The 70734-nt window shown below is 47.8% G+C and overlaps 2 protein-coding genes and 2 pseudogenes across 2 annotated transcripts; all 4 read left to right on the forward strand.

The window, feature by feature from the left end:
* Window positions 1-15818: 15818 nt before the first annotated feature.
* On the forward strand, window positions 15819-42445 carry LOC101719127 (NACHT, LRR and PYD domains-containing protein 4). Its single transcript, XM_004867164.4, has 10 exons — window positions 15819-15866; window positions 22399-22974; window positions 23987-25556; window positions 26654-26815; window positions 27262-27429; window positions 34378-34545; window positions 36202-36372; window positions 38758-38928; window positions 39896-40066; window positions 42082-42445. The coding sequence occupies exons 2-10, from the start codon at window positions 22695-22697 to the stop codon at window positions 42173-42175; spliced, it is 2955 nt and encodes a 984-aa protein (XP_004867221.2). The 5' UTR covers window positions 15819-15866; window positions 22399-22694; the 3' UTR covers window positions 42176-42445.
* A 15053-nt stretch (window positions 42446-57498) lies between these two features.
* On the forward strand, window positions 57499-58063 carry LOC101722760 (vesicle transport protein SFT2B pseudogene; annotated as a pseudogene).
* A 2527-nt stretch (window positions 58064-60590) lies between these two features.
* LOC101718784 (NACHT, LRR and PYD domains-containing protein 8) lies at window positions 60591-66271 on the forward strand. The gene is given in 4 exon segments (XM_021245708.2): window positions 60591-60722; window positions 63287-63572; window positions 64158-64232; window positions 65511-66271. Coding segments are annotated over 4 exon segments (1254 nt in total).
* On the forward strand, window positions 66244-67108 carry LOC147821295 (NACHT, LRR and PYD domains-containing protein 8 pseudogene; annotated as a pseudogene).
* Window positions 67109-70734: the final 3626 nt, after the last annotated feature.

Genomic DNA, 70734 nt, shown 5'->3' on the forward strand with positions numbered 1-70734 from the left:
AAAGCAGGGCATCTGGTGCAGGGAAGGTGTCTTAAAGCCCATCGGCCCTAAAGCTAGGCAGAGACAATCGTAACTGTCTGGATCCCAGGACTGCGATTCTTGGAAAGAAACCACTTGTTCAAATATACAGGAACTTGGTCTGAGGATGTGGCTTGTGGTGCTGTGCCTGCCTGGCAAGCGCAAGGTCCTGAGTTCGATCCCCAGTACAAAAAAGGAGAACCGAAAACAAAAACTGAGGCTGGGGACACAGCTCAGCAGCACGATGCCTGCTTGGGAAGACAAAAACACCGGAGTTTTTCTTTGACTCTATCTTTTTTTTTCTATTTTGTATTATTTTTACCTTTCCTCCCTTGAAATTTTTGGGGATTTGGAGGTTTTTTCTCCCCATTTCCCCTCTTTTAATTTCTTGTACTTCTTTTTCTCTTTTTTCTCTTCCTTCTTATAATTTCCTGGTTTTGCTCTGTTTATCTTTTTTCTTCTTTTTCTTGTTTGTTCTTCCCTGCAGCTGTTCTCTAACACTGTGGACTTTATTTCACTCATCAATAGGATCCTCCTATGTCACTTTTCTCCTCCTCACATCTCATTGATTTTTAAAATTTTGCCTTTTTCATTCTCCAGCTCTCCACTCCTACCTTTACTAGTACAACTACTAAGCTTTATGAATACCTAGATAGCTAGTTAACTTCATGTTGTTACTGCTGAATACTGTTCTATTCTTACTGGAGGCAAAGTCGAGGCAGTTAGTAGATTTTTACTATAGGTCAACAGTAGGTCAATATTGGTTTGACTTAGTGATCATTAATAATTATAGATCTTTTTTCTATGGTTAAGGGTGGCCCTTTATTAATCCATAGGGTTTTTCAATATTCAGCTTGTATTTGATGCCACAGTTGATACTGATTTCACTGCTAGAACCAGAGTGAGAGTGAGATACCTATTGTAATTAGTTGGCTTTCTTGGGGTGCCAATATCTGGATTACCTTGGGGTCATTAACAATGCTGTGGCCCAGTCCTCAAACACTGAGTATTATGACACAAAACAGACATGAGGATGCAAAAACAACCCCAAGTACATCCCACTATTTGTTCTTTAACAAAAGGGGCGAAGAACACGGTAGGAAATATGGCCTCTTTAATAAATGGTGTTGGGAAAACTGGCTATCCACATGCAGAAGATTGAATCTAGATGCATATCTCTCACCATGTATGAAACTAAAATCAAAATGGATCAAAGAAAAAATGTTAAACCAGAAATATTTAACCTGTTGGAAGACAAAATAGGTACAAAATAGGCAAAACTCTTTTTTTCTTTGGTACTGGGAATTGAACTTGGGACCTTGCTGTTGCGAGGCAGGTGCCAGAACCACTGAGCTAAATCCCCAGCCCTGAAATAGGTAAAACTCTTGAAGTCATAGGCATAGGCAATGACTTTCTGTACAGAACCCTACTTGCACAGGAAATAGTTCTGAAAAGCAATAAATGAGATATCAAATTTAAAAGTTTCTGCACAGCAAAAGAAACAGACAATAGAATAAAAGACAGCATACAGAATGGGAAAATCTTTTTGCCAGTGATTTCTCAGAAGACTTATAGCTAGAATATATAAAGAACTAAAAAAATTAGACCCCCCCCCATAAGACCAAATAAAACATGGGCAAGTGAAATGAATAGACACTTCAGAGAAGAAGTAAAGATGGCCCATAAAAACATGAAGAAATGCTCAGCAAAATTGGCCATTTTATAAAAGGAAATTAAAACAACACTGAGATTCCATTTTACCCCAGAAAGAATGGCCATCATCAAGAAATCAAATACAATGCTACCTCAGTGTTGTGGCTTGTCTAGATGTCCCCCAAAACCTCATGCAGTCATAGATGGGACTTTTGACAAGTGGCAGGATATAGGGTGTGTGATGCTGGGATTAAGGGTGTGTGATTACTACATTATTCCACTGACTGGTTTGGCATAGTTCTGGGTGTGGATAATGGAAAGGCCTACCCTGGGTGTGGGTGGCATCACCCAAAGGGCAGACAACCTGGAAGGGATAAAAGGAAGAAGCAGGATGATGCTGTTGCTTGCGCTACTTCAGTACTTTGCCGCCTTCTGCCCACCATGGACTATTTTTCCTCTGTGATCCCCTCTGCCATGCTACCCTGCTTTATAGCCAGCCAACTATGGACTAAAACTTCTACAAACTATAAGCTAAAATAAACCTTTCCTCCTTTAACTTTCAGTGTTGAGTATTTTGTCTCAGCAATGAGAAAAGTAACTAAGACACTTGGTTTATGAACTTACTGTTTTACAGTTTGGGGGAGATGGCTGCATGTGAGCTGGTATCTGTGGGGGAGTTGGTATCCGTGGGGAAGTTGGCCATGGTTGTGTTTGCACCCATTGCAGAGTTTGAAAATGGAAGCAGGGCTGGGGATTTAGCTCAGTAGTGCTGCCACCTGCCTTGTGAGTGCAAGGTCCCAAGTTCGATCCCCAGCCCCACCCCCCCCATTGGTTCTGAAAATGGAAGCAAAGTTTTGCTAAATGTTTTTGTTTGCCAAACAAATTGTTTGCAAACAGAAGCATTTGTGAACTGAGGCATTACTGTAACAACAAATGCTGGAGAGGCTATGAGGAAACAGGAACACTTCTAAACTGTTGGTGGGAATGAAAACTAATATAACCATTATGGAAATCAGTACAGAGATTCTTCAAAACAGTGAAATGAGAAATTCCATTTGACTCAGCTATTACCCTTCCAGGTATCTTCCCCCCCAAAATAAAAGACATCATGTTACAGTGATACGTGCATAACCATGTTTATAGCAGCACAATTTACAATAGCTAAATTTTAGAAGCAGCTTATATGTCCATCAACTGATGAATGGATAAAGAAAATGTGGTATTTAAACACAATGGAGTACTACTCTGCCATAAAGGATAAACTTGAGTCATTTGTAGGAAAAGGGTATGCCTTGAGACAATAATGCTAAATGAAGTAAATCAGACACACAAACTTTAATATCGCATAGATTTTTTCTCATATGAGAAACCCAAATTATAAACAAAGAGTAAACTAAAAGATAGTAGGAAGTAGGGAGGTACATCTTCTTCAAATGGAAAGGGGATGAAGAGATGCTGTGGGGGAGAGGAAGAAGGGGAGCGAAAGGAGAAGAAAGTGGACATTGCGTCAAATAAAATGATCAGCGAGTCTACAGAACATTAATAAAAAGCTGGCTGAGCTAAGTAAAAAGATGTAAAACAAGAATGACCAGAATATGAAAGAATTAGAATCCATAAAAAAGCTCCAAATAGAAATTCAAGGCATTGGGGCAGAGATTTAGCTCAGTGGTGGCACAGCATCTGCCTGGCAAGCATGAGGTCCTGAGTTTGATCCCTGGTACAAAAACAAAAAAAAAATTTAAGGCATGCCTATAATCCCAGCACTTGGGAGGCTGAGGCAGGAGGATCACTGTGAGTTCAAGGCTACATAGTGAGTTCAAAATCAGCCTGAACTATATAGTGAGACTGTCTCAGAGAGAGAGAGAGAGAGAGAGAGAGAGAGAGAGAGAGAGAGAGAGAGAAATTTAAGAGATTAAAAATTCTATGAAATGCCTGGGCAACAGAAGTGACCAGTGTGACGACAGAGTGTCAGAACTAGAATGCAAGGCTATTGTCAGTGCTCAGTTAATGAGAGCTCTCTGAAATACAACAAGAGAAGATGAAAATTGGATCCAATATTCCTGGGTGATAAAATGATGACTAATCCAAGATTAATTGGAATGACTGAAAAATCAGAAGCAAGCACAAATGGCATTAAAAGAAAAACCTGTTTACTGAAACAATAGCAGGAAACTTTCCAAATAAGGGAAAAGAATTTAACATACAAGTAAGTGAGGCTCATAGGACTCCAAATAGCCATGGTCAGAAAGCAGCTTCTCAAGCCAGGTGTGGTGCTGCACACCTGTGATCTTATCAGCCAGGAGGCTGAGGCAGGCAAAGGATCATGGTGAGTTTGAGGCCAGCCTGCACTACAAAGTGAGACCCTGTCCTAAAAAAGAACTTCACAAAATATTATTGTCAAATCCTGAAAATCCAAGATAGGAATAGAATCTTAAAAGGAAATCACTTGTAATTAGAATTACAGATGCTTCTCAACAAATACATGAAAGGTCTGAAGAACTTGGGGTGAAGTGTTTCAAGTTCTAAGATAACAATCTCCAACCCAGGCTGATGTATTCTGCAAAACTATCTTTTGAATTGAAATTTTGAAATTATAAGATACTTTTATGATAAAGAGCAACTAAAGAAATTCATGATCACTAAACCAGCACTACAAAAAATTCTCAAGGATACCCTAGAAAGAGATAATGAAGCTATGTGACAAAAGGTCTAATAGAACTAATATACCAGGTAGGGTGAGCAGGTAAGTAGGAGGGAAAGATAGGGAATTGACAACAGGAAAATAAGGCAATGATAGGAACAAGGCAATATCTATCTGTAACAATTCTCAATGTGAATGGTTTAAACTCCTCAACTGAAAGACAGACTGGCAGAATAGGAAAAAAATCCAACAGGATACTGTATACAAGGAACACATGAAATCCAAAAAGTAACTCATAGAGTAAAAATTTAAAAATGGAAAACAATATTCCAAGCAATGTGAGCCCCCCAAAGTAGGCATAGTCATCCTATAGTCAAATAAAGTGGACTTAAAGCCATAGCTGATAAAAAGGGGCAAAGAAGATCACTACATGTTGTTTAAGGGAACAATCCAAAGGGAAGAGATGAAAACTGTTAACATATGTGTACCAAACAACAGCACGCCCAACTTTATAAAACAGCTACTACTAGACATAGACCAGATAAGAATAAACACAATTACACTGGGAGACCTTGGTGCTCTGCTATCACAAATAGATTGATAAACTAGACAAAAATTAACAGAAATATCAGAGTTGAAGAAACCCTTTGAACAAATGGTCTTTTTTTTTTTTTTTCCCTTGGTACCAGGGATCGAACTGAGGACCTTGTGCTTATGAGGCAGGGGCAGTGCCACCAAGCTAAATCCCCAGATCTTGAACAAATGGTCTTAATATTTACAGAGTTCCATCCTACAACAGAATACACATTTTTTTCAGCAGCACGTAGAACTTTCTCCAAAATAGACCCCATATTAGCCAATAAAGCAAGCTTAAGTAAATGGAAAAGAATTGAAATTATACCACACATCTTTTTTTTTTTTTTGGTACCAGGGAACGAATTCGGGTCCTTATGCTTGCACAGCAGGTGGCAAAACCACTGAGCTAAATCCCTGGCCCTATACCACACATCTTATCAGATAATAATGCAATGAAAATAGCTATCAATTGCCAGGGATTTAGCTCAGTGGTTCTGCTGCCTGCCTTGCAAGCACAAGGACCTGAGTTCGATCCCCAGTACCAAAAGAATAAAAAGAAAATAGATATCAATGATAAAGAAAACACAAACTATGCAAATGCATGGAAACTAAGTGGCATACTCTTAACTAAACAATGGGTTAAAGGAGAAATCAAACAAGAAATAAGACAGTCTTTAGAACTAATGATGATGCCAGTACAACACACCAGAACTTATGGTACACAATGAAAGCATTCCTAAGAGGGAAGTTTATAGCTGTGAATGCTTACATCACAAAAATAAAGAGAGCCCAAGTAAATAACCTAACAGTGCACCTCAAGGTCCTAGAAAAACAAGAAAAATTGAAAACCAAAGCTAGCACAAGGGGAAAATTATAAAGATCAAATTAGAGATCAATAAAATTGAGATAAAAATACAAAATCAATAAATCAAAGAGTTAGTTCTTCAAAAGAATAAATAAAAGATTAGCCAATCTAACCAAATGAAGAGAAAAAAGACCTAAATCAATGCAAATGAAAAAAGTGAAATTCAGTGGAGACTGCCAAAATAAAAAGGTTTATTAACAACTATTTTGCAAACCTGTAAGCAAAAAACAGGAGAATTCAGAAGGCATGATTAGATCCCTAGATATATATTAATTACCAACACTGAAACAAAAAAATTTAAGAATCATGAACAAATCAGCAATAGGCAATGAAATTGAAACAACAACAACAACAACAACAATAATAATAATAGGGGCTGGGGAGCTCAGTGGTTCTGGAGCATGCCTTGCAAGCGCAAGGTCCCGAGTTTGATCCCCGGTACAAAAATAATAATAATAATAATAACAATAATAATAATAATGCCCAACCAAGTAAGAAAAGCCCAGGTCTGGATGAATTCACTGCTGAATTCTACAAAACCAGTAACTTCAGGGAAGTTCTAGCACCAAAACTCCTCACTCTTTTTAATGAAATTGAAATAGAAGAAGTACTCTCAAAGTCATTTCTGGTAGCTACCATTACCCTGATTCCAAAACCAGACAAGGATCCAACCAAAAAAGGGAAGTATAGAACAATCTCTTTAATGAGCATAGATATAAAAATCTTCAACAAGATACTGACAAACATGATGCAATGAATTATCAAAAAGATTATACATCATGACCAAGTAGGCTTCATTCCAGGCATGCAAGGATGGTTCAATATACACAAATCAGTAAATGGAACTCATCACATAAAAAGAAGCAAGGGCAAAAATCACATGATCATCTCAAAAGATGCAGAAAAATCCTTTGACAAAATACATCCTTTCATGATAAAAACATGTAACAAAATAGGTATAGAAGGACCTTATCTCAACCTGTTAAAAGCCATTTAAGACAAGGGCCAGAATGTGGCTCAGTGGCACAGCACCTGCCTGGCAAGTGTGAGGCCTTCAGTTCAATTCCTGGTACCAAAAAAAAAAAAAAAAAAAAAAAAAAAATGACAAACCTACTGGCAACATCTTAAGAGGGAAAACTGAAAGCTTTCCCTTTAAAATCAGGAACAAAACAGGGAGGTCCACTATCAATACTTCTGTCCACCATAGTACTTGAAATATTAGCAAGAGTAATTAGGAAAGAAAAAGAAATAAAAGGGGTATGTATAGTTAATGAAGAAATTAAATTATTTGCAGATGACATGATCCTATACATAGCAGACCCCCAAAAACCTAACAAAGGATCCTTAGAATTAATAACCAAATTCAGCAATGTGGCAGGGCACAAAGTCAACAAACAAAAATCAATAGCAAGGGCTGGGGATTTAGCTCAGTGGTTCCAGTGCCTGCCTCAAAAGCACAAGGTACCGGTTCAATCCCCGGTACAAAGAAAAAAAAAATCAATAGCATTCCTATACATGAACAAGGAACCCACTGAAAATGAAATTAGGAAAAAATACTATTCATAATAGCACGAAGAAAATTTAAATACTTCGGATTAACTTCACTCAGAAACTGAAAGATCTCTACAGTGAGAACTACAACACACTGAAAAAGTTAATTGAACAGGACATCAGAAAATGGAAAAAGGGGGTCAGAGGTTTAGCTCAGCAGCACTGTGCCTGACTTGCAAGCGTAAGGTCCTAAGCTCAATCCCTGGTACCAAAAAAAAAAAAAAAAAAAAAAGAAAGAAAGAAAGAAAATGGAAAAAATCCCCTATTTCCGGATAAAAAGAAAGAATATGGCTAATATGGCCATGTTTCTGAAATTGATATACTTGTTTAATATAATCCCAATGAAAATACCAACAACATTCTTCACACAACTGGAGAAAACAATCCTAATTCATATGCAACCAGAAGAGACCCAGAATAGCAAAAACAATCCTTGGTAACAAGAGCAAAGCAAGATCATCACAGTCCTGCACTTGATGCTACATTACAAAGCTACAGTGAAAATAAAACACTATACTATTGGTAAATAAAACAAAACAGAAATGTGGATCATTGGAACTGAATAGAGCATGTGGAAACAACTTCAGGCACTTTCAGCCACCTGATCTTTGACAAAGGAGTCAAAAATTATGCTTGAGGAAAGAATGCCTGTTTAATAAATGGTGCTGGGAAAATTGGCTATCCACATGCAGAAGATTGAAGCTAGACCCATATCTCTCACCATGTGATAAACTAAAACCAAAATTGATCAAAGATCCTAAAAATAAAACAGAATCACTAATGTTCTAAAGACATAATAGGTAAAACTCTTGAAAACAGGCATACTTAAGGACTTTCTAAAAAGGATCCTAATTGCACAAGAAATAATAGCAAGAGTCAACAAATGGGATCACATCATATTAAAAAGCTTTTGCACAGCAAAGGAAACCACCAACAAAGTGAAGAGACAACCAATAGAATGGGAAAAAAATTTTCCAGTTATTCCTCAGACATAAAAATTATACATAGAATATATAAAGAACTCAAAAAACTTAGACCTGCAAAATCAAAGAAGCAGTCAAAAATGGACAACTGAAATGAATAGATACTTCTCAGAAGAAGAAATACAAATGGTTAATAAATACATGAAAAAATGTTTAATATCTCTGGCCACTTGAAAAATGCATTTTAAAACAACCCTGAGATTTCACCTTGTTCCAGAAAGAATGGGAATCATCAAGAAATCAAATAATAGGCTTGGGTGTGGTAGTGTCTCTCATCTCAGGACTTGGGAGGCTGAGGCAGGAGGATTGCTGTGAGTTCAAGGCCAGCCTGGGCTATGTAGTCAGTTCAAGGCCAGCCTGAATTGCGCAGTGATACCTGTTTCAAAAAGAAAAAAAAGGAAAAGAAACCAAATAATATTAAATGCTCATGAGGGTGGCTGGAAAAACAAACCTTCTACATTGTCAGTGGGAATGTAAACCAGTATTACCATTATGGAAATCAGTATGGAGATTCCTGAAAAAAGTAAAACTAGAAATTTCATTCAACCCAGTATTACCTTTCTAGGTGTCTTCGTATGTAGGGAATGGGGATAGGAACTTTACCAAAAACTCCTGCAGTGGGCCTTGGTCTCCTGTGAGGCAATACAGAGCAAGCTAATAAGAATAAAGACAGAAAACAAGACTTAGAGAAAACTGGGTCTTGGGCTGATCTAAGCTGCTCTGAGCAGCAAAGACAAAGGGCCTCAAGGACACCCAGTGTTTACTGATTACAAGAGTGTGAAGTAGGGGACCAGGGTGTGCTTTGAAGGCATCTAGTGATATAGTGTGAAGCACCTAGAAGCATCTGGCTGATATTCGAACAGGGCTGTAAAAGAGGGGAGGCACTGCTTATCTTGCTTGGAGAGCTCAAAGGGTGCTGAGACTGGGTTGGAATTAACCAGCAACTCATCAGGCCAGTGAGAAGCCATAATTCAGGGCAAGGGATTTGGTTGGAGGCAGGTTGAACTTGGCTACGAGTGAACTCAGCCAAGCCCTGCTACTTAAGGAACTAGGACTTAAATCTCAGTAGCAGCCATTAGTAAAGGAGCAATACTGGCCCGACTCTGCTATCTGACAGGCCCATTTGAGTCACATAAAGTTTCAGTCAGACTCCTGAGATGAAACAATACAGTCAAATTGTGGAAAGCAAGAAGCCTGTGCCACTTACAGCCTGCTAGTACTGGGCAGGGATGCCTGCTACAGTCCTGAATGCGTTAAAGACATTACATTGTAGTGATCCATGCACACCCATATTTATATCAGCACAACTCACAATAGCTAAATCTTGGAAGCCACCTATATGTCCAGCAACAGTTGAATGGATAAAGAAAATTTGATGTTTGTACACAATGAAGTACTACTGAGCCATAAGGAAGGATAAGCTTGAGTCATTTGTAGAAAAATGGATGTACATTGAGACAATAATATTAAATGAAATAAATCAGATACACAGCTTGAATATCCATGGTTTCTCTTATATGAGAAAGGTAAAATATAAATAAAGAAAGAAATAAACCACAGATAACAGGCAATAGAGACAGATATTTTGAAATGGGAAGGGGACCAAGAGTTCCTGGGAGGTTGGAGAGCCAGGGAAGGGGACAAAAAAGAAGTAAGATGTGTTATGTGCATGTGCCTAGCCCAGTGAGGAATGTGATCACTATGTATTGCATTACATATGTGTACTAATAAAATAAATAAATTTAGGTGGTTACCTCCCGTCTGTCTTTCCAAGAGTCTGCATAGTGGGCCACTGTGGCCAGCATGGTTTGATGCTTTTTGGTAGGTCTTAACCTTGGAGATTTCCATGGCATTTCCTGCCTTTCACAAACTTGAGATCTCAAGAGAATTGCTACTTGCTCCCACCATCTTTGCACCTGTGCAGATCTCTTCACAGTAAGGATTGCACTTGAAGTGGTGGTTTCAGGTGTTGCTGCCAGTGCTGGGTTATTACTTTCCAGAAGCACTCCCCAGGCACATCCCCAGACACCTTGCTGCAAAGATGCACAAATTATGGTCAAAGGGGGCATGTGGAGGAATGCCAAGGATGAAACTCTGAAAGCAGTGTTGATGAAATGTGGTGACAGCCAGCATCTAGTGTTGCCTCGCTGCTGCACAGAAAATCAGCAAAGCCAGATGGTATGGATGGCTGTATCTAAGTGTTACGGTTGAATGGGCCAAAAATTGTCCAGGTTCTTGTGTACAATGAGGAAAAACTGCCAAATGTACAGCTTGTATTATGTTGTAAGTAGCTATGTTTATCAAAGATCACAGCATGGTAACAGCAGGGACAGTCAAAAGGGAAAGGGAAAAAAGGAGTTGGTGACTCAGGCATCTTGAATTTAAGGGGTCAGATGCCTCTGATCCTAGGTGCCTCTCATTCTGTCTCTCACTGGTGTCAATGATCTGAGGCCCCAGGCACTGAAACCTCCTAAACTCTTGTTAATGTTACTTTGCACTTCTTTTGGGATTATGGAAGCATGGGTAACCATTAGGATGGGGAAGTGTTTATAGTTGAATGGGAATAAGGGAGTGGCTCACTCAACTCCTTTGTTTCTAAGTGTACTATTGCCCCTGAGAACCCTGGTCCCTGAAAATCTTTGAGGGGAGTTGAAAGAGGAAGTTCCATCTTCTATTGCTACTTCTGGCTGAGCAGGGGCATCGGCCCTACCTGTGCATAGACTGAGGAACCCCCACCCTGACTGATCTAGAGTCCAAGGGAGCCGAGACCTTCCTCTGAAGATTTCTTGATGAACTGTGGACGTGGAAGCAGGTTCTGATCTCAAATTATGGTCACCACCAGTAGTTTGGTGGCTGTCAAACAAGAAGAAACAATGTGAGTAACAGATTAGTAACAGATAAGATCGAGATAGTAAGGCTATGAGAAGCATCAGCAAATGCTGTGTCCAGAATAGCAATCAAGGCCCCCAGTTCCAGACACTGGGATAGGACAACCATGGCTCACATACTTTTTTATGGATCTTGGAAGCATGACCAGTCAGTTTTTGTGCCTTGTCTCTTATTATTTTAGACTTATTAACAAAGGAAATGCATTCTCCCTTTAGGGAAAAGCATAGCCCCTTTGTTTCAGCTGTTAGGAGATCTAGTCCCCTCTGAAGTTGTACGGCCACTGCCACTATGGGTCTGTCTGGTCCTGAAGAAGGCAGTTCATCTAGGCTGTCTGTCACGTTCTCAGGTGATGTGTCTGGTACCTTTACCATGGGTTTCATCTGTGTGATCACTGAGAGTTTGGCAACCTCTAGGCAAGAATAAACAAATTTTACTGAGAGATGAAGACACATATGACCACCGCATAAGCACTAGAATGGAAAGGAAGAATGAGGAAGGAGCCACATCAGATGCTGTTCTTAAGGGACTGGAATAGCACTTGTAACCAGGTGGCTCCTAGACCTGTCTACAGGTGTAGCTAGAAAGGGCCAGCAGGGCACAGTGAATGGAGCCCCTTTTTGCATTTAGCATGCATTGCTATTACTTTTATATGTTTTTGATTATACTCCCCTGCTGGGTATCAAGACCAGGTTAAAGTGAGACCTGTGTCAACCAAAATTGACCTCTTAGCTATCAAGTTCAGTTGAGTATCCTCAGACTGTCTGTCCCTGACAGTTGTAGCCCCTACCCTGAAAGATGGGCTGTGTGTCTAGCAGGGGTTCAGGTCAGATCACTCTGTCTTCCAGGAACTGGGGTGCAGTGGGGAGTAAAGTGTGCTCCTTGCTAGCAAATCTACTTGTGTGGAGAGAAACGAGATCCAGATTCTGTCCTTTTTGTTACTAGACTGGCTGGTGTCTGTGGCTCTGTCCAGGAAGACAGAAGACTTCACTGTACCATTTGGCTCATTTCCAGTCATAAGGCCCAGTTCTCTGTGGCTCATTCTGTGGTTTATTATTCAAGATGCCTGCACCAGACTGTTCTGGGCCTTTTCCGGATATTCTTTGGGGAAATTTTCACCAGGGTTATGTCACAAATGGGTAGTAGGCTCTGACTTACTGGCAACAAGTCATACAGGTTTTCCTTTTTTATTTCCAGATAGTTCACAACGGTGATGTAAAAGGTCGCAATGAAACATAATTAAATGCCCAGACAATCTCAGCTCAGAGCCACTCCGGTTTCCAGGGAAGACAGCATTTGAAGACTGAAGACAGGCCCATCTCTCTCCTTCAGCACTGAACTAAAATCTAAACGGAATGACAGTCTGAAGCAGAGACCCTCAGTCTGCCGGGCGATACATGGGTGAAGCTGTTGAGGGCAGAGGCGCAAGCAAGGGCTTATGAACAGAGCCTCACTTACCCAAGAAACAGTACCAAGGACCAGCAACTGGGATCTCATCACATGAAAAGCCTCTGCACAGCGAAAGAAGCAACTAACAGAGTGAAGAAAGCTTACAGATGGGAAAAATGTCTGTCAGATACACTTCAGACTGAGAAATAAGAGAGTGTATATGGGACTAAAAATTAGATCCCCCCAAATAAAAACACAATAAAGAAAAGACAACTGAAAAAAATAGATACTTCTCAGAAGAAGTCCAATGACCAATAAATACATGAAAAAAATCTCAACATCTCTAGCCATTAGAGAAATGCTAATTAAAACCACACAGACTCTATCTCACTCCAGAGAGAACGGCCACCACCAAGAAACCAAATAATAGCAAATGCTGGCAAGGCTGCAGGGAAGGAGGACCCTTTCTCTCTCTCTCTCTCTCTCTCTCTTTTTTTTGGTACTGGGGATTGAACTCAGGACCTTGCAATTGCCAGGCAGGCGGCAGAACCACTGAGCTAAATCCCCGGCCCTGCCTTTCTCATTTTTGAAGGGAATGGGTACCAGTATCCCCACCATGGAAAAGAATGGAGATTCCTCAAACATCTAAAAGTAGAAATTCTATTTGACCCTGCCATTCCCCTTCTAGGTATCTTTCCAGAAGAGGTAAAGACATTGTATTCCAGTGATCCATGCACTCCCATGTTTACAGCAGCACAGCTCATAAGAGCTAAATCTTGGAAGCAGCCTGTATGTCCATCAACAGATGAACGGATAAAGAAAATGTGGCATTTGTATACCATGGAGTACTACTCTGCCATAAAGGAGGATAAACGAGTTATTTGTAGGAAAATGGATGCACTTTGAGACCATAATGTTAAGTGAAATATATCAGACACACAGGCTTAAACATCACAGGATTTCTCTTATATGAGAAACCCAAAACATAAATTGAAGAGAAAATTAAAGTGTGATCATTATGTACTACAAACATACAGGAATAAAAATAAAAAGTCAAAACAAGAAGGGACTCCATACGGGGACAGGAACAGCACTGGCTCTGGTGGGACACTGACAATGTGCTAGGCATCCTGTGAAGCCATCAACACAAATTCTCGCACACAACGGTCCCAAGGCGCTTCTTGTCCTGATTTTTAAAACAGGGAAACCGACATTCATGTCCAAGGGCATCCGTGACTGGGACTCACATTTCCAACCCACATTTTTGTGATGTTGAGCTTCAACTCTGAAGAATTATTTCAAGCAAACACTTCCAACAGGAATTCTTCTACCTTTCGGGATTCACATCAAAACCCAACCTGGGGAGAAGTACATGTACTGTTTCTCTCACACACAGAGCCACGGATCCCAGAGGGTTCTCCGTGAACTTTGGGTCTTGGGTGTAAGGGTTTTCCCGGCGCATCTAAGTTGATTGTGCAGAAAAGCGAGGCCTGGCTAAGCCCTGCCCTTGCAATGCTTCCCGGTTCCTCCCTTTGACCTCCCCTCCTGCTGTCTCCTTTCTTCCTCTCTGAGGTGGGCTCCTGCCCCAAGTCCTGCGGGGACCCTGTGATGCCGACCCTCCAGAGCAGTGCTAGCCAGAAAGCGGAAGCCCTGGCGCCCACCCAGGGTGGCCACAGTTCCCCAGGTTCCCCAGATTGAGAACCAGTGCTGCAGCGCTCAGCTGAGCGTCCTAGGAGGAGGGAAGCTGTAGCCGACCTGGCCGCTGAAAGACCCCTAGGTCTCTCCCACTCCGCACACCAAACGTCAGAATGTGCACAGCCCGCCTGCGCCTGCCGGGACCTCTCTGGTCGAGAACCACGCAGAAACAAAGAAAATTTGAATAGGATGGAACGGGAGGTATTTTAAAATCCAAAGAAACAACCTGGCAGGAAAGGTAACTCTGAGCCTGACACAGGGGCTCTCTGACCAGTTCCTCTTTCCGAGGAGCCACAAGTGGGAAGAGATGACCTGGCCCACACTGCACTTAGCTCCTGCGTCCTCTGTGACTCCCCAGGGTCCTCAGGACCAAGTTCACCGTGGAGGAAAATGGCTTCACCTGGTGTTCCTGCCCCAGCCAGGGAGCCCAGCTGCGCCCCCATCCCCTGGGCCTGCCTGCGGTGTGCGCGGAAGATGGAAGCCAGGCCACCCCGACTGATGGTCACCAGGGACCCACAGTGGCCACTGCTTGGTCCACATCACCTGGAGGATGCCTTAGAGATGCTCGGGATGAAGGCCACCCTGTGGCGCTGGCAAGGCTGGGGCAGCAGTCACCAGATGGGAGCCCCCAGGGGTCCTCGAGGGTGAGTGTGATCCGCCCCCTCCTGCAGCCTCCTGCCTCAGGGCACAGTGGGGAGTGCCAGTGCTCACACCAGACAATGCACTCGGACGTGGAAGGGAGCTCTGAGGGTAACATCACGCTCTCAGACAGCCTTACACCTGGGAAAGAAGGGGATTTCCTTACACCGATCAAGGACTCTAAAAATACAACCCAGAACTCCCTAAATGGACGACAATGAAGGGGCGCCCTTGTAAAAAGCTCCAAAGACAGGGCCCAGGATGTAGCTCAGTGGTTCCCCCACCTGTCTTGCAAGCGCAAGGACCCGAGTTCGATCTCCAGTACCAAAAAAAAAAAAAGAAAAAAAAGTAGCCTTGATAAATGTAAAACCAACGTAAAATGTGATTGCATTTCTGTAAATAAATCTGCAGGCCCCATCCCCTTATCCTCAGAGGATGTATTCCAAGTCGGTGCTTGAAACTTCAGGGGGTACCATGCCCTGTCTCGCACTGTTTCTCCTGTGCATACCCATGGTGACGTTTAACTCATGAATTAGGCACAATGCATGATTCACAATGCTCATAATAAAATAGAACAATTACAATAATACTCTGTAATAAAATTTACTTAAAACATATGAATTCTTGAGCATAGTGATGCTGACTGTAATTCCAGCCTTCTGGGAGGCTGAGGCAGGAGGATTCAAGGTTGAGTCCAGCCTTAGCAACTTAGCAAGACCTTGTCTTAAAGTTAAAAAAATAAAAATGAGCAAGGGTTGCAGCTCACTGAGAAGGCCCTGGTTCAATCCCTACTAGTACTCACCAAGTTATGAGTTGTTTATCTCTAGAATTTCTCATATAGTGTTTCTGTTTTCCAAAGCCACCTGGGCCAATGGGGAAGAGGAACTCACTGGCCAATCAGGCGGCACCGCAGGTGTTTTCTGCTCACTCCAGCGCCACCCAATAAGGACCAGCCAGGCGGACCTGTGCGGTGAGTCGGCAGCCCTCCGCGCTGCTCTGCTCCTTGTGCCTATCTTTTTGCTGCTTTGGGTCTTCATTTCCTCCCCTTTGTTTGGCCTCCCTTCTTGACCAATCTGAAAGATTCCGTGGTGTCCTTGACCCCCAGGGCCCGTGCAGTGATGATGTTTAACTCAATTTTGTGGGAAACTCTACCAAATGCCTGGATATTTCAAAGCCTGATCTATAGCAGCTCCCCCCAGCACCAGGCTCTGTCCTGCTGGAAAGTGAGCCAGATTATGGGCTTTGATCCATTGCTTGAGGCCTAGGGGAAGGATGGAGCAGGGTCTTGAACCCAAGCGAAGACAGCATGTGTAAGGAATCTCAGGGCTGGAGAAGCTCAGAGGGCAGCGGTTTCCCTTAGAGCCTCAACACCTGAGGAGCAGAGCTGGGGCCCAGCCGAGCCCCAGGAGGCAGGTGTGAGGGCCGATCAGCCGGGCCTCTGCACTGCCGCTTGCTGTCAGGCCCAGGGTGGAGATCCTTGGGGCTGGAATTCCGGGCTGTAACACACCCAAGACTTTGCCTGCTGAAATGAGTGTGTGTAGGTGGGATGTCGTGCTATATCGATTCACATTGATATTTATTATTTGTTACAGATTCAGCTGCATCCCCAACCCTAAAAAGTCAAGTTAAAGCCCAAGCCTTAGCACCTCAGAAGGTGGGAAAAAAGTTGCAGTTGATTCACTCCACTAAAATGAGGTCTTCCCGGCCTGGGTGCGTCCCCCTCTAAGGAGCTGTGTCCTTCCAAGATGAGCACGCATGGCACAGGACAGTGCTGCGTGGCTATGAAGTCGGGTGGGGATCAGGCAGCTGCCAGCCCAGTGTTCTTCTGATAACCACAAGTATCAAAGTCAGGGAAATAACAGTGATGCGATACATTTATGTAACATAAAGATCTTGTGGTTAGGGTTCGTCACTATGTATATAATCTTTGCATTTTTTTCACAGGAGTATTGGAACACGAATTCTCACACTAAGCTTGTCATTTTCCTATATCTAACCTATGTGTCAAAGAGTTTAAGCATACTGAGTCTGTGATTTGGGGCAGGGGGAGAAAATATTCGGGGGAAATAATTTTTAGTTTCAATTTTGATAATTTGCTGATGCAGATCTTTGAGTCTGAAGTCTCTGGGGTGGGAGAGAATTTCTTTCACCTGTAGAAATTAGTTTTAAAAGCTTTACAAGAAAGAAATTGAAAATGGAAGTTGTCATTTTCTGAGAATTCACGTATATTTGAACAAAATCACCCGTCTGGCTAGAAAGGCATAATACCTCTGTGTTTGAAGCTGCCCAGGAGTGTGGCGACATCTTGCCTGTCATGCCCGAGGGTCACTATTTGTGCTGTCTTTTCTTCGGACCTCTTGGGGCATCTCACAAATATGTTTTGTCTTTTTTTTTTTTCTCCCAGTACCAGAGATTGAACTCTAGACCTTGTGCTTGTGAGGCAGGTGTGGTGCCACTGAGCTAAATCCCAGCTCTGTTTTGTCTTTTCAAAGAAACTACTGAATATAACTGGTATTTTCACTTTTTATGTCATAGGTTATTATTTTCTTCTGTTTTCTTTTGGTGTGTTTGTTCTTTAACTTCAAACGCATACTTCGCTTGTAAAGTTTCAAGCTCCCTGTCTCAGACCTCGGACAGAGCACACGGGTGCATCCTGGTAGGCTGCACAACCCCCACCCCCTTCATGCGGGATAGCAGGAAACATCACTCAGTTCAAATTTAACTTATAATCCTTCATTTTGTTATATATTTTTTGTTAATATACCTGGAAGCATATTTCTCAACGTTGGCATCTTTGGGTCCTTTCGCTGTTGACTTCTGACATAAACTGTGATCAGAATATTCTCACACATGACTTCTGTGGCCTGAAACCTGTTGAACCCTGCTCTAAGGACCAGCATGTGGCCGATATTTAGGGATGACATGGCTAACACAGCTGAATGAAGCAGTCTGTATTCACATGCAAACCTGTTCTCTTCCAACTTTTTCTCATTTTAATCTGCTTAGCGCATTCCTGGAACAAGTTGATAAAGCATCCTGTAGTCTGAGTTTCTCCTGCATTTCTGACAATTTGTGTGTTTCCAGGCCCTGTTATAATTGCTTGTATAATTATAGTGTTCTCTCTTCCTTGTGATTTGAAAATCTTGTGACCTTACATCATCTGTATTTATCCCTAGAGTTTGGCGTGGCACCCTGGTACTGATATTGGTACACTGGGCATTTTCAGTCAGAATTTGCTTGTTTTTCTCATAGATTTCATTTTCTGTGGTTTTGTCTTAGATGTCTCTTTACAGGATGTGTGTTTGGTTTTTGTTTTTATCTAATCTGATGATCTTTGTTTCTCGGACAAGGAGGCCGCTATTTGTGTAATTACTAACAAGAGGCTAAATGTGCTCTCTCCTTATTTCCTATTTATCTGTCCCATGTTCCTATTTTTGTCCTTTCTCACTGTGTCTGATTAGTTTTCTGTCCTTTTTTTCTGTGTACAGTGCTTTGGCACATAAACCCTCACGGTTATGTCAGAATTCTAGCCAGGCCTTGGGTTTATCAGGGTATAATATCGGGTTTTTGCCTGGCCATCTTCCCAGTCTGGCCCGCTGGAGCATGTGGCACCCTCCACACTCAACACAGTGACAATTTTTTTTTTTTTTTGGTAGCAGGAATCAAAATCAGGTCCTTGCGCTTGCAGAGCAGGGGAGGGGGCAGCACCACTGAGCTAAAATCCCCGGCCCCACAGTGACAATTTTAATTTGGTTTCACAGTGCAGTGAAGCGACCTGTATCAACTCACGATGGATTCTCTGAATCCTCCTATGGGGTCTTTTTCCTTCTCTGTGATGGCCACTATTTAGAACGCATTATTGTGTAAATCTGCTGTTGGAAACACCATTTACCTGCAGGGGTCTAGTTTTCCTTCTTAAACGGTGGTTTTCTTCTGGGTGGACCTAAGCCACATTCAGCGCCGGCACCTCTGTGAGCTGCTCCTTTCTGTAGCACCTGAGGAGGTTGCTGCCAACCTGATGACCCTGCTTCAGAGGGACAGGCCTGCTTCCCTCCTGCCCTGCCACCACCCTGGGCTGCTTTCCAGATATTTCTCTTTGCTTTTTAGTTCTTGGGTTCCCCACACTGTGACTAGGTGTGGGTTTATAATTTATCCTCCTGAGCCACTTGGTTAGTAGACTGATTTATTTTGTCTGTTAACGAAAAAGTCTCAGTCATTGTCTTTTCAAATACATACGCTCCTCTATCAACCATGAGGTTAAGCCTGGTACACCCACTGTGAGTTGAAAGCATCATTGTAAATTGGAAATGCAGTTGGTACCCAGTGCTGGAGAACCTCATGGCTTAGCTCAGTGTATCAGCCAGCTTTCCTGTTGGGGAGCCACAATCCCTGACACCCACAACTTAGAGCAGGAGCGGTTTAAGGTGGCTCATGGTCTCAGAGGATTCAGTCCATGGTCAGCTGGCTCCAAGGCAGCAGCAACATGGCAGAGGGTGTGGTGGAGCCTTGCTGTTCAGCTCATGGTGGCTGGAGGTGGAGCACAGGAGCTGTGCCAGAGAGCAAAGAGCCAGGAGTCAGGCACAGACTGCAAGGCCTGGCCACGGCCCATCCAGACTCACCCAGATATGCACTTCACCGGTCCCCTGGTTGGGTCCTGAGTCCAATCAGCGCGACCCTCCACCGAACTGCCAAACCCAGCCTGTCCAAACATGCTCAGAACGCTCACATCCACCTACACTTGGGCAGAACCAGCCAACACAAAGCAGACTACCATAGAGCCCTGGTGGCTTCATTCATATGTCAAATGCTCTACTGGAAATGAGAAGCAGGGTGTACTTTTTCACGCCCTTGTACAATCCACAGCCGTAAGTCAGGCTGTGGTGGGCCAGGGACCCGCTGCGTGCTGCTTCGGCCCCTTGTCTTCCTTTCTCCCCCTAGAGCTCCAGTGAAGTGTTGGCTTCTCCTCCTCGGCCTCTCCCCTCTTCTGTGCGTCACCTTTTTCTCTCTGATTCATCTCAGATGACTTTTGTTTACCTGTCTTCTAGGTCAACGATTATCTGTCTGATCCTTTGTGGATGCACGGTGCTGTTTCCTGGGGCTGCTGTAACCAAGGCCCACAAGCCGAGCGCCCTAACCAAAGGGTTCAGGGTCTCAGGGTGCTGGAGGCTGCAAGTCTGGAATCAAGGTGTTGGCAGGGCTGCCTGCTCCTGGGGACCTGTGGGAGGCTCGGGTCCACAGATCTCTACTGACATCTGTAGCTTAGGGTGTTCTTTGTCTGCTACCTGGCATCTTCCCTGGGTTTTAAAATCATCTTCCACCTGTGCTTTTGTGCCCACATTTGACCTTTGTGATAAGGTTGTTCATAATACTGGACTAGGGGCCCCTGTTAGTCCAGCGTAACCTCAGCTTGAGCAAATCCACCCCTACAGACTCTGTTTCTACATGAGTTCAATCCTGAGGCTCTAAGTATGATTTCAACACAAGACTTTAACAGAAATAAACACATGTACTACCAGTAGATTGGATGTGATATCACACTGGAGCTGGAAAAGACTCTGGTGGCTATGTGGAGGTGGCAAAGAAGTCTGCATGTGCACTGGAGAGGATATCTAAACTTTGCTTTGTAGCAAATCTGATGCAATCTATGCCCTCACTTTCAGAGGTATTGTACTATGACTTCAGTCTCATGCAAGAGACTGACCTCCGATCTTCTTGACTCCATCTTCACATCCAAAAAATTCTGGCTACTTATTTCCAGCTCTGGAGGTCTCAGCACAAAGCACCACCACTGTTCTAGTCCTAAGTAGTGGAGCTCTAAATTACTGGCTCCCAAATTGGGGCATGCACCAGGATGGACTGAAGGGTTTAGCAGATGGTCAGAATTCACAGTGCCTAGGAGGGAGCCAGGGAGTGCACTTGGAATGGCCTCAGGTGTCCCGATGGTGCAGGGAAGCTGTGGGTTCAAAGCAGGATCCTGGGTGGGGAGGATACAGGTCCCTGTGTTGGATTTAACATCTTACCAAGCAGGTTTTAAATTGTATTCTTGTTCTGTATACTGCTTAATAGCTTTCCTATTGTTTAGCTCTTTGAGTCTATTAAGATTTATTCTTTTCCCAATCACTTTGTCTATATTATGGGGGAAATTCTGCCAAATGATCACCTATGAATAAAATTTTATTTTAGCTTTCCCCTGTATCATGTAGCCCTTCCACCGATGTCAGTACCGGGTCCTAATTTTGTTGCATTAGAACAAAGGTGGCCTGTCTGCTATTGCCTTTTTGCTTTGTATTAAGATTGCTTTTCATGGGCCAGGACAGGGCCAGCTATTGGGAATCTTTCGTGTGTGCTTGAAAAGAATGGTCCCTCAGTGTTCCGTGAAGGATCTACAAACATTCATGGTGTGTGTGTGCATGTGTGTGCGTGTGCACAGGCGTGCGTGTGTGATGTGTGTATGGTCGCTGACTCTGTGCTGAATTTCAATTTTCTTCTTAGGAGTTGTTTTAGACCCAGGAGGTTCTAGGGATAGCACGGGAATGTCTGCTGAGCCCGGGCAGCCCTCTGCTTAGCAGTGGCCCTGACTGGGACACACTTGCATGCCCGAGCAGCCGGTGCAGGGAGACTTACTGACCAGGTTGGGGTGCTGGGTGCCGATTGCTCTGGGTGTGTGTGGCTTCCTGGAATCTCCCACGCTCAGGCAGCCAGCCCGGAGGGAGCAGCTCACGCTCAGGACTCCAACAACACACAGCTATTCCTGCGTAGTTCTGGAGGCTGGGAACCCAGGCCCCTTGGAGAGTGTCTGTGACATCCCACACCCCGTGCAGTGACTGGGAACCTCTGCTGCTTCACGTCCCGGTCAGCAGTGGTGTGTCATCTCCCTCATGCCAGCTGTCTTCATGGGGGTGCAACAGGTCTTGGCATCATTTTGGTTTTCAGTTTACTAATGACAAGTGACCTTAAACAACTTTCCATTCATGAGTTGCTATCTGTCTGTCTCCTCTGAGGCTGAGGTTTTATGTCCACTTTCCCTGGCTGCCCAGTCCTGTGTCAGAAGTGAAGTGGTCCCCAAGTCTAGGTTAATTCATTTATTTCGCATGTGGACTTGTGGTTGCCCTCGCACTGTTTGTGGGATAATGCCATTCTCCTCCGTTATGCCAACATATCTGAAGCAACGCGCTTTCTCTGTTAATTTACTAAGGAAAATGTGATTTCCCGCTCCGTGTGGATAAGGCCATGTTTACTTCTATGTTGAAGATATGCCAGGTGCATAGAGTTTAGGAATCTCTTATTGTCTGGATTATTCTCTTTCCCTGTCCGTTTTTCCCCAGGGAAGGTCTTCATGCTTCACCTATCATCGTGCTTTTGCCTGAAAGCTGAATTTCCTCATACTATCACCGGGCAGTTTGGCATATCGATTTATCTTTACAGCTAAATGTACCAGTATAGCCCTGTCAGTAACGCTGTCCTGGGCAGTGACTTTGGTTATTTTTACTCTTTCCCCCCAGGAACCATCAGAGTTGGGGTTTGACGTAGTTCTCTCGGGTATGAAATCTCCCTCACCGGACTTTTTCCGGCCTCGCTGCTTTCTTGAGCATGTCCATGAGAAGGGAGATCAGAGGAGCTGCAGCTGAGGATCTTCCGCCCTCGCCCCACACCCCACAGCCAGCGGGGCGCCACGCAAGAACTAAACGACCTCCGTCCTTTCCCTTGCGATAGCCTGGTGCCCCTGCCTTTCCACGGGTCCCTCTTAGTCCTCGACCCTGTGGTTCTCTTTGGAGGTTGATCTCTCCGCCTGGATGAGATGGCGTCGCCTTTCTTTTCTGACTTTGGCCTCATGTGGTACCTGGAGGAGCTCAAGAAGAAGGAGTTCATGAAGTTCAAGGAGCTGCTCAAGCAGGAGACTCCACTGCTTGGACTCAAGCAGATCTCCTGGGCTGAAGTGAAGAAAGCATCAAGGGAAGAACTTGCCAACCTACTGCTCAGGCATTACGAGGAGCAGCAAGCCTGGGATGTGACCTTCAGGGTCTTTCAGAAGCTGGGCAGGAGGGACCTCTGTGAGAAGGCCATGAGAGAGAGCACTGGTGCGTGGGCCCAGGGCCGGGGGTGCGGCTGCTCGCGGCCAGGATGGTGGGAATGCGTGGTGGGAATCTGGCCCTGTCGGGAGGAGACGGCTGTGTGCAGCCCCTGCGGGCCTGTGTGGGGAAACACAGGTGGTCCCCTGCCTTGGCCCCATCGTCCCTCTGTCTGGATCCTCAGTCAGTTTACTGCAGGCTGAGGCGTGGCCTGGTAGCAACAGCCAAGTGGCAGCTACTGTAGACTGTAGCGCCTGGGGCTCAGTGGTGCAGTCCTAGAGGGTGCTCGGACAGCCCTGAAACGCAGTACTGAACAAGATTTCCCAGTCCTAGTCACGCATGCGTGAGTCTAATATCTGAGGAGCAAACGTTCATGACAGAGAAGCCACGACCTAAAGGCATCATAGCCCTAAGTGCTGCACTGGCATTTATCCTGGTTAAAGGCCTCACTGTTACTGTGCATATAGGGGTTCAAGGGCAAGAGACAGTGCTCCTGAATTCCTGTTAGGTCCTCTTCTTTGTCCTACCACGGTGCACTGGATGCAGCTCTCTCGATGTCCAGCCTGCTTGGGATTCACAGCATTCCTCAGCTCTCCACCTTGGCCTTTCTCATTAAAGTGTTCACTCTCCTCCCAGCTTCCTCTGGGCCTCCAATTACACACAGCGGCCTTCACACTGCGTCTCATGTAGCTCTTTTTCTCTTTTCTGCATTTCCTGTGTCTGTGTACTTGCGTCGGGACATTTCTTTCCAACAGTTTGCTTATACCCAGTCCCTGCCGAGTGGTTTCTGGGCTGCATCCCTCAGGTGCTGCTGCGCAGCTCTGCCGTTGTATGGGGGGCTGCAGCCACACACTGCAAGGGTGGAGGTGGCCGGGGCTCTGACCAAAGTGCTCCTGGGCCACAGCCTGGGGATCCCTGAGAAGATCATTCTGAGGTGAGCAGGTGAGGGTCAGAGCACATACGCTGGAGTGTTTAACTCTGACTTGTTGTGGTCTCTTTTGTTCCTGTGCCCCTGACCTAGGAAATGCGAAGATATATCAGACTCACATGAGGGAGAAATTCACCGACTTCTTGTCCAGGGAGTCCATTCCCACGATGCATGAACAGTTGGATATGAATATCACGCAGGAAGAATGCAAATTTCTGGAACTCCTCTTCGAGCCCGAGAAGCAGACCCGCATTCTATGCTTGCTGGGAGCCCAAGGAGTTGGGAAAACAACTTTCCTGGCGAAGATGATCCTGGCCTGGTCCAAGGGCTTCGTCTACCAGGACAGATTTTCCTACATCTTCTACTTCTGCTGCAAGGAACTGAAGCAGCTGCCAGCGACGAGCTTGGCGGGACTGATCACCAGAGCCTGGCCCGGCACCTCTGCCCCTGTGAGTGAGATCATGGCCCACCCCGAGAAGCTCCTGTTCATGGCCGACAGTTTTGAAGAACTGGGCTCTGACCTGGCGGAGCCGGAGGACGAGCTCTGCAGCGACTGGGCGGAGGTGCAGCCACCAAAGCTGCTGCTGAGCAGTTTGCTGAGGAAGAAGATGGCCCCGGAGTGCTGCCTGCTTGTCACCGTCAACCCCAGGGCCGGGCAGGACCTGGAGGACAGGCTGGAGGACCCTGACATTAGGGAGCTCACGGGCTTGAAAGAGTTCGACGTAAAGTTCTACATCTGCCATATGTTCCCGGACAGGCGCAGAGCCTTGGAGGCTTTCAACGTCATCCTGAACAACGAGCAGCTCCTCTCGATGTGCCGGCTCCCTGTGCTCTGCTGGCTGGTGTGCACGACCCTGAAGCAGGAGATGGACAAAGGCATAGACGTGGCGCTCACCTGCCAGCGTCCCACCGCCCTGTATAGCTCCTTCCTCTTGGACCTCTTCACGCCTGAGGGTGCCGACGGCCCCAGCTGGCAGGGCCAGGCCCAGCTGCAGAGCCTGTGCTCCCTGGCCGTCCAGGGCATGTGGACCAACACCATGGTTTTCCGGGAGAAGGACCTCAGGAGGAACGGGATAGGCAGCTCCGACCTCTCTGCCTTGCTGGAGCTCAGGGTCCTCCTGCCGTGCTGGGAGACTGAGGGCTTGTACAAGTTCCTGCACTCCTCGGTGCAGGAGTTCTGCGCTGCCCTGTTCTACTTGCTCAAGAGCCCCGGCCACCACTCGCACCCAGCCGTGAGGGGCACGCAGGACCTCCTGCTGACCTTCCTCGAGAAATCCAGGGCCCACTGGGTGTTTGTTGGGTGCTTCCTGTTTGGCCTGTTGCATGAAAGGGAGTGTCAGAAGCTGGATGCCTTTTTTGGCTTCCAGCTGTCCAGTGAGGTAAAGCGGCAGCTGTATCAGTGCCTGCAGCAACTGGCAAAGGTGGCTGACAAGCTCCAGGGGCAGGTCAGCTTCCTGGCCTTATTCTATGCTCTGTTCGAGATGCAGGAGGAGGCCTTCCTGAACCAGGTGATGGACTTGATGCAAGATCTTGCCTTCTCCGTCTTCATTGAGACAGACCTGAGGGTTGCCGGCTACTGCTTAAAACACTGCTCTAACTTGAGGAAACTCAGCCTTTCCGCCCAGGGTGTCTTTAAGGAAGAAGGCAGGGAACAGAGCTCTGTGTGAGTCCATCCAGTGGTCTTCCTCCTCCTCCTCCTCCTCCTCCTTCTCTTCCTCTTCCTCCTCCTCCTCCCTCTCTTCCTCCTCCTTCTCTTCTCTCATCTTCTTTTTCATACTAGGGAATTAAACCCAAGGCCTTTGCCCTGAGCTACACCCTCAGCCCATTTTTAGTTTTTATTTTTTTAAATTTGGAAACAAGGTCTCTTGAAGTTGTGCAGGCTGGACTTGAAATTGTGATCCTCCTGCCTCAGCCTGGCAGAGCTCTGGACTGACAGGTGAGCACCATCACGGAGGCTCTGCGACTTTCTCCTCTCCTTTCCAGGGTCTGGCCCACACCTGCCTGCCCGGGGGCTGCCAAGGGCGTGGCAAATACCTGGCAGTGCTTAGCGCCTCGCCTATCCTGTCAAGCAGGCACCAGGTCAAACCCTGAATTGACTTTTTAAAAAAATTATGCTATTTTGTTTTATAAACCTTTATTATTTAATTCTGCATATCTATGGGGTAAGTGTAGGGATTTGCTGCATGCGTAGAGTGCCTGCTCTAGATGGAGCCTTGAGCCCTGTGACCTTGCCTGGGGACTCGCTTTCCTGGCTGCAGTGACAACAGTCACACGTGATGACATCATGCCCCTGACGTAGCCCTGGCTCTGAGCATCAGCCCGAAGCAGCTGTGGCTGGGATTTTGGTCCCTCCCGAGCTGGCCGTGGACTCTTTCTTGACCCGTCCTCTGCAAGTTCTTTCCAGACTGACTCTAAACACTCGACAGATTTCTAGTCCTTTCCTACTCATAAAGATCACTCCCGATGGATTCCTTCACGGTCAGGTTAAGGGCGAGGACACGGGGCAGAGAAGGTGCCCGAGGTTATGGAGTGGGAAGGGGCGATGGCTCAGGGTGAAGCCTGGAAACCAGCAGACCTGGGCTCCGAGGTGCTGGCTCGGTGGGGGTGAGGCAGGGCCCTCGATGCTGGCCCAGCTGATGTCCCGCCCGCTGCCTTCCTGCTGCAGGAAGCTTGGATGCATCCCGGGCCTCCACCCGCCAGGCGTCCCTCGGTGGCTCCCTCTCCAGCACCTTTCCTCTCCCCTTTCTTCTTCCCACACAGCTCGAGCTCTGAGCTCCTCTGCTGGCACCAGGTGTGGTCAGTGCTCAGGACCTGCAGCCAACTCCAGATGCTGCAGGTGAAGGATGGCACCCTCAACGAGTCCGCCATGCTGAGTCTGTGTCAACAGCTGAGGCAGCCCAACTGTCTCCTCGAGAATCTTTTGTAAGTTGGAAGTCAGGGTCACCTACACGTGAGTGTATTGTGGAAAGGGCACATTAGTCTCTCCTCCAGCCCTTGTCCCGACTGCATGGTCCGCAAAGGCTCGCCGTCCCAAGCAGAAGCCTAACCCTACCCAGAACGCTGCCGGCAGCTGCTCAGCCGTGAGGCAGGGTCTGTCCCTCGCACGGCAGGGTGTTGCGGAGCACCCCTGAGTTCTGACTTCCGACTTCCAGACGCCAGTAGCTTCCTCTGGTTGTGACAACCCTAACTGAGCCCAAACCTCTCCCATGTGGGAGGGAAGTCACCCAGCTGCGAGCCAGGAGCGACACAACTGGGCTGTGAGATTAGAGTGAGTCCCCGGTGGGCTGGAGGACATGATCGAAGACGGGTTCTCGGGCCACACTTTCAGGCCTTTTTCATGAACTTCTTCAAATTTTCTGTTTTTGCAGTGTCAACAATGTTACCTTCCACTGTGAGAGTTGGACTCTCTTTGAGGCATTCCCTCATAACCCAAATTTGAAATACGTGAACCTTAGCAACACCCAGCTGGGCCGCGACGATGTGAAGGTCCTCCACGGCGCGCTGAGCCACCCAACGAGCAGTGTGGAGAAGCTGCTGTGAGTCTCTCTGCTCTTGGCCTCACGGGCCCCGCGCCGGTGGACTGCAGTTTTTGTGCTTGCTTTTCTGTCCAGTTTCCATTAATTTGGACAAATCTCAGATGTGCTTGGTGTAGTGAGTAGCTCAAAAGTGTACCCTACGGTTTTATCAATATAAAGTTCAAAAATGGGCGCGCCTGCAGTGTTAGTTAGGGGGAAGTTTCACGGGAGAGGTTTGTGCTGCTGGAGATCATCTCCTGGCCTGGAGCCTGGTAACCCAGGGCTTAAAGTGATGATAGCTTGCTGGCCGGAACGTACCATTTGTGCGCTTTCTGCATGTGTGTTTGAGAATAGTTCAAACGTTTTTAATTGAGTTAAGGATCCCCTCTAACGCTTCTCTTTGGCTTCCCTGCTTCCCACACATTCAAACACTTCCCACAACTCCGCGCTTTCTCTGGGATCCGTCATCCAAGCACACAGAGCCTTGAATCCACGACTTAGTAACGGCTTTGTAGAGACATAATACAGGTGTCACAAAGCTTGTGTTGGGATAGTGCGAAGTTTAGTGGGCTCAGTTCGTTTTCCCAGGGACGTGCAGCTGTTGTAACTGTCTGGGTCCAGGAAGTCTGGCCGGGCCCAAGGAGAGGCTCCACCGCAAGCAAGGCTCCCTCTGTGGCTCTGCTCGCTGGAGCCACTCACTCCTGGGCTGCCCGTTCTGCACACCACATGTAAACTGAACCACGCAATACGTGGTCTTCGCGAATGGCTTTCTTTCACTCAGCAAAGGTTCGATCAGTACTGCCTTCCTTGTGTGGCTGAATAGTATTCTCCTTAAAATTTAACTTTATTAGTACTTGTTTGCAATACGCAAAGTCCGCGTACATCTCAGGGAGCAGGTACGTGTGCATAACACACCTCTATTCTTCTTTACTCCCCTCCCCTCCCCACCCACCTCCCTTTTTCCATCCCTAGATTGCCTTTCCCCATCTTCTTTGTTACCATTTTATTGTCAGTTCACGTTTGCTTTACCTGATGTCTGCATTCTTTGTGGGTGCTTGGCACATGTCCGTGATACATCTTAAACCTTTTTACTTCTTCCCATCAGCTCATTCCCTTGGACCCCTTCCCATTTGCGAAAGATCTGTCTCCTTGTTTCCTGCTAGCAGTCCTGTTTTCCCCCCTTTATTTGCACTTTGCCTTATTCAGATAAGAGATGCCATGTGGCATTGAAGCTTGCGAGTCTGATTTATTTCCCTTAACATTACATTTTTCCAGGTGCATCTATTTTCCTACAAATGTCTCAAATTTATCCTTCTTTATAGCTGAGTAATATTCCATTATGTATAAATACCACATTTTCTTTATCCACTTGAGTATTGATGGATATACAGGCTGCTTGCAGGATTTAGGTACTGGGAATTGTGCTGCAATAAACATGGCTATGGCTGTCTTTATAATATGATGTCTTTAGCTCTTTTGGGAAGCCACCTAGAATGGGAATAGCCGGGTCAAATGGTATTTTTTTCTTAGTTCTTTGACAGATCTCCTGATTTCCATAATAGTCATACTAATTTCCATTCCCACTGACAATGTAGAAGGATTCTTTTTTCAGCACAGCCTCACCGGCATTTGTTATTATTTGATTTCTTGATGATTGCTATTCTTTCTACTATAAGATGAAATCATAATATTGTTTTAATTTGCATTTTCCTAATGGCTGGAAGTGTTTTTTCATATGCTTATTGGCAATTTGTACTTATTCTTCTGAGAAGTCTCTATTCATTTCACTTGCCCATTTTTTGATTGGGTCTTTTATTTACGGGAGTCTCTTTTTTTGAGTTCTTTATATATTCTAGATATTAGTCCTCTGTCTGAAGAATAGCTGGCAAAAACTTTTGCTCATCTGTAGGCTGTCTCTTCACTCTGTTGATTGTTTCCTTTGATGAACAGAAGCTTTTCAATTTTTTTAGAAGCTTTTCAATTTGATGTGATCCCATTTGTTGATTCTTTTTTTTTTTTTCGGTATCGGGGATAGAACTTGGGTCCTTCCGCTTGCGAGGCAAGCAGCGGAACCACTGAGCTAAATCCCTGGCCCCAATTGTTGATTCTTGTTGTGATTTTTTGTGTGTGTGTGTGCAGTTGGAATTCTTTTCAGAAGTCTTTGCCTACACCTATGACTTATCTTCCAGTAGATTCATTGTTTCCATTTTAATGTTTAAATCTTGATCTATTTGGATTTCAGTTTAGTACACAGTGAAGGATGTGGGTCCAGCTCCAATCTTCTGCACACAGATGGCCAATTTTCCTGGCACCATTTGCTGAGTAGACAATCTTTCCTCCAACGTGTGTTTTTGGCTTCTTTGTCAGAGATGAAATTGCGAATGTGTCAGAGATGTTCCTGCGTCCTCTGTCCTGTTCTATTGATCTTCGTGTCTGTTTTTGTTCCAGTACCATGGCATTTTTATCACTGTGGCTTTGCAGTATAGCTTGAAGTCAGGTATTATGATGCCTCCTGCTTTGCTCTTGTTACCCAGGATTGCTTTTGCTATTTTGGGTCTCTTCTGGTTCCATATGAGTTTTAAGGTTGTGTTCTCTAACTGTGAAGAATGTTGTTTGGTATTTTGATTGGCATTGTGTTCAATCTGCAGGTCAGTTCTGGAAGCATGACCATTTTGACAATATTGGGTCTTCCTACACACTAACAGGGGACATCTTTCCATTTTCTCATGTCTTCTTTAATCTCCTTTTTCAGAGTTCTGTACCTTTCATTGTAGAGGTCTTTCACTTCTTTATTTAGGCATTTAATTCCTAGGTATTTTAATTTTTCTTGATGTATTGTGAATTGTATTTTTTTCCTAATTTCTTTCTCAGTGAGTTTATTACTGGCATACACAAATGCTATTTTTATGAGTTGATTTTGTATCCTTCTACATTGCTGAAATTGGTTATTAATTCTAAGAGGCTTTAGTGAAATTCTTTGGATCTATTTAGAATATCATGTTGTCTGCAAATAATGGTAATTTGAATTCTTCCTTTCCTATACATATTCCTTTTATTTCTGTCTCTTGCCTGATTTCTCTGGGTCATATTTCAAGTGCTATGTTGAACAGAAGGGGTGATAGTGGGCATCCTTGTGTTTTTCCTGATTTAGAGGGAAAGCTTTCAGTTTTTCCCCATTTAATATGATCTTGGCAATTGGTTTGTCATAAATAACTTTTATCACATTCAACCAATGTCCTTCTACACCTATTTTCTTAAGAGTTTTTATCATGAAGAGATGTTGGATTTTGTCAAAAGCCTTGTCTGCATCTATTGATATGATCATGTGGTTTTGTCCTAGCTTCTGTTTATGTGGTATTTTACATTTATTGATTTGTGTATGCTGAACCATCCTTGCAAACCTGGGTAAAACCTACTTGGTCATGATGTATGAGCCTTTTAGGATTTTTTTTTTTTTTTGGTACCGGGGATCAAACTCAGGTCTCCGCACTTGTGCAGCAGGCGGTGAAACCACTGAGCTAAATCCCTGGCCCATGAGCCTTTTGATAATGTGCTGCATTTTATTTGCCAGTATCTTATTGAGGATTTTTGCACCTATGTTCATTAAGCAGATTGGCCAGTAATTTTCTTTGTTAGTTGGATCTTTGTCTGGTTTGGGAATCAGAGTGATGCTGGCATCCAGAAATGAGTTTGGAAGTGCTCCTTCTCTTTCAGTCTCGTTGAAGAGTTTGAGGCGGATTGGGGATAGATAGGGTTAATGGTTCTGTACACTGCGACAGAGAATCCCTCAAGTCCTGGGCCTTTTTTAGTTGATAGGTTTTTTATTATTGTTTTGACTTTATTGATTATTATTGGTTTGCTCAAAAAGTTTTTATGTCTTCTTGGTTTAGTTTTGGTAATTCATATGAGTCTAAGAATCTGCCCATTTCTTCAATATTTTCCAATTGCTGTTTCAATGAACCAGCTCTTTGATTTGTTATTTCCTTGTATTGTTTTTCTTTTTAGCCTTGATTTCATTAATTTGTACACTGATCACTATGATTTCCCCCCTTAATTTCAGTTTGGCCTTGGATTGATGTTGTTGTTCGAGTATCTTGAGGCTCCTCATTAGTTTATGCATTTGAGCTCACTCTGGTTTCCAGTGTGAGCACTGATCGCAGTGAGCATCCCCATTAGGACTGCTTTCACAGCACCTCATGTGTTGTGGTGTGTTGTGTTGGCATTGTCGTTTGTGTCCAGAAATGGTTTAACTTTTTGTTTGATTTCTTTGGTAACACATTTGGTGTTCAGGAGTGTGTTATTAAGTTTCCACCTATTTCTAAATTTCCTGTGGTTTCTTTTATGATTGATTATTAATTTCATTGCACAATGCTCTGATAGTAAACATGACATAATTTCAATTCTTTTATAATTACTTAAGCAGGCTTTGTGGACTAATATGTGGTCTATTTTGAAGAAAGTTTCACATGCTGCTGAGAAGAATGTACACTTTCTTGTAGTAGGTAGAACATTCTATAGATATCTGTTGCACTCATTTGTTCAAGGGTGTGGTTTAGCTTTGATATTTATTGATTTTTTTTGTTTAATGGATGTGTCTCTTTGTGAAAGTGGGGGATTGAGATCACCCATTATAACTGTGTTGTGTTAGTGTTTATTTGATCTTTTATGTCCAGCAGTATTTGTTTATGAAGATAGGTGCCCCAGTATTCTGTGCATATTATATTTACAAGTGTTATCTTTTTTGTTGGATTATTCTGTTAACTAGTATCTAATGACCTTCTTTGTCTCTTCTGATCAGTTTTAGCTTGAAGTTTACTTTGTCTGAGAGTAAAATTGCTACCCATTCTTGTTTTCTGAGTCCTGGTGCATGGAATCTTATTTTCCACCCCTTGCTTTTCAGCCTATGAATATCTTTTTGAATTAGATGAGTTTCTTGATTGCAGCAGATTGTTGGATTCTGGTTTCTGAACCAATCTGCCAATCTGTGACTTTTTTTGAGGGGGTACTGGGGATCAAACTTGGGACCTTGCACTTGCGAGGCAGGTGGCAGAACTGCTAAGTCCCTGGCCCCAAATCTGTGACTTTTAATCAGAGAGTTGAAGCCATTAACATTGAGAGTTAATACCGAAAGCTGTTGGTTTATTCCTTTCATTGCACTCTTTTTCTGTAATGACTCCTTTGTTTTTCTTTTATTTCTTTTTGCATGCTTATTTGTTTCTCTATTTGCCTTGCTTGATATATTTGTTCCATCTAGATTTTTTGACTTCGTTGGCTTCACTGTCTCTGCCTAGGATATTCTTCAGTATTTTCTGGAGGGCTGGTTTGGTATTCAGAAATCTCTTGTGTTGTTCTTTTTCATGGACTGTCCTCCTTTCCCCATCTGTTTTTTTTTTTTTTGGTACCGGGGATCGAACTCGGATCCTTGCACTTGCGAGGCAGGCAGTGGAACCACTGAGCTACATCCCCGGCCCTCTCTATCTGTTCTGAAAGAAAGTATTTTTGTTGGATATATTAATCTGATATGGAATTTATTTGCTTTTAGGCTTTAAATACTTCATTCACTCCAAGCCCTTTTGACCTTTTCAAAGTTTGTGTTGAGAAGCCTGTTGTAATTCTAATGGGTATGCTCGGATGTGAGTTTTTTCTTTTTCTCTTACGGCTTTTAAAATTCTGTTGTTTTCTTGGATACCTGGCATTTTAATTATAATGTGTCATGGGAGCTTCTTTTTCATCACAGTTGGTTGGTGTTCTGTAAGCTTCATTTCCTGTATATTGAACTCTTTCCTCATACTTGGGAAGCTTTTTATTATTATTTCTTAAACCAAATTTTTATTCCTTATCTCCTATCTGCCAGTTTCTCTCTAACCAATTAGCCTTGAGTTGACTTTAGCACCCTCTAACAGCTGTTCCATGGATTTTTCTTGTATATTCTGGATACAATTTGGTGATATACAAGACATATGATTTGCAAATATTTTCTCCTGTGCAGAAAGTTATCTTTTTACTTGCAGTTTTTTTGTGTGTGTATGCCTGTGGTGTAATATGTAAGAAATAATTGTCTAACTAATTGAAGGTCATTAAGATTAATTGCCTTATTGTCTTCTAAAAGTTTTCATTGTTTGAACACATATTTAAGTTTATGATACATTTTGAGTTAATTCTTGAGTACCGTGTGAGGTAGGCCCATTCCAATTTTTTAACCCCCTGAAAATAATATCTTAAAGCTAGAAATAACTCTCAACCCATGAATTGCTGCAGAACCATCCAGGTGAGATGTTAGAAGGTGTGGACTGGGTGCCTTGGAGTTAACTTTCATATCTAGACAGCTACTTTAATTGTTTATGTCTTTATTCTTTTGTCTCTGAGCTTAGCTTGGCTGTGTGTGAGAGACAGCCCAAAGTAAGTAGAGTGCTCAAGGTAATAGAAGATCACAGTGACTGTCAGGAGAGGTCACCTCGGCAAATCAGTAATAAGCCCAGCTGGACCCCACTCAGGGCTTCTCTGAGGGGGGTTCTGTGAATGATGAGGACCTTCTGACCCCAGGGCTGGGAAGAGCATTCCCTCTGGTGAGCAGGTGCCTAGGCCCCAGGCAGACACAGGAGATGGCAGGGGATTACCTGGGGACAGCACATGTGGACACCTTGAAAAATAAAACCTAATGTGGACCAAAACTAGAAGTACCTGGTGTAGCTGGGACACAGGGACCTGAAAGCAGGTAGAGACCCCACGGGTTGCGTTGTACAGTTGGGGCTTCTCTGCGCGTGAGTGAGAGGACATCAGCCGAGCGTAGACACATCAGAGTCTGGACGTGCCTCAGGCTGTCTCTTGGCCTACGCATAACAGGTTGACGGGGATAAAGAGCGAGGCTCTGGAGGAGAGCAGAGTCTATGTTTTGACACTCACAGGATCAGCAGGAGGACTGCATCAGGGAGCGGAAGCCAACAGAATGTCACATTTCTCCCGCTGTAGGCTGGTAAATTGTAACCTGTCAGCTGACGATTGCAAGGCCTTGGCCGCCACCCTGATGGAGAGTAAGAAGCTGGACTCCCTGAACCTCTCCTGCAACAACCTGAAGAAGGGGGTGCGTGCTCTGTGCAAGGCACTGTGCCACCCCAACTGCACCCTGAAGTTCCTGGCGTAAGTGGCCAGGGGGGCGGCACTGTGGAAAGCCCATCAGCAGCGTGAGGTTGGGCCTGGGGGCCTGGTCTGAGCAGTGGCAGGACCGTGGCAGAGGTGGAAAGGTTAAGATGCGGGAAGACTTGAGTCCCTGTAGGGCCCCCGCTCGCTGGCTGTCCTCTTCAGGGAGTTCTTTACTCTCTCCCAGCGCTGTGCCGCTCTGTACACAGGAGGAGGACACAGCCTGTCCTACCCATCTCGCAGGTTTGGGTGAGATCGTCTACACAGAGCACGTACAGCAGGCCCTCCGTGTCCACGGGGCCACCTCTGTGGATTCGACCAACCATGGGTCGAAAATACTGAGGAAAAATTGTGTCTGTACTGAACATCTACAGATTCCTTTCCTTGTCTTTATTCCCTAAACAACAGTGTGTAATTACTCACATAGCATTCAGTGTGTAGTATATATTACAAGCCACCCGTGCATCTACAGTGTACAGGGATGTGTGTGGGTTCCATGCACACCCTTCACCATTGCTTGTAAGACACTTGAGCATTCGCGGATTTTGGTATCCACAGGGCACAGACACAGAGGGATGACTTTTGACTAAATTTCAGATCTCAGACAACACAGAAGATCTGCAATGCACACTACGTGTGTGATGACACTTACCAGTCTCTAGCATGGAGTGTGGAGTCTCAGATGGTGCTTAGGACAGTCATGGAGCAAGACGTCCCCAGCCTCATGACCCCATTTAATACTGAGTGTGCTCAGTAGGCTAACCGTGAGAAATCAGGGTGCACAGAGCACAGAGGAGGAAGCAGATGAGCTGTGGATTGCCCATCTCCTATATGTAATATGTACAGCATTTTAAATATGTGTGTGATGTGAAAAATGTTAGAAGAGATCACAAAAGTCAACAAAGAAACAATTGCCTATATTGCAATAAACATGTGGATCTAAACATATAATTACAGCTGGATAGCTGGGAAGAAGTTAGGTGGTAAATGTTGGCACCTAGGAGGTTACCAACATAAGCTAAGCATTTTAAATGAATTGTTTTAATTTCATTTGTAGGCCTATAACGCCCAGTACCTCAGCATTTCTTTGACTCCTCCTTATTGACAAGCACAAGTTTCTTTGCAAATTAACTTTTAATTCTCAGTGTTTTCCAGCAGCTGAGAAAAGAAGACACTGTTTTAAAACAGCCAAATATTTAGTACATAGCAAATGTGGTAGAGCATGTGTTAACGACAGTCGATGATGACAGTCTGAAGTTATATAGCCATGATGGCTCTCAAGAGCACCGGGGTGAGGGAAGCTGAGGCCTTACGCACGAGGTAACCAGGACGCTTTAGCAGCCCACGAGGGACCGCTCTGAGAGCAGCGCAACACGCAGAACTAAGCACCCTCGGGAGTATTCACGGTGCCGTTTCACACTGTGTTTTTTCACATGAATCATTTTGTCAGTTTTATTTTCAAATCCCCCTTTCACGTAAGAAAACATGAAGGGAGACATTTTCAGGTAAGCCGCGAGTTCTTGGTCTATCTCCGCAGGCCCTCTATGTCAGGTCACAAAAACATTACCTTTAACGTTAGAAATGGTACTTTCTTCTCATGGTTCAGAGAGGCCCCTGCCCCTGACGCCTCCCTTCTCCCCTGTTGTGTCCCCTCAGGTTAAGCTTCTGCACCCTCAGGGAGTGGTGCTGGGACTACCTCGCTGAAGTTCTCCTGATCAGCAAGAGCCTGAGCCACCTGGACCTCAGCATAAACAGCTTGAGGGACGAGGGGCTGAAGGTCCTCTGTGACACTCTGAGATACCCGGTCTGCGCGCTGCAGATACTATGGTGGGTGCCCCAGAGACGCTAGTGACCCAGGCTTCTCCCTGGGGCCTCCGGAGAGGCTGTGGCGTCTGTGGCCGTGGCTCGGGGGGGCTACAAACACTCGGCTCCGCTTCCCCGGGTCTCGGGACAGTGGCTGTCTTCTTCCCCTGTCTTTAGGGTTTCCCGAAGTTTGTTCTGTGACACTGGCTTGGTGGTCATGGATTTCTTTAGTTGATATTTATCTTGTCCTTTGATTTTGAAAGATAGCCATTCAAGGTATAGTAAACTGGGTTAGAGATTGTTTTCTTTCAGGGTTAGAAATACATCATTAAAAGCCCTCCAGGATGTTTACGTTTCTGTTAGGAGGCTGCTGTTACCTGGATGGCTTTGCCCTTGTGATTCATTTCTCTCTGACAGCTCTCAACATTCTTTCTTCTGAATTTTGGGCAGTTTGACTCCGCTGGCTCATGGAGAAGTTCCTTCCTGGCCAGGCTCCTTTATCTGGGTATCCTCCTCACCCCAGTGTCAGGGAATTTTCTCCTCTGTTTCAGTGAGCAGGTTTTCTATGCCTTTAGTCTATATTTCCTCCCCCTTCTTGAGCCGGGGGAGTCAGAAATGTGGTCATTTCATTCCCCAGAAGCTTTTGAATGATCTCTGTGTTGCTTCTTGCTAGTTTTCCTCTGTTATTGTCCAGATGTTCTGTGTGTTCGCCTTGCCTGTCTTTTTCTCTTCTGATTTGTCTTGCTGTCTAATTCTGCTGAGACTTTCAGTCAAGTTTTTCTTTAACAAATTGGGGTTTTCACCTCCAGGATTTCTGCTTGGTTCTTTTTCAGAGCCTCTGTCTCTTTACTGACATGGCCTTTCCTAGCCTGCACTGACCTCCTTAATTCATTCAGCTGCTTATTCACATCTTCTCTGACCCCACTGACCATTTTAACTATCAGTTTTGAAATCCTTTGTCTGGATCTCATCCATTTCAGTATCTGTGGTGTCTGCTTGTAGAGAGTTGTGAATCTTTGGAGCATCTCCTTGCCTCGTTTTCTCACAATTCTTGTGTTTTGCCTTGAGGTTGGCAGACCAGCGGGTAGGGGTGTCTCTCCACAGGGTGTGGAGGTCACTTTAGTCAGTGGCTCTCTCCTGGTGATGTCTCTGGGCCGAGGTGGATCATGGGGACAGAGCCTACTCAGTCTGTTCTGCGATGAGGTTCAGTCCACAGTGCTGCTTCGGGAGGGGACAGTAACTACCAACACCGCAGTGACCAAAAAGCAAACCACACGGCATTGGTGCATAACTGAGAACTGATATTAAAAGATCTCTACTGTTTTAGCAACCCAGGAAAGACAGGGACAGTAATAATATACACTAGGTAAGAAAAACATAATGATATTCTGATTAATAATGTTCCATATTAATATGAATTTTATATCCATACTATTTTATATTTTTAATTTTAGTATTAATACTAATTTTATTTATGCTAATTTTATATATTAATACTAGTGTTATATGCAAAAAGGGAGAAGGGCAGAGAGACAGAAGAAAGTATAAGAAAAGTAAAGAAAAATGGGAAGGGAGGATAAGTGGGAAGTAGAGATAAGACGATGACTGGATCCAATTACTGGGCTAAAAGTAAAACAAACTTAGATAACCCTATGAAATAACTGCTGATGTAAAATGCACAAAGTAGCACAGAATGGTGCAGAGCAAAGGCAGCAGCTCACACACATAACCAAACTAAAACCCAACCAACGATACAAAACAGAACAGAAAATCTAGGGTGGACCCGCTGTGGAGCTGTTCGCAGGGAGGACAGTTACTGGCCCTGCCTGAGGAGAGGGGCAGGCTCTCGGGGCGCCGCAGCTGAGCTCCCCCCGTCCAACGTGGCTGTCTTGGTGACACTGGGTCTCAGGGTCTGTGTCGCATGTGCGGCCGGGAGTGAGCCAGCCACCTCTCCGTGACGGGCCTGACCCAGGGTCCCCGTCCCTGCTCTTCGAGCTGTGGCCGCAGGTGTGTGTGTGCAGCGCGGGTTCCTGGTGTCCCTGAGCGGGGCTCGTGCTGTCCTCATGGTGCACACCCTGAGGGGCCGGCAGGGCACAGCCTCGGGTCTGCTGTGATCAGGAGCCTCTGCCCTCCTCTGGACCATGGCGGGGTGCTGGCCCTGCTCCCCGGTGAGTCTCAGCCTCGGATTCCCGCCCTGCGGTCCACAGCCGGCACTGCCCAGGCCTCCCCTCTCCAGCCCTGGTGCCCTGGGCTCCTACCTGGGCCACAGCCCACTTAGCGTCCCGGGGGCCACAGTTCCTCCAGGGTGACGCTGCGGACCCTGGGCCCAGAGTCCTGAGGACGCAGTGACCTAGGCTGGACGCCACACCCCACGGCTCTGACAGTGCCCCATCCTCATGTTCCCTGCAGCCTGATGAAGTGCTCCATCACGGCGGAGGGCTGCAGAGACCTGGCCTCGGTCCTCACCAGCAGCCGGAACCTGAGAAGCCTGCAGATTGGGGGGAACAACATAGAGGACGCGGGGGTGAAGCTGCTCTGCCAGGCTCTGGCACAGCCCAGCTGCCTCTTGGAGACCCTGGGGTGGGTATCGCAGCCGCTCGCCTGTGTTTGTGGGAGGCCTGGGCAGGAGGAGAAAACATCCCATCGGCTCAACAGGACGTGCAGGCTCAGTGCTCAGTGTGGTTGTGCAGTGAGCCACAGGCGGCCCAGGCAGGGCTGGGCTGCTCGGCTGCCCTGCGTGAGCTGAGAGTGAGGTTCCTTGGGCCGCTGGTGCCGGGCTGGCCCCTTCCCAGGGCAAGGCAGTGGCTGTCAGCTGGGGTCGCCCGGGGTGACTGGACTGCTAGTTGTCTAACTGGGAGCCTGGGCTGAGTGTGTATGTCTGCTGGTACTGGAGACTGAACCTAGCACCTTTGCACTGAGCTGCATCCCCAGCCCTTTGAAATTTTTAATTTTAAGACAAGGACTTATGAAGTTGCTGTGTTGCCCATGCTGGGCTCAAATTCGTGATGCTGGGCTCCTGCCTCAGCCTCCCACAGTGCTGGGATTTCAGGCAGGCAGCAGCAGGCCTGGCTGGGCCTGGGCTCCTGGGCCTGGCAGTCTGGTGAGGCCTGGTGTCCGAGGGATGGCTTCCTGCTGAGACTGTGACCAAGAGGCACCTGGTCCGGGGCCCCTCTGGGCCTGCAGCACCTGGCCCTCCTGTGGCTTTGCATCCCTTCCCTGTCTCGCATCCTGTGGCTGAATCTCCCTTCTTAGAGGACCAGTTACACAACCTAGGGCCACCTCAGTCCCACTGTGGCCCTAACTGCCCCTGTAGACTCTGCACCATGTGCAGCCCCACCCTGGGGCAGGATGTCAGCAGGGAGCTGTAGGGGACACAGTTCAGGCCTGGCATCTCAGGAGCCCAAAGACCAGGAAGGCCATGCTCAGAACTCACACATCTGGGAGTCGCAGGGCCCAGAGTGAGGGACAAGGCCAGGCCCGAGCCCAGGGCAGGGGACGTGGACTCCGAGCATCGAACTGAGGGTCTCTCCCACACCTTCTCTTGCAGGGTGGAGGACTGCGGCCTAACCAGCGCCTGCTGCGAGGACCTGGTCACCGTGCTCACCACCAGCAAGACCCTGTTTATGCTGAACCTGCTTCAGAATCCCCTGGACCACGGTGGGGTGGCACTGCTGTGCCAGGGCCTGAGGCACCCTGAGTGTGCCCTGCGGGTGCTGGGGTGAGCAGCCATGCGCCCCTTCCGTGGGGAAGCCCGGGCTGGAGGCACCGCTGGAGCTGCCGTGCACAACTGCTGCGACATTTTAAACTGTTATTTGTATTAGGCCGCGTGTGCAGTACGCAGAGGTCACGTTCACTGCAGGGAGTGGGCTCATGTACACGGTGCATCTTCGTTCTTGTTGTATCCTCTTCCACGCTCTTCTCCCCTTCTTAGTCCTCTTCCTATCTCCTGGTCTGGGGCTGTTGCAGGACTAAGAGGTGGAGTACCAAGCCCTCTCCCAGCTAGTACTAGGGAGTGCTGGGTGTCAGCGATCCATTGGTGGCACTTGGCACTATTGCAATGTGAGTTATAACGCGTAACTGTATTTCTAAATGTGACTTATGTGGAGGCACACAGTCCCTGAGCGCAGCACTTCGACACAACGCTGGGGCACACCACACTCGTGTGGACGAGCGTTCTGATTTTCACTCCAGTGCAGTGCTCTCTAGGTCACTTGAGCTCTTCCACACTTTATCATCAGGCCGGCGTGTGAGGCGGGGAGCTGGGGTGAGAGTCCCCAGCTGGAAGGGCTCTGCCAGGACGTGCTGCTGGGTGGGCTCAGCAGAGCCGCTGTGCAGCGTGCATTTCTGTTTTTTGTTTTTTGGTACCAGGGATAGAACTCGGAACCTTGTGAGGCAGGCAGGGGAACCACTGAGCTAAATCTGCGGCCTGCAGCATGCATTTCTGACTCAGGATAGAGGTCAATCTGGATGTGGCCCCATCATAAATTGAAGTGCATCTGCACTTATAATAGAATTTATATTTATATTTTCGCATCCAATGTCGGGCTGCATCGTGGCCCTTGCCCTGCAGGACTCCCCCTCCCTCCCTCTGGGAAGATGCAGGCACCATCCCTGTCACCCACCCTGATGTCTCCCTCTGGAAACACTGGGTGCCCGGCTCTGTTTCTGCCCCATTTTGACTTTTGCTGAAGCCTCAGGATGGGATGGGGCGGAGGGACCTGGGCTGCCTGTGCTGTGGGGCGTGGGGCTCTGATTCCTGGCGACCTGGCCAGGGCCCGGACTCCCCTGGTGCCACCCCTCTCTGCGAAGCAGGGTAGTCTTTTGGCGTGGGAATGGGGGAGTGGCCCTGAGCGAGGGGATAGGATGACGGAAGTGAGCGTGTGCGCCCACCTCCCCAGCTTTCCCAGATCACAGGCCTCCGGCAGGAGGGGAGGCTTCTTGGCTGCAGATGAGTAGGTGCCAGACCTGCAGGGGGCCGGGGCTCAGCGGCCCCTCCCCCCTGCCTGGCGGGGGACACACACGCTCCGCTCCGCTCCGGGCCGGGCCGTGGCGCTCTGGCTGTCCCGCTCTCTGCTTTTTTTAAAAATTATTTTTATTATTTTTTTATTTTTTCCCCACTCTGCTTTTGTGACTGAGTGTCCTCCTCTCATGCGGGACAGTGATGAATCCTCTAAGGTCGCCGGGCAGTGAGGATCCAGGGCCCAACAGCAGGGAACAGAAACAACCATTGTCTTCCCCTCTTAAAACTAAAACCAGCGCCGCCGGCCTCTCTGCCTCCCCAGCGCACTCCTTGTCCCAAGCCCTGTGTCTCTGCGGAATCAGCGCTGTCGGTCACCAGTTCTGGACGCCGTGCTGTCCAGGGCCTCCCGTGAGCCAGCTCACTAGAGTGCGCAGGGTCAGGGACATTCGTGTGCCTCTTCCTGGCCCTGTAGGCAGTGTCTGGTTGGCAGCTTGAAACCGCCACGGCTGGGCTGGAGAATTCACACCACAGAACGAACACAGCAACCAGCCGGGCCATGGTGGTGGTGGCGGTGGTTACCATTGCCACTGTCGTTGTCTGCGTGGGTGAGGTGTCGAGCACTTATGAAGGCCACTGCAGGTCATGGGTACACCTGTCCCCTCGGTGCGCCCCGGCCTCCCTAGGCTTGTCCCGGGAAGAGATGGCGGAGGAAGGGGGCATGCAGAAGAGCAAAGCAGTGCCCGTTAAACAGAGCCTTTTCTCTGTTTTGCCAGACTGAATAGTGCTGAATTTGGTGAGGAAACCCAGGCACTTCTGACTGCTGAGGAAGAGAGAAATCCCGACCTGGTCATCCTGGACACATGGTGATGCAGAAACGGAAGACAGCGGTTCGGGGAGGGCTGCAGCACCCAGATGCCAAGAGGAGGCTGTGGGACACCTGCGGGGCAGGGCCGCCTGGCACCATGTGTGCGGGGACGCGACAGTGGCTCTGCCCGCCCGGGGGGTGGGCCTCGCTGCGCACACAAGGTTTTAATTTGCTCTGTGGTCTTTGGCCAGAGCTGCAAGAGCTCCGTGACGGAACTTGTATCTTGTCTACAATCGTCTTTTAAATCCCCAATAAAGTCCTATTTCTTTTTATTTATTTATTTTGGGTACTGGGGATCAAACTCAGGACCTTGTGCTGTCGAGGCAGGCGCGGTACCACTGAGCTAAATCCCCTAAAGTCCTATTTCTTAGAGCCCTGGGATTTGCTGCTGGCTCAGGAGTGCAGGTTGAAGGACTGTGCTTGGCTCTGGCCACCTGGAAGGACGAGAGGCAGGGAGAGCCCTGGGGTGCCAGGCTGCCCATCCCCTTTCCTCTGCAGCCCTGCAGGGGTGAACAGGCGCTTCCGTGCGGAACACCAAGCCCGTCTCCCTCCCTCTCCCTAAACCCAGCCCTGCCCCACAGAGGGAGGTGAGCAGCTGCAGTGAGGCATCAGCCTTAGTCCTGCCAGACCGGCAGGGCATTAGATTCCCACAGGAGCAGGAGCCTGTGGTGAACCTTGGGGGACCCAGATTGTGAGCATCGAATGTAGTAACAGAAATATGCCAGGTGTGGTAGCACATACCTGCAGCCCTCACACTCAGGAGGCTGAGGCAGGAGGACCACTGTGGGGTCAAGGCCAGCCAGGGCTACATAGTGAGACCTTGTCTCAACCTCCCCCCCAAAGAAAAGACAAGTGCACAATGCGTGTAATGCACTAGGCTCCTCCGAAACCACACCCTGCACTCCTGATTGGCAGAAAAACTGTCTTCCACAAAGCCCATCCCTGGGGACGAAAGGTTGGGGGCCACTGTGCCTGAGCCCCAGCAGCAGCCTGGCTGGGAGGACTGGACAGCCTTGCACACGCGCACACGCACACATGCTGCATCAGCGTGAGCACCTCGCGCCAGATGAGTCACTTCAGTTCCTGGACACAAGCGGGGGTGACTGCCGGCACCCCTGATGCACACACATCTGTGTGTGTGCAAACACGCACCTCCCAGACTCACCAGCATGACAGCGCATGTTGCCAGGGAGCGAATGAATGCACAGACTTTCTCGAGTCAGGCTAAAAATGCATCTGTCCACACGAACAGCCTTTGCCTTTCAACCTGACATGTGGAAGGGCAGTGTGCGTTTGCTTTGTTTTCATTATTTCTCTATTGATAAGCAGGTAGGTCTCTCTCTCTCTCTCTCTCTCTCTCTCTCTCTCTCTCTCTCTCACATTGAGCTGCATCCTTTGCCTTTTCAAATTATTTCTTTTAATTTTAAGACAGGATCTCACTAAGTCGCCTGGGCTAGAACTTGCAATCCTCCCGCCTCAGCCTCCCGGAGTGCTGGGATCACAGGCATGGGCACCACGCCAGGATGGTTGGGGTTACACCTACCGCAGTCCACCACCTGGCAACTGTCCTGTTGTACCTGGGTCTATTGAGATCTGGCCTGGGGTGTGAGTGGGACACAGAGGTCGGCCCGAGGTGAGCAGGGCGGATGGAGTGAGTGCGGGAGGCTGACGGAGGTGTGGACCATGCAGGGCTCGCTGCAGGGCAGCGGGGTGGAGCTCTGGAGGCCACGGTGGTGACCGTCCTGAACCCCAGAGTCAAAGGCTTTAAAGCAGTGGAGATGGCGAATACGAGGGTGTGCATATTCTACCACCACACAAAGGAGAGAGAGACAGAGAGAGAGAGAGAGAGAGAGAGACCATGGGAAAAAGTCACTGACCTCTGGCAGAGCGAGCCAGGAGGAGCTGAGACCACAGCCTCCAGCTATGCTGGTGGCTGGCACTGCCCAGAGGACTGGAGCAGCTCCAACTCTCCACTCCCCCGGTAGAGGTGGGTGGGAAACTGGGAGAAGAGTGAAATACCAAGACACAGAAAAACCCAAGCTGTGTGAGAGCACACGCTGTGATCCCAGCACTCTGGGAGGCTGAGGCAGGACGAGGCCAAGTTCGAGCCCAGCCTGGGCAATTTAGCAACTTAGCAGAGAGATCCTGTCTCAAAACAAAAAATTAAAAAGGTGAAGGAATTTAGCTCAGTGCCATGGCCCTGGGTTCAATTCCCAGTAAATAAAAATAATGAAGATGATGATGATGATGATGATGTTGATGATGATGATAATATAAAAGCAGCAAGTCTTTGGTTTTGTTTTGTTTTGGTACCGGGGATCAAACTTGGATCCTTGAGCTTGCAAGGCAGAGAAACCACTGAGCTAAATCCCTGGCCCAGTCAATGGTTTTTAATTGGCAACTTGACAGCAATTGCATAAAGGTATGAGGATCGGGAAAGAACATGTTAAACTACACTGCAGGTGACTGGACCCCAGATCTGGGAAGCCCAGAGCTCATGGAGAGATTAGCGCAAGGGAAGCTGCACTAAGCGTTAGGAGTGTTTGTGAAAGACAAGCATCCAACCTTAACAGATTTCAAGTCGTAAGAAAAATGACAATAAACAATGGAAAAGAACACCCCTGCCCACCAGAGGAAATCACAGAAGATTGCCTACTCTCAACCTTACCAAGAAGTGCCCAAACCTAGGCAAGGTAACTATAAGGCACACTGCTTAGACCTGTAGTTCACCAGCACATGTGTCAGTAGCAGCACCTTGTTCCCTGTGTGCAGCTGTCCTGTGCACAGCACCGCCCGGCCCCTCTTCCTTCCCTTTGCCAGGCTGCCTGTGAAGTGCGTTCTTACAACACCCGAAGGTAGACCTCATCCTTAAGGGAAGACTGCCGTGGCCCTGCACAGAGACTCAGCCTCACAAGCAGTCACTTTTTTTTCTAGTTTTTTGAGGCAGGGTCTCCCTTTGTGGTCCAGGCTGGCCTGAACTCACTATGTAGCTCAGGCTGGCCTCAAACACTCAGTGATCCTCCTGCCTCAGCCTCCCAGGTGCTGGGATTACAGGCATGCACCACTACGCCTGGCAAAAGCAGTCACTTCTCTCCGCCTCACACAATGGGGTTTTGCTTTTGGCTGCTTCTTTCATGTATTTGTTTGTTTATTATTTAGCATATGGGCACTGTTTAGGTGTACATAATGATCACACTCACCATGGGGACTCTGTGCCCGTATATGGCATATCTTGATTCATCTTTTTCTCCCAATCCCCCCATCTACCCCTCTTCTCCTCCTTACTTACAGAAGCTTTGTTTCCATTTTTTCCTTCTTTTTGCATCTTTTCTTTTCCCTTCTTTCTTCCCCTTCTCCCAGTTCCCCTTTCCTTTTGAACATTTTCTTCCTATTTCATATTATCTATTGTACATTTTGGTCCTTATTTACACTTTCAGTTTCTCACACCAGAAAGACAATGCAATGTTTACACAATGGGCATCTGAAATGAATAGACACTTCCCAGATGAAGTAGAAATGGCAAATAAATATATCAAAAAATGTTCAGCATCACTGGTCATTTGAGAGATGCAGATGAAAACAACACTGAGATTCTATCTCACTCCAGAAAGAATGGCTGCTATCAAGAAATGAACCAATAACAAATGCTGGTGGGTTGGGGGGGCAAAAGGAACGCTGTGTCACTGCTGGTGGGAGTGCAGATTGGTGCAACCACTGTGGAAATCAGTGTGGAGATTCCGCAAAAAACTAAAATTAGAAGTTCCATTTGACCCAGATATTTCCCTTCTTGATATCTTCCCAGAGGAAGTAAAAGCATTATACCAGAGTGATATATACACACCCATGTTTATAGCGGCACAGTTTGTAATAGCTAAGTCTTGGAAACAGCCCAAGTGCCCATCAACCCATGAATGGATAAAGAAGATGTGGTTTTTAAAAATAAAATGGAGTGCTACTCAGCCATAAGGAAGGATAAATTTGAGACATTTATATCTAAATGGCTGCACCTTCAGACTATGCTCTTAAGTGAAATAAATTGGGTTTTTGTTTTCTTTCTGGGTTTTTTTAGAGGGGGCCAGCTGGAGACATGGATTCTAAAGTTCAACTTGACAAACAAACCAGAATAGCTGGAAAAATTCTGCAAAAGGAGCAGAGTAAGAAGAAGATACCCCTACCAGGGGCACCCTGCCTGGCCTCCCAGGCCGCCTTCTGAAATCTGGGCGGAAGCCTTCCTGACCTCACAACTCTTGCATTCTGCATGTGCCTAAAACCAGCACCATGTGGACATTGTCAGTATCTGCTGCCCCATGGAGCAGTGGCCAGGCTTCCTTCTCTTGGCTGTAGGGGTCCAGTGCCTATGAACAAAATCCTCAGGAACAACTTCCCTAGGCTGCCGCCATCCTGGAACACGGTGTTCGGGGTTCTCTTCTCACTGCAAGGCTTTCACCTTTGCAATTTTAAGGCTACAATGGGTGGAGTCCTGCTGCTTCTTGTGATGCCTTCAGGCCATATTTTTGTTTTGTTTTGTTTTTAGTATCAGGGATCAAACTCCTTGAGGCAGGTGGCAGAACCACTGAGCTAAATCCCCAGCCCATCCGGCCATATTTTTTATTCTCCTATTCTTTCTCAGTAACCAACATGTCCTCTGTTCTATCTTTGCAGGCTGTAACTTTACTGGAGCTTCCTTTCTGGCCAAACTCAAAACATTTTAAATCATTCTGCTGGGTTCTTTGCTCTTGATTCTCAACATAAATCTGGCTAAAAGCCCCCAACAGTAACCATGCCTCCACCTCAAAATCAGACTGCCTTGAAATTTCTTCTGCCAGACTGATTAGTCTGCCATCCTTAATCTCAGTCTCAGGCACAGGACATGAGCCAAATGCAGAAAAACTTGCTGCCAAGGTATAACACACATCATCTAGAGTCCAACACCCAATGCAGCCCTTCCCAGAAGAAATCTCGAGCCTGGTCTTTATTGACAGGATTTCTATCACCCTTCTGGTCTTCTGAGCGCTGATCAGAATATCCCAGCCTAAAGTGTTCCAACTCTACTTTTTCAACCAACATCTCCAAACCTTTTGTAACTCTTCCCACAAGCCATTCCCAAAGGCTTCAGAACCACAAGGTCAGCTAAAGTCACAGCAACAACCCCACTCTTGGTACCAAATTCTGTCTTAGTTACTTTTCTCATTGCTGAGACAAAAATACCCAACACTTGCAAGTTAAGGGAGGAACGGTTTATTTAGCTCACAGTTTGTAGAGGTTTCAGTCCATAACAGGCTGGCTCCGAGGCAGGGTGGTGTGGCAGACAGGCTTTGCAGAGGAGAAACAGTTTATGGTGACCAGAAAGTAGCAAAAGCAACATGGGAACTTACCAGTGTCTTTCTGCCCCTTTTATCCTATCCTGACTACTTAGGGTGGGTAGCACTCACACCCTTAACCCTAGTGCCCTTGTGTTTAGCACTACATCATGAATCAATTCCAGCTTCACACCCTCTAGATCCAGCCACCTTTGAAAAAGCCCCACCTGTAACACCATGCATCTTTGGGGGGACATCCAGACACAGCCATAACAAGCCAATACGTAGACAAATGACATTTCCTTTTCATCCTTTGACCTGGGAATCCCACTTCCAGAAACCCATCCTGACAAAACCACAAAATGATGTACACACAAGGCAAGTCATTGTAGGACAACCCATGACACCAAATGCTGTCCCGTAGGTGTGTCCACAGAGGGGAAGGCTGCATGGCTGTAGAAGGACTAACGCACAGCTATGCACATGACAGAGGGGGCCACCTGGAGAGGACACACTAGCTCCAGGAGCAGTGTGACCGGCTAGGGGCCAGAGCAGGTGGACAGGACAGAGACAGGTAGATTCTCCCAAGTGGCTTGGAAACCAGTGGAGGGTCCCCTACGGTGGGCAGACTTGACTTAGCTGTGGGGTGGACTGAGGGGGTGCAGTGAACCCCTGCAGGAGTCACCAGGAGCAGGGGCACATGTGGGTGAGCTGATGGCAGTGGGGAACTTGGTGCCTCGGTCAGACAGGGGTCTGGACACAGGTGGCTGGGCTGCTTGAAAAAGAAAGAAGGTGGGATTGGTTTTGCCCCTTTCCCTTCATCTTCTTAATCATTAGCGACAGATAAAATCCACACGTGCCCATGGTTCCAAGCCTCAGCCCAGGAGAAGGTACGCTCCTCTGAGTGTGCTGATGAGAGCCAGGGCTGGGACACAACGTTCTTGCCACGGGAGGGGGCTGGAAAGACCGCAAGGTCCCGCAGCAAACTAAATGGAAACCGGAAACCTTCCACCTGGAGAGCAAAGGGCACCTCCCTGCCTAGGAACTCGCAGGTCGTCAGCACAGCACATTCTCCTTGCAGGAGGGCAGCACCCTTGCAGGGAGGGGACAGCCCTTGCAGACCCTTTACTCTGAGAGGCGCAGCCTGTCCTCTTGCCCCTCATGCTGAGGGTGTGCTCTCTCTCCTCTCTGTAGCTCTAAAAATCCATCACCAGCCAGCTATGGTGGTGAATGGCTGTACTCTCAGCACTCTGGAGGCAGAGGCAGGAGGATCACTGTGAGTTTGAGGCCAGCCTTGGCTACATAGTGAGTTCAGGCCCAGCCTGAACTACACAGCAAGGTCCTGTCTCAAAAAAACCAAAAAAAAATCCATCACCTTCCAGAAGCTACCCACACTCCGATGACTGCCTTTCCTCAGGACACAAAGAGCCAAGGAGGGTCCCTGGTTCTTTGTGGTTTGGGGACCCAGCTTCCCGGTGACAGGCACCTGCTATGGAAGTCCACCTCCATGTTCTGCAGGTGATCACGTGGCCCTGACAGAGAGAGGGGCTGGCTGGGCTCAGGGCCCGGGTACAATGAGCCACCGCAGTATCTGCTTCTGCCACCCTTTCTGTAAGAGCTGAGACACAGGACTGTATGATTATTCCTCACTGAGCATTTTATCCACGTGCACTTGGAAGACACTGCACAGCGAGGGCTCATGTACACGGTGCCAGGCCCCGGGGAGGCGGTGCAGAGCTCTGACTTATCAGCCAAGGTCCCGGCATTGGGCCCTCTGGATGCCGGAGCCCCTCACACAAGGCTCCCTCTTGTGGGCTCCTCCTTTTTTTTCTTTACCATCAGAGCTTCTGAGTCAACAGCTTTGAAGCGAAGCTGGGAGTTTGGATTTTTCACAAGTCCTCAGGTGGTGCTGAGTCTGCTGGCCCAGGGACTGCACTCCGAGAACCCCTAGGGTAGAAGAAGCTGAGTCTCCAGGCATTCGTGTACATCCCTTGAAACAGGGATAGCAGGGCTGCCTGCTGGTTGCGGTTCCCTCAGTAACAAAACCTGACTGTGTCCTGTAAATCTAATAAAAACTGCTTTAACGTTGAGTTTCGCTCTGCTGGTATCTGAAGATAGATCATCACATTCGTGAATATAAACATCCTATGTAAAGACTATTCTCTCAGGTGGCAATGTACCCATGACAAAGTTGACAGTCTACACCTTCAAATACTTGCTTTTTAAAAATCAGCTCCAAGACCCTGGCACTCTGCTGCTAAGTTTCCCTTTTCCCACAGGATCTGTCCCCAAGCCTGGCTTTGACAGGGCCTGGGGTGCAGGGGACCCAGATTGGACCCTGGAGATACTGAACCCCCTTTGCCCAACACAAATGTGGACAAGATCCTCAAGAGCAGCTGCTGATGGTTCCAAGTGGGAAGCAATGCGCTTGGCCTGGGAGTTCTCCAAGCAGGTACCTTCCTGCTGCTTGTTCCTGGATTGGGAAGGTAGCGGTGGGCCCTTCCCAGATCAGAAGCACCTGCGAGTCAGCCTTGTGGCCCATCAACTGAGCCCAGGATGCTGAAAACTCTCAAACCTGCAGTGGGAAGAATGCTAATGAGCCGTCCCCAGTCAATGGGAAGGGAGGAGGTCACCTGCTTCCCTCCCACAGCCTAGAAAATTTTGGCGGTGGGGCCGCCCAGCGCTTCTTTCTGCTTTGGGAGGTGTTTTTGACAGGAAGGAGCCAGGTAGCCTAATTCCCTTCAGGGGTGAGTAGTCTACTTTCTTCTTGCTTCCTACCCACTCTTTCTTCACCATCTCATTTTCTTAGTTGCAGTGACAGACACTTAGGTTCACCAAGCCCATTGGGTCCACGTTGAAAATGCAAAGCAAAGGTCAGAATTTAAACTCTGAAAATTGCCATCTCTCATTGATAAAATCCTTGCCGACCTCTGAAACTTAACTTCCAGCCTTTGAGGTGGAGTCCTACATGCTTAAGGTTTCCTCGGGCTGGGGATCCGGAGACTGATGAAGCTAGAAAAGCCCCGAGAGCAGAGCGGGGTGTGGTGGTTACCTCTGGTGCTCAGAGGCTGGGCAGCCACTGGGAGATGTGGTCTCAAAACTTAAAACAGCTGAGATGCGCAGGAGGAAGAGGGGCTTAGGGAGGGAGCTGGTGGGGTGGGAAAATGCTCAGGTTCATGCTGTCCCCCTGCTAGTGTCCCCTCAGCACAAGGTGACATCAGGTCACCCTGTACCTCGGCCACGGCGCCAGCCATTGGTCTCCAACACTCGAAACTTAAAACTCAGTTCCGTCCTTTGTCAAACGGTGGACAAAGTGGGTGGTAGGAGTCTGTGATGTTTTAAAGTTCTATGGGCTTTGTCTCAGGTGGTCAGGATTGTACCAGGGAACCAGACATGACAGCCTTTTAGCTCCTAAAAACATTTACCTATTAAGATGGCTATTTTTGTTTTTGTCATTTTTTTACTTAAATTCTTTTATTGGTACATTTTAGGTATACGATTCATTTCCATTTATCATTGGGTGCTTGTACCTGTACATGACGTATCTTGGTTCTTATTTTTCCCCCATTACCTGTGTGCCCTTCACCCCCTCCACCCTCCCCTATTTACAAAGACTTCATTTCCCTTTTTTTTCTTTCTCGTAATTTTTCCTTTCCCTTCTTTCCTTTCCCCTTCCCCTCCCCCCACCCCTACCCCTTTGGACCTTTTCCTGTTTCAAAGTATCAATTATTCATTATTAATCCTTTTACTCTTTATTACACTTTCAGTTTCTCACACTAGAGAAACTATTTGGTATTTACACATGTGTGCCCTATTCATTTCACTTAAGAGGATGGCCTCAATGTGCATCCATTTGGCTATAAACGACTCTAGTTTCTCATTCTTTATGGCTGAGTAGTACTCCATTTTATAAAAAAAAATATCTTCTTTATCCAGTTTCCAGTCAGTGGGCACTTGGGGTGTTTGAAGCTTTAGCTATTACAAACTGTGCCGCAATAAACATGGGTACACATATATCTCTGTGGTATGATTCTTTTAGTTCTTTGGGGAAGATCCCCAGCAGGGGAATAGCTGGGTCAAATGGGACCTCTAAGCCTAGTTCTTTGAGGTATCTCCATACTGATTTCCACAGTGGTTGCACCAGTCTGCACTCCCACCAGCAGTGGAGCAGGGTTCCTTTCTCCCCACAACCCTGCCAGCATTTGTTCTTGGTTGATTTCTTGATAGCAGCCATTCTTTGTGGGGTGAGATGGAATCTCAGTGTGGTTTTCATCTGCATCTCTCAAATGACCAGTGACGTTGAACATTTTTTCATATGTTTATTTGCTGCTTTTACTTCTTTGAGAAATGTCTGTTCATTTCAGATGCCCATTTTTGAATTGGGTTGAATTTGTGAGGGTCTGATTTTTTCCAGTTCTTTATATATTCTAGATAGTAGCCCTTTGTCTGAGTTACAGCTGCTAAAATTTTTTTCCCACATTGTAGGTTGTCTCTTAGCTCTGTTGGTGGTTTCTCTTGCAGTGCAGAAGCTTTTTAATAAGATGAAGTCCCAGTTGTTGATTCTTTCTGCTATTTCCCATGCTACTGAGGTTTTCTTCATAAAGTCTTTTCCTATGCCAATGTCTTCAAGAATTCTACCTAACTTATCTTCCAGCAAGTTTAGTGTTTCTGTCTTAATATTTAGATCTTTAATCCACTTCCATCTTAGTTTAGTGCATGGTGATAGATATGGGTCCAGTTTTAATCTCTGACAGGTTGAAATCCAGTTTTTCCAACACCATTTATTAAATAGTCTATCTTTCCCCCAATGAGGGTGGTTGGCTCCTTTGTCAAAGATGAGGTGACTGAGTATGTCTGGAGTGGCTTCTGCATCTTCTAATCTATTCCACTGATCTTCGGGTCTGTTTCTTTGCCCGTACCATGCTGATTTTATCACAGTAGCTTTGTAGCATAGTTTCAAGTTGGGGATTGTGATACCCCCTGCCATGTCTCTGTTGCTTAGAATTGCTTTTGCTATTCTAGGTCTCTTCTGGTTCCAAATGAATTTTTGGATTGTTTTCTCTAGTTCTGTGAAGTATATTATTGGAATTTCAATTGGCATTGGATTAAATCTATATAGCAGTTTTGGAAGAATGGCCATTTTCACTATATTGATTTCTCCTACCCAGGAACAAGGGATATCTTTCCATTTTCTTATATCCTCCTCAATTTCCTTTTTCAGGGTGCTGTAGTTTTCAGTGTAGAGGTCTTTTGCTTCCTTTGTTAGATTGATTCCTAGATATTTCATTTTTTGGGATGCTATTGTAAAAGGAATTGTTTCCCTAATTTCTCTCTCAATGGGTCTGCTATTTGTATATAAGAAGGCTATTGTTTTGTGAGTGTTGACTTTACATCCAGCTACTCTACTGAATCTGTCAATTAAGTCTAGAAGTCTTTTGGTAGAGTTTTTTGGGTCTTTTATGTAAAGTATCATATCATCAGCAAATGATGAGAGTTTCACTTCTTCCTTTCCTATCTTTATTCCTTTTATTTCTTTCTCTTTTCTAATTGCTATGGCTAATGTTTCCAGAACTATATTGAACAGGAGTGGTGATAGTGGGTATCCTTGTCTTGTTCTTGATTTTAGCGTGAAAGTTTTCAGTTTTTGACCATTTAGTATGATGCCGCCTGTTGGTTTTTCATAGATACCCTTAATCAGGCTGAGATAAAGACCTTCTATTCCAATTTTCTGTAGGGTTTTTATCATGAATGGGTGTTGGATTTTGTCGAATGCCTTTTCTGCATCTATTGAGGTGATCATATGGTTTTTGTCCTTGACTCTGTTAATATAGTATATTACATTTATTGATTTATGGATGTTGAACCATCCTTGCATCCCTGGGATAAATCCGACTTGGTCAGGGTGTGTGATCTTCTTGATGACCCTCTGTATTCTGCCAGTATCTTGTTGAGGATATTTGCATCTATGTTCATTAGGGAGATTGGCTTGTAGTTCTCTTTTTGGGTTGGGTCTTTCCCTGGTTTTGGAATCAAAGTCACACTTGCTTCCAGTAATGAGTTTGGAAGCTTTGCTTCCCTTTCAATTTCCTTGATGAGTTTAAAGAGTAATGGCATTAGTTCTTCTTTAAATGTCTTGTAGAATTCAGCAGTGAAGCCATCAGGACCTGGGCTTTTCTTTGTTGGAAAATTTTTTATTACATTTTCAATTTCACTCATTGCAATTGGGGTGTTTAGAATTTCTATATCTTCTTCATTTAGCTTTGGCAATTCATATGTATCTAGGAATCTGTCCATTTCTTCTGTGTTTTCCATTTTGTTAGAGTACAGGTTCTTGAAGTAGGTATTGATGATCCTCTGGATCTCTGCAGGTTCTGTTGTGACTTCCCCTTTTTCGTTCTTAATTTCATGGATTTGAGTCTTTTCTTTCCTTTTTTTGGATAAGGTTGGCTAAAGGTTTATCAATTTTATTTATTCTTTCAAAAAACCAACTCTTTGATTCATTGATTTTTTTTGTATCATTCTCTTAGTCTCCATTGCATTGATTTCTGCTCTGATCTGTATAATGTCCTCTCCTGTGTGGGCTTTGGGTTTGTTATTCTCTTCCTTTTCTAGGCGTTTGAGGTTCTGCAGTAGGTTATTTATCTGAGTTCTCTGTTGTCCTAATATGGGCATTCACTGTTATGAATTTCCCACGTAGAACTGCTTTCATTGTGTCCCATAGATTCCTAAATGTTGTACTGGCATCATCATTTGCTTGTAGAAACTGTCTAATTTCTTCTTTAATTTCCTCTGTGACCCATTGGTTGTTCAGGAGGGTGTTATTCAATTTCCAGGTGTTTGTGGGAGTTTTGCAGTTTCTCATGTTATTGATCTCCAATTTTATTGCACAATGGTCTGATAATATACAGGGGGTAATTTCAATTCTTTTATATTGACTTAGACATGTATTGTGAGTCAGCATGTGGTCTATTTTGGAGAATGACCTGTGTGCAGCTGAAAAGAATGTGTATTCTGATTTTGTGGGGTGGAACACTCTGTAAATATCTATTAAGTCCATTTGTTCAATAGCTTGGTTCAGTTCTAGAATTTCGTGGTTAATTTTTTGTCTCGATGATCTGTCTATTTGTGATAGTGGGGTAATGAGGTCCCCCACTACAATTGTATTAGTGCTTATTTGGTTTTTCATGTCCATTAATATTTGTTTTGTATAGTTGGGAGCATTTGTATTTGGTGCATATATATTTAGGATTGTCATCTTCCTCTTGGATTGTTCCCTTCACAAGGATGTAATGACCATCTTTGTCTCTCTTAATTAGTTTTGGTTTGAAATCTACTTTGTCTGTAAATAAGATTGCTACTCCTGCTCTTTTCTGGGTTCCTGTTGTGTGGAGAACTGTTTTCCATCCTTTTACTTTCAGTCTATGAATTTCCTTTTGAGTTAGGTGTGTTTCTTGTATACAGCATATTGCTCAATTTTGCTTCTTAATCCATTCTGTCAGTCTATTTCTTTTGATTGGTGAATTGAAGCCATTAACTTTGATAGTTATAATTGATAGATATTGACTCATCCTTGTCATGATGTTTTACTGTTGTTGGCTTTTACTTCTTTTTCCCCCTTTCCCTTTAGTTTCTTACCTTGTCTGGTGGCTTCCCTCTGTTGAGCCTCATGGAGTTGTGACCTTTGTTGCCTTTTTCTAGGATATTGCTTAGAATTGTTTGGAGTGCTGGATTGGTGTTCATGAAATTTCTCAGGTGTTCTTTATCATGGAAGTATCTAATTTCCCCATCAATTTTGAAAGATAATTTTGCAGGATACAACTGTCTAGGTTGGAAGTTATTTTCTTTTAGGGCTTGAAATACTTGACTCCAGGCTCTCCTTGATTTGAGGGTTTGTGTTGAGAAGTCTGCCGTGATTCTGATGGGCTTTCCTTTATAAGTGATTTGTTTCTTTTCTCTCACTGCCTGTAGGATTTTCTTCTTCTGTTGGGTTTCTGGGATCTTGACTATTATATGTCTAGGTGTAGATTTTTTTTTATCATGGCTGGGTGGAGTTCTGTATGCCTCACTTATCTGTATGTCCAATTCTCCACCTCTGTCTGGGAAGTTTTCTACTATTACTCCTGTGAACAGTTTTTTTAATGTCATTTGTACTTTCTCCTGTTTTTTCGTGGACTCCTATCAGTCTTATGTTATTCTTCTTTGCATCATCTAGCAGCTGTTGAATTGATTTCTCATGGTGCCTTACTATTTTTAAGAAATCTCTGTTTTCATGGTCCTTCACCACAATCCTGTCTTCTATATCTGATATTCTATCTTCAGATTCTCTTAATCTGCTCTGCATGCTTTCAATGGAGTTTTTAATCTCCTGAATATCTGTTTGAATCTGTTTCATGGATTCCATTTCTTTCTTATGTTGGGTGATCATGTTTTCCATTTCTTATGCTGGGGATTCCTGGCTTCCAGCATGTTTCTGAGCTTATCTATTTTTTTTTTTTATCAGTTTCTGTTCTAGAGCCTCTAATCATGTCTTTCACTCTGCTCACCATGTCTGTATTTATCTGGGAGATTATTTCTGCTTTGAATTTTTCTAGAGCCTCATTCATCTGTTTTGTTACTTCCTGTGCTATCAGTTTAGGGTGTCCAGGTGGTTGATTATCAGACTTTTGCACCTCATTTCCCCCCAGAAATTGCCTTTTGTGGGGTGGAAGTCTGGGTTTGTCAGTTGCTTAAATGCCTTCTCATTTTTGTTTTTGGTACTGTCCCTGGTTTAGTTCCTGGGTTGATATTATGAAGTTGTTTATTGTTAAGTATCTTTGTTGATCTATTTAAAACTCTTATGGAATGATTGCTTCTCAGAGGTGTCTTCCAGATATAGCCGGTCTTTAGGTTTCGAATCTCTAATGACTCTGAGGCGATCTCATTTTCATTATACCAGGAAGGAAAACTGTTTAGATCAATCACAACACCTTAGCCCAATTCATACAATCAGCAACACCATAGCATCAAATACCTCTTAAAGAATGACAATTTGTGGTAGTTATTAATCTATCATTTCTAAAAAATAAAGGGCCTCCTTCAAGGTGTGTCACTGCTGTCACAATAGACAACGTGGGCAGCAGTGTGCAGTTATAAGTCAATGAGTCTCAGTAAGCTAGTCCCAGACCCGTGAGATTCAGCCAGATTTCTGATTGTAAGTCCCAAGATGAGCTCCCTGTCCTCCTGCAGGGTTGCACTCTGCAAGTTTCTACTGCAGGTTTCAGCTGCTTTTCCCCTGAAGAAAGTCCAGTTTCCAATGGGAGCTGATGATCCCTCCAACTTACCAAGCATGGTGGTCTGGTGTGCCTTTATTGCAGAGATTCCCTTCACTTTTCCGGTGGGCTTGTTTTCATCAGGGAGCCTGAGACAGGCACTCTCTCTGTTGTTCACTTCTGGAGCTCAGGTCAATGGCTTTTATGTCCCCCTGTGCCTCTGTGGAACCAAGTAGCTGCACAGTCAAAAGGCCAGAGGCCGGGGTGGGGGGGAGTGTTGTGGGAGGCACCCGCGCGGCTCAGCCTTCAGCTGGTGGGCCTGCTGGGGGGGGGTGTCCTCCTCACCCTGTCCTGGTGGCTGGTGGGAAGCTGGTGGAGCTGGAATAGAAAGTCTTTATCTCAACCTGATTAAGGCTATCTATGAGATACCAACAGCCAACATCATACTAAATGGTCAAAAACTGAAAACTTTCATGCTAAAATCAGGAACAAGACAAGGATGCCCACTATCACCCCTCCTGTTCAATGTAGTTCTGGAAACATTAGCCACAGCAATTGGAAAAGAGAAAGAAATAAAAGGAATAAAGATAGGAAAGGAAGAAGTGAAACTCTCATTATTTGCTGACGATATGATACTTTACATAGAAGACCCAAAAATCTCAGGCAAGAGCCCAACTCTTCAGGCGATCCAGAAGGTGGGCGGGACACCCGGAAGCTTGCTCCCCTGAATGAGCGCAACAGGCTGAGCGCAGGGCCGCGGCCGGAGCTGGGCTTGGGATGGACAAGCTGAAGAAGGTGCTGAGTGGACAGGACACCGAGGACCAGAGCGGCCTGTCTGAGGTGGTTGAGGCATCATCATTAAGCTGGGGTATCGGGATAAAAGGATTCATCGCATGGTTTGCTATAAGGATTCTCTGCTTGCTGTTGGGAACTTTTCTGCTATGGGTGCCTGATAAGGGAGTCTCCCTCTTCGCAGTGCTCTACACCTTGGGTAACATCGCATCAATTGGGAGCACCATCTTCCTCATGGGCCCCATGAAGCAGCTGAAGCGCATGTTTGAGCCCATGTGTCTGATTGCGACGATCCTGGTGCTGTTGTGCTTTGCAGTCACCTTGTGTTCTGCCTTTTGGTGGAAAAAAAAGGTACTTGTGCTCATCTTCTGCATTTTACAGTCCTTGACCTTGACGCGGTATAGCCTCTCCTTCATTCCATTTGCAAGGGATGCTGTGAAGATGTGTTTCGCTGTGTGTCTTGCATAATTCACTGTCAGTTTTGTAAAGCCCTGAAGGCACCATGGCTGGAAGCTGGTGGTGAGCTTTGTAAATATCCTCTCAACCTCTGTCTTACAGACATGTGCCTTGTTGCCTGCAACTAGAATATTTGAGGGTGGCTTTCAAGCAGCAGTAGATTCCCAAACCCAGTGTCTCTAACACCATCCGAGAGGTGGGTTCTGTGTCTTACAGAGCAGAATCATCCTGTTTTCTCTTAGGATGGTGTCCCACTGAATTCTCACAAAACCTTGCTAAATAGCAGGAGCTGAGCCTCAGGTAGAAGCAGGCACCTCCATCAGAGGTCACAGGGGTGCCACAGTGACGGACACAGAATTGGGGTCAACATGGACTTTGCATGTTTGTCCCTCTGCATGGAGCTCACCGCCACTCCTCCACCCAGTGGGCCATGCTTGTACCCCAGTGTCCGGGAACAAATGATTCTGCCCACCCCAGGCTGGGGCGGGGGGGGGGGGCGGCCAAGGGGCGCGGGAGAAATAATACCTTCTGGTGGTTCGTGTTCTTTCCTAATCTGGACCTAGGGTCTGCCGCAGTTCTGAAACACGCCTGACTGTGGAATGTGTTTCTGGCGTTCAACACAGAAACTTTTTTCTTGCTTTGTGCCCCTCCCACCCGTATCTCCATTTGTGATCTTCTGACGCTAGGTCACGTGAGAACGAAGTTGCAGAAAACACTGCTCCTTCCTTTTGGACAAGAGCCAAGAGGAGGTGAAAAAACTTGCCGCTTCCTCCTGTACTTTTTCCTCTTCATTATTCATAAATATTTGCTTTAAAAAACAAAACAAAACTCCGCCAAGATGGCTACTGTTTTTTAAAAAAGAAAATGAGCACCGGGGAGAATGCTGAGAAAATGGAACTTCAGTGCCTCACTGATGGAGCGGAAAACTTGAGTGGCTGCTCAGTGTGTTAAAGGCCGCATCTGTGCTTTCCTGACGCCCTGCTTCCGGGTGTGCACCGTGAGGGCGGAAAGCAGGGGCGCAGGCAGATATCTGCTCACCAGCAATCACAGACGCAAAAGGTAGAAAGGACCCACAGGGCCCGAGAGATGAATAAGGAAACCGTGGAGAACACAGTGCGTGGCGCTTCCGGCAGGTGCCTCCACACGGTTGGACCGGGTCACACTACTCGAGTGACGCGCGGCTAATGTCGCGTTTCCACGGGTGGAAGCTTCTAGAAGGGGCAAAATCAGACAGAAGTAGAACAGAGGCCGCCAGGGCTCGGAGGAGGCAGCGGGGAAGGGGGAGGCGCCAACTGCTGGGTACGGAGGCTCTGGTAGGGATGGCGGAAGCCCTCCCTCATGAAGGAGACGTCGTCGGTGCTGTCTGACCTTCTGTCTCTTTTTTGTATCTTGATGCCGTCCAAGTGGACTTATTGTCCCCAAAACTTACTGTCCACCGAAAGCGCTCTTGGCACAAGGTCTCCTGCAGCGCTGGCCGCCCCGGCGCAGTTGGGAGCCGCTCGGCACCAAACCTTTCTTTCTCGATTTCCGGGCGGCCCTCCCGAGCGCGGTCCCACCTCTCTGGCTTCCGCCTCTCAGCGCCCTCTGCTGTCGCCACACGTGAGGGCCAGGCCTTGCACTTCCTCTCTCCACCTGATGGTTTCACTCTATCCTTGGGTTGAAATACTGTTTATCTGTTCAAAAGCCACTAAGGACAGTGCAGATCCCCTCGTGAACCCAACTTCCCGTGGGGTGTCGCCATCCAGAGGACTCAGACTCCTGGTAGACGCCCAGAAACCTCCTGACTTTTCACCCCACACAAAAGCCTGTCGTTCCCCTGGTCTTTCCCATTTCCAGTAATGGTAACACCAGCCCGTCATTTGCCTAAGCTAAAAGCAATCGTTTTGTTGTCTTTGCAATTTCCATACCCCACATCCAGGCCACTGGCAAGTCCCACCAACTCTGATTCCTGAATGCAAGTGTCTAGAAAAGAGAAATCCAGAGAAACAGCAGTAGATCCGTCTCCCCCTGTCAGGAAGAGGAGTGAGGAGTTACTGCTTCATGGGCACGGGCTTTCCTTTTGGGGTGATTTTTAGAATCACATGTCACTTAATGACAGGGACCACTTTGTCACTGTGGAAACGTCACGGGGTGCACCCACTGAGACAGTTGCTGCTCAGCGACACTCATGGAACCAAACACGTGGTCCATCAGACTGAAATGCTGATGCACCAGGAGTGACTTGGAGAGGCGGCAGCCACACAGGGGTCAGTGCCCCAAATGCCTTGCTGTTAGACACTTTGAAACGGGTGATTTTACCCTTTCACTTCCATAAAATCAATCCTATGGAATCGGTCTTCAAAATACAGTGAACTTCTGTTCATGAATGCTTTTGTTTGTGCACAATTTGGTTCACAAACAGAAGCGTTTGGCAAAACTTTGGTTTGGGTTGCCAGTTGTGCACTGGGTGACAGATGCGACCGCAGCCATCTTTCCAACATGAACACAACGTGGCCATCTTTTCCAGAGTCGTGGAATGAATTAAGTCCATGAACTGAGGTAGCACTGTGTGCAGAATACGGCCCCTTTCTGCACCTGCTGCTCCCCCTTCAGCCCCGCCCCAGGACCCATCTCTGGCTCCCATGTGGTCTCCTCTTTCTAACCCTGTGCTCAGCACCGGCACCAAAGGACCTGCTGAGCGTAGCAGCCCTGTCGCAGTGCTCCACCCAGAGCCCGCCTACATCGCCTATCTGGGAGATCAGTGCCCCAGACAGGCAGGTCTTGCATTCTTTCTGTCACCTCCTCAGACGCCCACCTCGGCCATTCCCCTCCACTCACTCTGGTCTCCTCACTGACCTCGAGCAGCTCCAGGCTGCTGGCCACAGGGCCGTGATGGCTCGCCCTGGTTTCTCTGGAAACGTCCCCAGGATGCCCACACAACTGCTCCGTGATCTCCTTCCTCCCAGCAGCCTGTGCACGACCTTGTCTTGCTGAGTATCCTTTCCTCACTTCCTGTTCTCATCCTGGGCTTTCCTGGTCACTGTGTATTTCGCCTTCAACCACATCAGTTAAACTTTATTTTCATCCGCTGAAGTGATAACTCATGAGAGCAAGGGGATTTTTAAAAGTTCTTTGTTTGCCAGCGTATTTTCAGTGCCAAACCTTGACAGCTTGGCACCTTTTGGATGGATGTTTGAGAGGCAAACCTGTAGGCATGTGCTGTGCAATGTTTGTGTCATCCAGAAATCGTATGTTGGAGCTCACGTCTGAGGGGACGTGGTGTTTGAGGCAGGGCTTTGGGAGTGGTCATACCAGGGGGACAGAACTTCCATGGCCGGGACTAGCGGCCTTACCAGAGGCCACCGGGAGCGCTCCTTCCTTCCACCAGATGAAGACGCAGCAGGGAGGTGAAATCCGTGAGCAAGGAAGGGGGGGGGGGTGTCACCAGACGGCAAACCTGCCAGAGCCCTGGGCCTGGGCTTTCCAGCCTCCAGGGGTGTGAGAAATAAATTGCTGCTGCTTATAACCCATCTGTTGTCTGGGACCTGTAGCGGCCTGAAGGGACCGACAGGCTGCCCTATCGGTGGTGGTCGGAGGTGGGCGTCCGTGTGTCACCTCGTGTGTACATGCGGTCTGCAGGTGTCCTAGAAGCAGAACCTCTGCATCACAGCTCTCTGCACAACCCACTGGGGATAGCCGGCGGAAAGGTCTTCCTGCTAGGGTTCCCATGCAGTGCACGAAAAGAAGCAAAATGATTTCATTGCAACACCGCCCTCTGCCCTCCGAATTTCTTAAAACTGCAGTTCAGCGTGGCTGGGAGGTGACCAGCAATTCTCATGCAATGCGTAGAGATAGACAACCTTCCTGTGGCTGGGTTCCGTTCCTGCAGGCAGCGCCACCCACTGGGTGGGAGGAGTGCTAGCACCTTTGTCATGGGAACAAGTCCAGCTATTTGGACCCAAAGCCGAACAGAAAGTTTAACACGGTTAGCCAGGCATGGCTGCCCTCCTATAACCCCAGCATTCTTGGGGGCTGAAGCAGGGAGTTCACAAGTTCGGGCTCAGCCTGGGTAACAGCAGTTTCGCAAGACTGTTTCAAAAACTAAAAATAAATAAATGGGCTGGGCATGTAGCTCGGGACGTAGGTCCTGGGTTCAACCCCCAGTATCATACACACACACACACACTAACATGTTTGTCTAGGGCCGAGGGTTTAGCTCAGTGGTTTTGCTGCCTCCTGCGCAAGCGCAAGGACCCGAGTTCAATCCCCAATACTAAAAAAAAAGTTTATCTAGAAATTTGGGTGTTAAGTTAGAAGTTACGAGGGGTACCGGGTGTGGGAGTGCAGACCTGTAATCCCAGCACTTGGGGGGCTGAGGCGGGAGGACTGCCACAAGTTTGAGGCCAGCCTGGGCTAGGTAGTGAGTTCTAGCCCAGCTTGAACTACACAGTGAGATCCTGTCTCCAAAATTATAAAATAAAAAAGAAGTTATGAGGGGGAAGTTGTTGAGTAAGAAGTTACGATGGAATGGAGTTTGGGGGAGGACAAAAATTTACCTGTGATGTCAGGAATAAACACTTTATTCACTTTGAGATTACTTCTATCCCAAATGGAGATTTCTACTTGGTCACATAGTTCCTAGATTTTCGATATTTTACCTGATTCTGATTTTGTTTAAGTGCTCATAAAAGTGTTGATATAGGGCTGGGGATTTAGCTCAGTGGTTTCGCCGCCTGCTGCGCAAGCGCAAGGACCCAAGTTCGATCCCCGGTACAAAAAAAAAAAAAAAAAAAAGTGTTGGTATATGGCTTAGCTGTTCCTCAAAGGAAAGTACAGGAAATGAAGATCACAAAGTGGATTTGAGATGAAGCCCTTGTGGTCAGCGCACCCTGCTTTCCACAGCATGGACGGGCTTTGAGGAGCGTGGCAGACGCACAGTGTACTCTGCCACACATGGATAGAGGGTCTGCCCTTGGGGGCAAGGACGTGCCCTTGCTTTTGTGGTACTGGGGATTTACCCAGGGCCTTTGCACTGAGCTACATCCCCTGCCCTTAAAAACAAATTTACACTGAGACAAGACCTCATTAAATTGCTAGACTGCCCAGGCTGAGCTCAACCTTGCAATCTTCCTGCCTCAGCCTCCTAGACTGCTGGGATTGCAGTCATGCACCACTAGCGCAGCTTGTTTCCATTTTCTTCTCCAGTGTCCGCACAGGCCTCACCTGCACTCTCCCTGACACTGAGGTGACAGGGACCAGATGACCGCAGCAGCCCGAAATCGCACTCGCCCAGCCCTGCACCCCCCCCCCCGGCTGCACTTCCTCTCTGTGCCCCCAGACGCCTGCCTGCTCCCCCGCCTCCCTTCGGGACAATGGGCTCATGCTGTACATGGCCAAGCTGAGCACAGGGGAGCTACAAGGGTTCAAGCAGCTGCTAGTGGAGAAGCTCATGACCAGCTCCAGCCCCGTCACCGGGGACCAGCTGAGCTCGGCCAGCTGGGCGGAAGTGGTTCACCTCTTGGTGCAGCAGTTCCCTGGCCGGCAAGCTTGGGACGTGGCCCACAACATCTTTTCCAAGATGAACCAGAAGAAAATGTGTGTCAGGGTGCAAAAGGAGCTCAAAGGTGAGGGATGGTCCGGCACCAAGAACGAGGTGGGCTTGGGCCGAGGAGCTAAGTACCTGGTACCAGACCCCAAGGGGCCTCCTGGCCACCTGACAGAAAGCAACAGTCTGGGAAGGCGGACCTCGAAGGGCAGAATCTGTCGTCTGTGTCTGCAGGTGCTGCCTATAGGAGATGCGCGAAGGACAGAGGGGGCGAGCTGAAAGGCTCGCATCACCCAGTGAAGGGACAGATTCTGAGGGCCACGCCACTCGCGGGGCGATTTCCTCACCTGTGAACATCACAGCGCGCAGTTGGAGAAGCTACGGTGGCCCTGAGGTCACGAGGTGACAGGGCCACGGGGCACCCCTGTATGCGTGGTCCATGGCTGCATCTGCAGACGCCAGAAGGAGCGGGGCAGCCAGGGTGACGCCCACCGTGTGAAGAGCAAAGGCTAACAGGGGCCATCTCCTTGCGGTCCAGGCCCGTCCAGGAGGCGCGGCAGCCCCGCACCTCGCGCCCAGTGACACCTCTGCCACTGTCCTGGGCCCCTGTCCCCGGGCTGACCCCTGCCCAGTCCCAACGGAGGCCCTTTCTTCTGTGTTCCAGGCCTTCTCCCAACCTGGGGGCCTGAGGATGAGCGTCCGGGAGAAACACAAATGACCCTGGACAAGGAGGAATCTGGTAGGTGGCAAGGGTGACAGCGGGCCAAGGGTGGGGGGGAGGCTTCAGTGCCGCAGGGCAGCTGGGAGCAGGGAGCAGTCAGAGCCTGAGCGCAGCGTCTGCAGGTCCCCTGACCAGAGCAGCTGCTCACGGCCAGGCTCCCTGCCCAAGGCTGCACCTCTGGGGGGCTCAGCCCAGGACAACCTCTCCCTGCCTGGAGTGTCTCTGTCACCACACGAGCGGTGGCTGCCTGGCAACTCCAGCAGGGACTGGTCTGCAACACCCCAGCGAGACCCCGGGAGTGAGTCCGCAGTGGCTGGGATGGGCTTGTGTGTGGCTGTCCCTGGTGTCTGCGGACAGACCCTCAGCACTAGACTCCATGGCTCCTCGGTCCCGTGCATAAAGTAACATTGTGTCTGCATGTAACCCACGCAGGCCCTCCTGCGTGCCGTGAACAATCTCTAGATTTTATCTGCTGTAGGAGACGGCTACTCCATATGGGTCAGGGAACGAGAAGAAATAAAGCCCACACAAGCTCAGCACAGGTTTTTCTCGTCTGTGCAGCTGGTTGAATCCATGGCACTGTGCAGAGCTCCTGGACACAGAAAGCAGGGGATTTATGACACAGCTTGAGGTGGGGAGTCACGGGCCGGTGCAGTGGACAGAGTCAGAAGGAGCGGTTTTCCAAAGAAAAATTGGAGTACACTCTCAGAATGGGAGCAGTGAATCTGCCCACATCCCTGAGCCCCTGGGGCTTCCAAAGCAGGACTCGGCAAGGGCCCAAGGTGTGTGAGCGCCTGGGTAAGGAAATGAGGCCCTGCTGCCGCTCCTCTCTCAGTGCGCTCGACCTCACCAGCAGCAGCACCCGCATCCCGAGTCTCCAGGGTGGACGCCTGGACGATCCGTGGCCTGCTCAAAGCCAGGCTGCTGAGGAGCAGAGAGCAGACTCCTGGAGAGCTCCTGCTCCCTGGAGCCCAGGCCGTGGGCCTCGGCCCTCCCGGGACAGTGCAGGGGTGGACGTTAGAGGCAGGTCCTCAGGGTGCCCCTCCTCCTGCACTTTATTCAGAGACGGAAGCTTCCATCCAGGCTGCTTTCCTCGAAGCCGAAGCCAAAGCCGAGGTCAGCCCTGGGGCGGGCGGCTGGAGGCCCTGTGACTTGGGTGGCCGCGCCCCGGCACTTCCCTGTCTGCTGATCGAAGCAGCCTTGCCTTCCGGGTTGGGGTTGGGTGGACACAAGGCTCGTTTTCTTGCTGTTCTCTCAGTCCTCACCAATTACTCCTCCTCTGGGTCCTGAATCTAGACCAGATAAGGGCGTACAAACTCCGAGTCACGGAGAAGTACTCCCCAGCGTGGGATGGGACGACATGGCCTGGAAGCCAGGCAGACTTCTTGTACCGAGCGGCTCGCAGGCACCAGGAGCTCTTGACGTGTCTCTTCCTGCCCAGGAAGCCCGAGTGTGCGCCGCCCAAGGCCGTGGTGATCCAGGGGACCCCGAGTATCGGGAAAACGACGCTGGCCAAGCAGGTGATGCTGGCGTGGGCCTGGGACTCATTCTACGCCCACAAGGCCTGGCACGCTTTCTACTTCCACTGCCAAGAAGTGACCCAGGTGCCAGAGCAGAGCTGCTTGGAGCTGATCGGGCACCAGCTACCTGGGTCCCCTGCTCTGGTGTCCAAGATCCTGTCCAATCCAGAGCTCCTCTTCGACGGCTTTGAGGAGCTCACACCCACTCTCCTGCAGGAGCCAGAGGCTCTCAGCGGAGACTGGAAGTAGCGGTTGCCCAGCTCCGCTCTGCTGAGCAGCTTGCTGAGCAAGACGATGCTGCCACAGGCCTCGCTGCTGGTGGCCGTGCGGCCGGCATCCTGGAACACCGTGAGCCACCTGCTCAGCCAAACCTCTATGGTCACCCTCACCGGGTTTGATAGGACAGAAACAATCGAGTACTTCAGGACATATTTTGGCCACAAGAGGGAGCTCGAACAGGCTGTGAGCTTCGCCCTGGAGAACGAGACGCTCTTGTCGCGGTGCCGGGTGCCTGTGGTGTGCTGGATGGCCTACTGAGGCCTGAGCCAGTGGGGTGTGTGGAGCGTGGATGTCTCCCGGCCGTGTCCCAATGCCACCTCCATGCTGGCCCTGCACCTCTCCACCCTCTTCCCAGACTTGGCCAAGGGTCTTCCTGGCCGGATGGCCCCGGGGCCCCTGGAGGGTCTGTGTCACCTGGCGGCCAGCGGCATGAGGATGGAGCAGTGGGTGTTCAGCAAGGGGGACCTGGTGAAGGCCAGGGTGGAGGACAGCAGTGTTGCCGCCTTTCTCAGTGCCAATATTCTCCGGAGGGTCAATGGTCAGAGCGACTGCTATGTCTTCGTCTTCTTTGTCTTCCAGGAGTTGTTTGCTGTCTTCTTTTACGTGCTCTTTTTCCCACAAAGACTGAAGAATTTCCAAGTGCTGGGCAGCATAGACATCCAGAGCCTGCTGGCCGGGCCTGTGGACGTCTGGCACTTCCTGACCAACATGGGGCTCTTCCTGTTCGGCCTCTTAAACTCGGACTGTGCCTCCATGATGGAGCGCGCCTTCCAGCACAGGGTAACCTCGGTGAACAGGGGCAAGGTGCTCAAAGTCCTGGCTGAGATGTACCAGTACCACCTGCCCATCCCAGGCTGTGGGCTGCAGCAGCTGTTCCACTGCCTGTCGGAGGTCGGCCAGGAGACCTTCCTGAGCTGGGCCCTGCGAGGCTTGTGCAAGGCCACTCTGACGCTGGACAGCGACCAGGACGCCCAGGCCTCTGCCTTTTGCCTCAAGCACTGCCGGGATCTGAAGCGGGTGGAGCTGACCCTCTCGGCAGCCCTCCAGGAGGCGCTGGGGCCCAAGCCTGTGGACAGCCTTCCCCTGGCTGCGTGAATGTGGGCTTCGCCCCCTCCTGCCCGAAGCCTCTGGGGCCCCAGAGCGCAGGCCCACGGGACGATCCTATTCCGCCTTCCCCTCCTGCCACCCGTCTCCCCATCTTCAAATGCTCTTCCCAGCTCCACAAAGTCCACCTCCTTTATTTTGTTCTTAAACTGTCTATACTCTGGGTGTTCATATAAGAAAACCCATGTGATAGTTAAGCTTGAGCGGCTAACGCATTTCATTCAGTGTCATGGTGTCAGGGTGCGCCCATTTTCCTACAAGGGGCCGATCTACCCTTCACTGTGGCAGAGTGGTGCTCCGTGGGGCCTAGCACTGCATTTTCCTTCCGCGCGGATCTGTCGGGGGACTTACAGGCCACTTCCAAGATTCAGCTGTTATGAATGGTGCTGCTGCAGGCATGGGTGAACCTGAGTCTGTAACTCTTTCAGGAATACAGTGGAAGGGAAACAGCGGGGTCAAATGGAGTTTTAGTTTTTGAGGAATCCCCACACTGCTTTCCATAGCGGTTACACAGTTTACACCACCAGAGGAGAAGGGTCCTTTTCCCCCACATCCTCTCCAGCATCTGTTATTATTTGATTTCCTGGTGATGGCCGTTCTTTCTGCGGTAAGTGGAACCGCAGAGTTGCCTTAATTTGCAACCAAAACATGGGCGACTGAATGAGGAGACGCCTGGGGGAGAAGAAGCGGAGATGCCAACGCTCGCCGCCCCACCTACCCTCAGCCAGCCGGGCCGGCCTCCCAGAGGTCTGAGCCGCGTCCGGGACAGCGCAGCAGGACCGGCACCGCCGCTGGTGGGGAGGCATCTGCTCCGCGCTCAGCACCAGCGAGGGCCTGGCGGGCCTGGAGATGACGGCTGTCACCATGGCGCCTGCCTTCGTGTGGCTGCTGGCAGCCGCCCTAAAGCACCCCGAGGGTCTCCTGCGCAGCCTGTCGTAAGTGCGCTGCATCCCTGCGGCTCGCTCTGGGTCCTTTCCTGTGTGCGCCATGTGTCCTCTGCCGGGTTGCAGTGCGGCGCTGGGTGAGGGTGGCAGGAAGGGACCAGGGACTGCCTGACAGGCTGAGCTCAGCTCCATGGCCCTGGTAAGTTGTATTTCTCTGCAGAGGTGTCATCTGGTCGAGGTTGTTTAAACCCTGCTTTCCTAGGTCAGGTCTTGGTCTCTCGTCCCCCTGGCCGGAAGCGCTCTGTCCGCCCACCTCGAGGAGCTGGCGCATGGGCGGACACACCTTACCCCTCTCCCCTCCCTCCGCCTCTCCATCCCCTTCCTCCACCCGGAAGCTCTGTCTCCGGACTCCCTATCATATGTCTTTCCTTTTGCTCTCTATTTATACTTTGGGTTTCTCATGTAAGAAAAACCAAGTGATATCTAAGCTTGGGTGTCTGATTTATTTCACAACATTCTGGTCTCAGGATGCATCCATTTTCCTACAAATGACTCAAGTTTTTCCTTTTTTTTTTTTTGGTACCAGGGATCAAACTCAGGACCTTGCACTTGCAAGGCAGGTGCTGGAACCGCTGAGCTAAATCCCGGGCCCAAGTATTTCCTTCTTTATGGCAAAGTAGTACTCCATTGTGTGTGAATACCACATTGTCTTTATCCATTCGTCTGTTAATGGACACAGGCTGCTTCCAAGATTTAGCTATTGAGTTGTGCTGCTGTAGACATGGTGTGCACAGGCCACTGTAATATGATGTCTACAGTTCTTTTAGGAAGAAACGTAGAAGGGGAATAGCTGGCTGAAATGAGGTTGCTACATTTAGTTTTTGAGGAATCTCCACACTGATTTCCACAGTGGTTGTGCCAGTTTACATTCCCACCAACAATATGGAAGGGTCCTTTTTCCCACAGCCTCACTAGCATTTGTTACTTATTTGATTTCTGTGGAATGAACATTCATTCTGGGTAAGATGGAATCTCAGTGTGATTTTAATTTGCATTTCTCTGGTGGTCATCTATTACAAGCTACAGTGATAAAAGACAGCATGGCACTGGCACAAAAACAGGCATGAGGATCAGTGGAACAGAAACAACCACAAACACATCAACAGTCTGATCTCTGACAAGGCCAGACCCGCACACCGGAGAGACGGGCTCTTTAGCAGATGCTGCCAGGAAAGCTGGCTGTCCACACACAGAGGGCTGAGTCCAGACCCACCTCTCTCGCCATGTAGTAAACTACAAAATGGACCAAAGAACTAAATACAAAAGGAAGGCTTAGCCTTCGAGAAGACGAAATAGGTGTCCCGGGTGTAGGCGGGACTTTCGGAGGGAGCCCTGAGTGCACAGGAAATAGTTCCAGGAGCCAGCAAATGGTATTAAACGAAAAACCTTCTGCACAGCAAAAGAAACAACCGCCAGAGTGAAGAGAGCCTACAGAACGGGAAAAGGCTTTAGCAGCTCCTCCTCACGCAGAGGACTGATATCCAGAACATGTAAAGAGCTCAGAAGAATTAGATCCCCAAAATAAGACCAATAAAACATGGGCAGGGAACTGAACAGACCCTTCTCAGAAGTACAACTGGCCGATAAATACCTAAAGAAATGTTCAACATCACTGGCCACTAAGAAACAACTCAATATTTTAAAATTTTGTTTTGTATTGTTTTTGAGACAGGGTCTCACTATGCACTTCAGGCTGGCCTTGCACTCAAAGAGACCCTCTTGGCCCAGCCTCCTGAGTGCTGGGATGACAAGGCATCTCCCACCAAGCCCGAGGATATTCTAACCATGGTCCCTTTCTGTGCTGGGAGCACTAGGCTGCCTTCCTCCTGTCTGACTGTTTGACACCAGTCCCATCCTCTCCTGTCCCTTCCTGGCCTCTGGCGACCACTGTTCTCCTGACTGCTGTGAGATTTCAGCTCCTTGTGCCGGGCTGTGCTTGCTCAATACGATGGCCCCCAGTTTCACCATGTTGTGACAAATGACGGAATTTCCTTTTTTTAAATGTTCCTTTATTTATTTTATTTATTTTGTGGCACTGGGGATTAAACCCAGGATCTTTGCACTGAGCTACTCTGAGTGATTCTGAGACGGGGGCTTGGTAAGTAGCCTGGGCTTAAACTTGGTAGCCTCCTGCCTCAGCCTCCCAGAGAGGCAGGATTCCCTTCTTTCTTGGAGCATTCCCTTGTGTCTCTCCCACATGTTTTCTCTCCCTCTCTGTCCTGTGTGCCAAGGGCCGATCCGAGGTGCTGGGTGAGCGGAGCCCCTGCAGGAGCGGGCTGTCAGCCCAGCAGGGTCCTCACGTCCTGTGAGTGGTTTGTGCACAGCGCCTCGGGCTTCTGTCCAGGCGCAGCCCTGCGTCAAGAAGGTGAGCAGCTCTGGGAGCCGGGCCTGGGTTAGGGTTGGGCTTCTGGCTAAGGCCAAGCTTCAGTTTCAGGTCCAGGAGACAGTGAATAGCGCTCTGGCCATGGGCCCTGCACTGCCCTGTGTCACAGGGCACCAAACCATGCTCCAGTCCTGCAGCCCAGAGGCAGTGAGGCTGGCTGGCGCTGCCCAGGGCTCCGTGCACTGAGCCTGGGGGTTCAGGGTCTTGGGCCCTTACACCTCGCCTATGACCTTCCTGGGTGTACGTGCTGGCCTGGCAGCCTCTGCTCTTCTCTCCATCCTCACTGCGGT

Source organism: Heterocephalus glaber, unplaced genomic scaffold (genome assembly GCF_053883595.1).
Source record: "Heterocephalus glaber isolate CG9 unplaced genomic scaffold, H.glaber_assembly_v1.0 deba00001745, whole genome shotgun sequence".
NCBI lineage: Eukaryota > Metazoa > Chordata > Mammalia > Rodentia > Bathyergidae > Heterocephalus > Heterocephalus glaber.

Bases quoted from the DNA above. Each gene is read 5' to 3' on its own strand.
- LOC101719127 (XM_004867164.4), top strand. From the start codon at position 22,695: ATGGCGTCGCCTTTCTTTTCTGACTTTGGCCTCATGTGGTACCTGGAG. The intron at 34,546-36,201 runs GTAAGTGGCCAG...GTGTCCCCTCAG, and splicing joins TGCACCCTGAAGTTCCTGGC to GTTAAGCTTCTGCACCCTCA. The intron at 38,929-39,895 runs GTGGGTATCGCA...CTTCTCTTGCAG, and splicing joins TGCCTCTTGGAGACCCTGGG to GGTGGAGGACTGCGGCCTAA.